The sequence below is a fragment of the Vicia villosa genome, linkage group LG3 (assembly GCF_029867415.1).
Source record: "Vicia villosa cultivar HV-30 ecotype Madison, WI linkage group LG3, Vvil1.0, whole genome shotgun sequence".
NCBI classification, from domain to species: domain Eukaryota; kingdom Viridiplantae; phylum Streptophyta; class Magnoliopsida; order Fabales; family Fabaceae; genus Vicia; species Vicia villosa.
Window position 1 is genome coordinate 213,446,605 of NC_081182.1, and position 72,089 is coordinate 213,518,693.

Below are 72,089 nucleotides of genomic sequence, written 5' to 3' on the forward strand. Positions count from 1 at the left end.
CTAGAGATACATGTTATCGTTGTAACAGAAGAAACCACGTGTCAAATGTTTGTCTAACAAGAAGAGTTGTTGCTGTTGTGGAAAAAAAGGGAGGAATATGAGGAAAAAGAAAATGCTAGAGTTGAGAATGATGAATATGAATATATTTAGTTTGCATAAAAAGAATCTGACGAGAATGTAAATTTTGTGTTGTAGAAAATTTTACTAGAATCCAAAGATGAAGGGCAGTGCAAAATTTTTTCAAAAACACGTTGTTCTATCAAGAACAAAATGTGTAATCTAATCGTGGATAATGGCAGCATAAAGAATCTAGTGTCGCAAAAAATGGTAGATTATTAAAAATTATCCATTGAACCCCATGAGAAGCCATACACCCTCGGTTGGGTAAGCAAGGGCTCCCAAGTTCGAGTAACAATACCCTGTATAGTTCCTATCTCCATCGAAAAACATTACAGAGAAGAGGTACTTTGTGTTGTTCTTGTTATGGATATTTGTCATATTTTACTTGGTAGACCTTGATAATTTGATAATGATATCACTTATCGAAGACAGGATAACATAATGATGTTTATATGGGTCACACATAAAAATTGTATGGCTCCTATTTTTCACTTTCATAAGAATCCAGGAGGAAAAAAGTCTAGATTCTTGGTGATGATGTAACACCCTAAACCCCAAACACTTTATTTATAAAATAATAGGGATAATTAACTCAAATAAAAGGGCGTCACATTTTCTTGTAAAAACATCTTTCTTAGAAATCATATTATAAAAACATCAATTCAATTTTAATTTTCTCAAAATATAAATTAGTTCATTTAGATGAGGTTCAATTAAAATATCTCGCAGAACTCAAAATAGAAATAAGTAAATCATCTCGGTATTACAGATTAGAGCATTATCAGCAACTAAATAACGCGGAAAAAACATTAAATAAATGAAAAGTCCTTAACACCATCCTCTACCTCAATATCAGTTACTCCTCTACCTGGTTATTTGTACTCCAAAAAAGTACATAACACCACAAACAAATAAACATGGGTGAGAATAACTTCATAGATGTTATCGGTGTATAAAACAACAAGAATAAGTTTCAAATAACAATAACATCAATCATCATTCTCATACAGTAATTTACAACAAAAACAACAACCATAATGAAAATATATAATGCATATCCATCATGAATGGTAGCAAGTGTTTGGATGTCAGAGTTATGTTACTAAATTATCCATGTCTCTGATTCCTCTTTGAACAGTGTTCCTCTCTAAATATAAGACCGTCATTGATTCCTCTCTGAATTGTGACCTCGTTGGACCGAAGTCCAACTGTTGAAAGAGTATTGTGGTGTACTTTTCGTTTATATCGTATCCACAGGGATTATTGCGATATCACCGCCGTTCTATAGCCTATTTTATCTTGAGTTAATGTTACTTTAGTTTTAGGTTTGCAAAAGATCATTCAATTCTTTTAGTAGCAAAGAGTAAATTAATGAAAGTTCTAAGTTAAAGAAAATGTATCAAGATTCGATTTCATCGACCTAAATTTGTATGTTTATTTATAAATAGATGCTTATGAACTTGCTAACGATCAATATAATTGCGTATCGACACCTATATCGTCCGTGTCCGCAACGATATAGCTAGATTTACCGTATTGTTTAACCGACGATTTCTCCACCGTTTAAACAATACAAATAACGTTTTAAGAACCGATACTTAGTAAACATCAAACTCTAAATCCATGTCTGCAACTTATAGTTTGAAAGATGATGAGTTAGGTCTAGATACAAACATTGATGTCTCAAACATTTATACCAAAGAAAAAGCTTTAATAAACAAACTAAACTATCTATATTGATCATCACTTGTTCATACACATATATTCACAAGAAAAACATATAAAAGGCTAGGAAGATTACATCTTATCTTGATACAAAAGGGATTTAGCTATCCATGAGAATGGTAGCTTGCACAAGAAGGAAAGGATGAAGATCAACAAGCATCAAAGGCGATTAATCGACGATCAAGGCTTCCAATCTTCAACTCTATATTTGCTACAGTGTATTATGCTCTTGTTTCTCATCTAAAATATCTCTACACCCTTTAAAAGTGATCTGGCCCATAAACAAATAAACAAAATTTCGCAGACCGCGCTTAGCGCGGTGCAGCCCGCTAAGCGCGCTATCAATAATTGCTTAAACCGCCCAACCGCGCTAAGCGGGCTCCAGACCTCGCTTAGCGCGGAACTCTCTGCCAGAACTTCCTTCTTTTCTTCAAAAGCGCGCTTAGCGGGCTCAACCTCGCTTAGCGCGCTACCTCTTTTCAGCAATCTTTGGCTTTGGTCTTGGAACAACTTCAAAGTGCTTTTTCCATGGTCCAAGCTTCCAATTATCTATAAAAACTACAAAATCCAACATAGATTGCAAAGATAAGAACTATTCAACAATAATATAAATATAAGAATAAATATATACCAAATGACAATAAAATACTACTATTAACCACAAAAAGACTTGAGAGTTACCAAAAATTACCTAAGATATTTACACAAATTGGTAACTAACAACTCTCCCCAACTAAACCTTTGTTTGTCCTCAAACGAAAACAAACACAAAAACAATCAACAAGCAAAACCAAGAGAGCACAAGCTAAGACAAGAACAAATGGGTGGTTCAAATTCCATAAGCACACAAGCAACATCTCACCCTTGCTCAAATAATACCATGCTTGAGATACTAATACTAAATACACAATTGATGTAAACAGCTCCTAAAACAAAATAAGTTCAAAATTGAATCACAACCTACACACTTCTCTAGTAAGAGACAAAATTGAGGACCTAACACTCACACAACAATGTCGCCAACATCCAGAATTAATTATGCAATCATCTACACAACATTTATATAAAAAGCGTAAAAGCAAGAATCACAAAGACTTAAGGGTTGAAACTTGGGTTGGTTAACAAGGAAGTGTCATTTCTCAAGGCCATTGAAACAAAAGGGGTCAATTCCTAAGAGAGCATTCAAATCATGATTATATCCACACATCCTTATCAACCGATCACACAATTTTATTGCTCAAGAGTTCATCTTTTTATTTTAAAGGAACTAGCTATATACAAAGCTCTTCTCTTTTCCTTTTTCTTTTTCTTTTCATTCATTTTTTTTTTATCTTTTTCTCTCTTGAGCAATTATTTATTTTCTTCTACACACCAATACAACCAAGATCAAAATTTTATTCTCCCCAACTTGAATATTACCACCACATAATCACGAATGCTCCCTATTCTAAGGCGAAAAGGAATCAATCCTAACCACAATTCATGGTACTTTTCAAGGTTCAAAGGAAGTCATCAAGATTCAAATCAAAAATCGGCAATTATAAGGCCTGACATGATACCGATTGAATCTTGGCAAAATGGCTCAAAGTGGTTAGCAAATACTCACACACTCACCGGGTAGGTTATATTTGGAAGAGAAGTTATACTCGTAATGCGAAACAAAATGCTTTGATCACTTTCATGCTTTACACAATTAAAATAAAAAACGCAAGATTAAACATAATAAACACGAGTTAAACGCACATTGTTGGTAACCACAAAATAATATATGTACAATGGAAAGGCTCCTCACACTAGTTTTAGAACTAAAATGATTCATTATTGAACTATATTTGTTAAAGAAAATATGACATCTCATTTGTACAATTACAAGCATCTCATTCATGGTATATTAAAGGAACGGTAGAAATGTACCTTGCACGTACTAATTTCACACTATATCATCACCGCCCCAATTGGTTGTAAAAGCTTGCTTCATCAAAGGAAGCACTTTCACAAGAACACAAACAAAAATTTAAAAACACAATTGCATATGTATATAGAAATAAAAGCAATTAAACTAAAAACTTAATAAATTAAAAACAAACATCAACAGGTGTCAAAATATCCAAAAAGGCATAGCAATGCCTAAGGTTCAAAATACCTCATCCTATAAAAGGACGGAACAAAAAACTACAAAGCTTAAGTCAAAAATAAAAAAAAACTAGCACTAAACATACTAACTAAACATACTAAGCATCAACTAAAAAGAACTACTCATCCTCATCATCTTCCACATTCTCATCCTCACCACCATCTCCCTCCTCCTCAGGAAATGGACTGACCTCAGGCCAATTAGCATAATCCACCAAATCTTGGCGAGAACTCCACGGATGAGCCACATGGGGCTCCATCATCTGCAACCTCAGCTGAGACATAGCGTCATGCATAAACATGAATGCTCTCTGATGTGCCATATGAAATGCCAAGTTCTCCTCTCTATCAGGATCACTACGGCGGCGAGCAGGACGAGCAGCAGCAACAGGAACAGCAGTTAACCTGGATAAACAATAACGCTCAATAAAAGTATCATCAATAAAAGTGTCAATGGACATAAGCCCCTCAGAAGGAATCTGCACTCTAGCTTTCCTGCAAAGATTCATGATCAAACCCGGGAATATCAACTTGCAGGGAGCACGATCACCATGGCGAGTTCCACTCAAAGCAACCCTCTTCAGCTCAATCGCAATAATGCGAGTAATATCAATCGGCTCATGCTCAATCATACGAGCAACCAAAGCAGCAGACTCAGCGGGTAAAGAAGAAGTGTGACTCCTAGGCCTCAAATTATGAAGGACCACAGACATGAGAATCTGAGCATTAGTAGACAACGACTTCCTAGAGAATTTCTGGGGCTGTTGTGAAGGATAAAGATCATAAGACTGCCCAACCGAACACAAGACCTCCCTCAGATGCTCCCAATCGAAATTACCCCTTGCTAATTGCACATGATACCCACACAGCTCACCATCCTCAAAAGGTAATTGAGTTCCAAGAAACTCACGGATAGCCTGACGAGAAAAATCAATTTCCTTACCACGCACCCAAGTTTTGAACTCAAAGGGAACACCTTCAACCGGAAATTCTTCATTTGGAACGGCATTAGCATAGAACTCTCTTACAATCTCCAAATGAAACTTAGGTGCAGGCTCACAAAGTCTAAGCCAACCATACTCCTCAATGGTGCGATGACACCACCCATAGGTTCCCTCAGGATTGATCCTCACAATTCGCTCTGGCCACCATGTCCTAACCTCTAACTTCTTATACCTCGCCTCCTGGACATGACTCTTAAAACGGTTTTGATTAAACGGAATAGCCCTAGGTGCTTGAGAAGAACTGCCACCTTCGGTTCCGGTCTTTCTTTTCTTAGAGCCCAGGAATTTCGGTCCCATCTGAAATAATTAGGAACACGGCACCACAAAACCAACATGTTAACACAATACATAACAAAAATTAAACAGCCACAGCAAGAATTAAAACAAAAGATCACTCCCCCTGCATCAAACAAAAACAGGGAGAAGAGGGGATTTTTCTGAAATCCCCAGACCGCGCTAAGCGGGCTCTGCGATTTGCAGAAAAAATCCCCTGCGAACCAGGGTTGTTTCCACAAATTTCCAGCACCCAAATTCAATTAAACACATTAAAATGCACAGGAAACATGTTCTATCCTATGTTTTCAATACATAAAACCCTAACCACATGGATTTATTCCTAAATTAAATTTGAAAACTATATAATAGGAAGATAAAGTAAGAATGGAGAAGATGAAGATGCTTACCTTGAACAATAGAAGGAGATAACCTTGAGTGAGGCCAAAGACAATTGCAAAAGACAAGAAAAGGAAGAGAGAAGAAAGATTTGAGAAGAAAATGGTCAAAATAAGGCAAGGGCACTCATAACCCTAACTTCTCCTCCTCACTCTCGTTCTGGGCCGGGTCACAAACAGAGGGCCCAAAAATTTTTTTTTCTCTTTTTTTTTTTTTTTTGAAAACTGACCCGCGCTAAGCGGGCTCTGAGGCGCGCTAAGCGCGCAATCCACTGGAACTAAGGGGTCAAAAAATTTCAAAGCGCGCTTAGCGCCTGTGACAGAACACAGAAAATTTTTTTCTTCTACCAGCAAATGCAACTTTACCGGTAGACTGATTTTGGCTCGACCAGAACGCAAAAAACATAAACGGTAAAAAACACATAAAACAAGCAGAATATTTACAAATTGGGGTGCCTCCCAATAAGCGCTTTGTTTAACGTCGGTCAGCTCGACGGTCAAAGGCAATCAAGGATCACCAAACGATAAAACACAAGTTTCACGATTAAAATCGCATCCTCGATAAACCTTCAACCTCTGACCATTAACTACCCATTCTTGCTTTGATTTTTGGTCCTCTATCACAATAGCCCCATGGCTTCTAACCTCTTTGACCATAAACGGTCCGGACCATTTAGACTTCAACTTTCCCGGAAAAAGTCTTAACCGGGAATTGAAAAGTAAAACTAATTGCCCTACCTTAAAGTCCTTCATTCTAACCTTACTATCATGATAGAATTTGGTCTTTTCCTTGTAAATCGAATTAGACTTATAGGCATGCAATCTCATCTCTTCCAACTCATTAAGTTGGATTTTTCTTCTCTCTCCACACAACTTGTGGTCAAAATTCAAAAGCTTCAAGGCCCAATATGCCTTATATTCTAGTTCTACGGGAAGGTGACAGCTTTTACCATACACCATTTGGAATGGTGTAAGACCGATCGGTGCTTTGAAAGCGGTCTGATACGCCCACAAGGTTTCATCAAGCTTCATCGACCAATCCTTCCTAGAGCTAGACACAGTTTTCTCAAGAATTCTCTTAATTTCTCTATTGGTCCTCTCAACTTGCCCATTAGTTTGTGGATGATATGGAGTAGCCACCTTGTGCTTTACTCCATATTGCTCCAACACTTTCTCAAGCGGGGCATTACAAAAATGAGATCCACCATCACTAATTAATACTCTTGGCGAGCCAAACCGCGAAAATATATTTTTCTTCAAAAACTTTATCACGGTCTTACCATCCGCTTTGGGTGAAGCAATCGCTTCCACCCACTTAGACACGTAATCCACAGCTACCAAGATGTATTCATTTGACATAGAGGAAGGGAAGGGTCCAACAAAATCAATGCCCCAACAATCAAATACTTCTACTTCTACAATACTTTGGAGGGGCATTTCCTCTCTTTTCCCTATTCCACCAGTTCGTTGACAACTGTCGCATGAGGCAACATGGTGGTAAGCATCTTTGGACAAAGTAGGCCACCAAAATCCCGATTGAAGGACTTTTGTGGCCGTACGCAAACCATTAAAATGACCACCATACGGCGAATTGTGGCAATGCCACAAAATGCTTTTTGTCTCCTCATCCGCGACACATCTTCTCAAAAGATTGTCACTACTCAACTTAAACAAGTGAGGATCATCCCAAACATAAAAATTAGCATCGTTTAAAAACTTTTTTCTTTGATTCCAAGTTAGATCCTCCGGTATCCAGCCAGATGCTTTATGATTAGCCATATCTGCGAACCAGGGTCTAACTTCTTGTACCATGTACAGTTTTTCATCGGGGAATTCTTCCCTCACTTCTTTTTCATTGTTTGTCACCTCGGTATTCACTAACCGAGACAAATGATCCGCAATCAAATTTTCTGTACCTTTCTTATCTTTCACTTCAAGATCAAATTCTTGAAGCAAAAGAATCCACCGAATAAGCCTCTGTTTTGAATCAGGCTTGGTGAGAAGATATTTGATTGCGGCATGATCAGTATAACACACCACTTTAGAACCAATGAGGTAAGAGCGAAACTTTTCCAATGCAAATACAATTGCGAGCAATTCTTTTTCGGTAGTGGCATAGTTAACCTGTGCCTCATTTAAAACTTTGCTCGCATAATGTATAGCATGGAATTGTTTGTTCTTCCTTTGGCCTAAGACCGCACCAACCGCATAGTCACTCGCATCGCACATGAGTTCAAACTCAAGCGACCAATTAGGAGCGACAATTATGGGTGTGGTGGTCAAATTTGCTTTAAGTTCTAGGAAAGCTTTTAGACATGATTCATCAAAATTAAATTCCATACCTTTGTTGAGCAAATTACTCAGAGGCTTTGCAACCTTGGAAAAATCCTTGATGAATCTTCTATAGAACCCAGCATGTCCCAAGAAGCTCCTTATGCCTTTCACATTCACCGAAGGGGGAAGCTTTTCAATAACCTCGATTTTTGCCGGATCGACCTCAAGCCCCTTTGAAGAAACCTTGTGGCCAAGAACAATCCCATCCGTCACCATGAAAGTGCATTTCTCCCAGTTGAGAACCAAATTTGTTTCAATGCATCTCTCCATCACCACATCAAGGTTCTTCAAGCACAAGTCAAATGACGACCCGTACACAGAAAAATCATCCATGAACACCTCAATGCTTTTTTCGATCAAATCTGAGAAAATAGCTTGCATGCACCTTTGAAATGTTGCAGGAGCATTACATAGTCCAAATGGCATTCTTCGGTATGCAAAAACGCCAAAAGGACATGTAAAAGCAGTTTTCTCGTGGTCCGCCGGATTCACTGATATTTGATTGTATCCCGAATAACCATCCAAGAAACAATAGAAATTTCTTCCGGCTAACCTCTCTAACATTTGATCCATAAAAGGTAATGGAAAGTGATCTTTTCTTGTTGCTTGGTTCAACCTCCTATAATCAATACACATACGCCACCCGGTCACCGCTCTCGAAGGAATCAACTCGTTCTTCTCATTTCTCACAACTGTCAATCCACCCTTCTTAGGAACCACATGCACCGGGCTCACCCATTCGCTATCGGAGATGGGATAAATCATACCCGCCTCTAATAACTTCACAACCTCTTTTCTAACAACTTCTTTCATGGTTGGATTCAATCGCCTTTGAGGTTGTGCCACGGGCCGAAAATCATCTTCTAACATAATCTTATGCATACAATAGGCCGGACTAATACCCTTTAAGTCGGATAAAACCCATCCTATTGCTTCTTGATTCTTTGTCAACACTTCCTTCAATCGATGCTCTTCCTTGTTAGACAAACCACTATTAATGATAACCGGCTTAGTAGAATTGTCACCGAGAAACACGTATTTCAAGTGAGACGGTAACACATTCAACTCCACCTTTTGCTCTTCAACTTTAGGTTCATCCTTCAACTCTTCAATTTGAGTTTCAAATGGATTCATCTCCTCACAAGCCTCTAAATTTCTCAAGCAATCTTCAATTTCCTTCTCTTGATCTTTGGTGAGAACTTCAAGAGCTTCCATTAAAGTCTTCTCAAGAGGATTTGACAAGTGCATTTGATTCTCCACTTTCATAATAGCCCTTTCGGTAGCATCGATTCTAAAACAATCATCCTCATCATTAGGATGCTTGATGGCTTCAAAGAGATCAAGACATAATTCTTCATCTTGGTACCTTAATTTCATTAAGCCATCATCAATATCTATCATCATTCGGGCCGTCTTCATAAAAGGCCTTCCTAAGATCAATGGAATCTCAGGATCTTCTTCCATGTCTATGACAATAAAATCAACAGGATACCAAAATTTGTCAACCTTGACAAGCAAGTCTTCCGCAACTCCATGAGGATGGGCTGTGGATTTATCCGCTAATGATAACGTCATTCTTGTCGGCTTCAAATCGTTGATTCCTAATCTTCTCACCATAGACAATGGGATCAAATTAATGCTAGAACCGGTATCTACCAAACCTTTGCCTATGTGAACATTTCCAATAGACACCGGTAAGGTTACCCGCCCAGGATCATTCGATTTTATCGGAGTAGTGCGTTGAATTAACGCATTACAACAAGAGCTCACCGTTACTACCTCCGGATCCAAGAATCTTCTCTTCTTAGTGATGATGTCTTTGATGAATTTTGCATACATCGGCATTTGCTCTAATGCCTCGGAAAAAGGAACATTAATTTGCAACTTGCTAAAAATATCCAAGAACCGAGCATAGTGCTTTGCATCTTCTTTCTTTGACGGACCGGGAGGGTAAGGTAATTTCTTCACTTGTATAGAATCATCCACCTTCTTCTTTCCCTTCTCACTCACACTCAATTTTTTTCTCTCTTTTTCTACAACTTTCTCAAGAGTTTCTTTTTCCACTAATTCTTTTTCTTTCTCATTTTCAACTAAATCACCCTCAACATTTTTTTCTACTTCAATCACCCTATCTTTTTCACTCTCAACAATTTCCTCCTCAACTATTTCTCCTACACCCATATCAATATTTCTACCGCTACGAGTTAGAATTGACTTACAATGCTCACGAGGATTTTCTTGTGTAGTAGCCGGAAAAGGACCTTTGTTTTGATCGGCAAGTTGCTTTGACAATTGCCCGACTTGAGTTTCAAGGTTCTTTATTGCGGCATCCGTACTCTTTTGGCTTGCAATTTGCAATTGCATGAATTGGCTAAGAGTGTCCTCGATTGAAAGCTTTGTTTGTTGAGGTTGTTGATTGTAACCGCCTTGATAAGGATTTTGACGATTCGATGGGCCCGCTTCCGGCCTCCATCCTTGTTGATAACCTTGATTACCTCTTTGTTGGTAACCTTGGTTATTGTTGTAAGGTTGTTGTTGTTGTCTTCCACCATATCCTTGATTAGGATTAGACACATAATTCACCTCTTCACCCGGTGGAGGACAAAAACCTGTTTGATGGTCACCCCTACACAATTCACAACACATCACATGTTGATTTTTAGAAGGGCTCCCATTTATCTCTTTGATTTGTTGAGGGAGTTTTGACATTTGTTGAGTGAGCAATTCTACTTGTTGTGTCAATAACTTGTTTTGAGCAAGTATTGCATCACTAGTATTCAATTCAAGAACTCCCGGTTTTCTTTGCGATGCACTACGGTTGTGTTGCCCTTGATGATCATTCAAAGCCATCCTATCAATGATAGCAATTGCTTCAGCAGCTGTTTTTGACATCAACGAACCACCCGCGGTAGCATCTAAAAGAGTTTTTGGTTGAGGTTGGAGTCCATTCCTAAAGATATGGATTTGAGACAATTCATCAAACCCATGACCTTTGCATTTTCTAACCATGGACTTGAACCTCTCCCATGCTTCATTGAGAGATTCATTCGAACCTTGAGAGAACACCGCAATAGAAGTTTTCGCTTCCATGAACCTATTGTGAGGAAAGAACCGATCCAAGAACTTCTCTTCTAACTCGTTCCAATTTGTCATGACATTATTTGGTTGATAAAGGTACCATTCCTTAGCTTTTCCAATTAAGGAATGAGGAAAAAGTCTCCTGAACACCTGTTCTTCTTGGTCTTCCGGAGCACCAATTGTTCCGGCGATCTCGTAGAACTTTGTTAGATGAGTAAATGGATCCTCGTGATCTGCCCCTGTGAAAGGATTCTGATAAAGTAATTGAAGTAACCCCGTTTTCATCTCGGAGTTTCTTCCATTGGCTTGATCATGAGCAAATTGTGCATTGAGTCGAGGGCTATTAACACAAGGCCCCCGAGCTGGAACATTAGGAATCTCTCCTGCCATTTCTCCCTCAACTAAGTTTTCAACCGGAGTTGAAGAAGAAGATGCCTCTTGTTGTTGTCTTCTTTCCCTAGCTAGTTTTCTCCTCCTACGAGTTTTGCTATTCTCTCTACGAGCAGTCCTCTCAATCTCAGGATCAAAAAGGAGTTGATCTGCAGGTACACGTCCTCGCATAAACTGTAATCTGAAAAACTAACCAAGCAAATTAACAAACACAAGGAAAATAAATTTAGAAACAAGATATTAATTATAAGACTCAATACAAAACAAACTATTGCAATGCTTGCAATATCTAAACAACAATCCCCGGCAACGGCGCCATTTTGTTGAAAGAGTATTGTGGTGTACTTTTCGTTTATATCGTATCCACAGGGATTATTGCGATATCACCGCCGTTCTATAGCCTATTTTGTCTTGAGTTAATGTTACTTTAGTTTTAGGTTTGCAAAAGATCATTCAATTCTTTTAGTAGCAAAGAGTAAATTAATGAAAGTTCTAAGTTAAAGAAAATGTATCAAGATTCGATTTCATCGACCTAAATTTGTATGTTTATTTATAAATAGATGCTTATGAACTTGCTAACGATCAATATAATTACGTATCGACACCTATATCGTCCGTGTCCGCAACGATATAGCTAGATTTACCGTATTGTTTAACCGACGATTTCTCCACCGTTTAAACAATACAAATAACGTTTTAAGAACCGATACTTAGTAAACATCAAACTCTAAATCCATGTCTGCAACTTATAGTTTGAAAGATGATGAGTTAGGTCTAGATACAAACATTGATGTCTCAAACATTTATACCAAAGAAAAAGCTTTAATAAACAAACTAAACCATCTATATTGATCATCACTTGTTCATACACATATATTCACAAGAAAAACATACAAAAGGCTAGGAAGATTACATCTTATCTTGATACAAAAGGGATTTAGCTATCCATGAGAATGGTAGCTTGCACAAGAAGGAAAGGATGAAGATCAACAAGCATCAAAGGCGATTAATCGACGATCAAGGCTTCCAATCTTCAACTCTATATTTGCTACAGTGTATTATGCTCTTGTTTCTCTCTAAAATATCTCTACACCCTTTAAAAGTGATCTGGCCCATAAACAAATAAACAAAATTTCGCAGACCGCGCTTAGCGCGGTGCAGCCCGCTAAGCGCGCTATCAATAATTGCTTAAACCGCCCAACCGCGCTAAGCGGGCTCCAGACCTCGCTTAGCGCGGAACTCTCTGCCAGAACTTCCTTCTTTTCTTCAAAAGCGCGCTTAGCGGGCTCAACCTCGCTTAGCGCGCTACCTCTTTTCAGCAATCTTTGGCTTTGGTCTTGGAACAACTTCAAAGTGCTTTTTCCAAGGTCCAAGCTTCCAATTATCTATAAAAACTACAAAATCCAACATAGATTGCAAAGATAAGAACTATTCAACAATAATATAAATATAAGAATAAATATATACCAAATGACAATAAAATACTACTATTAACCACAAAAAGACTTGAGAGTTACCAAAAATTACCTAAGATATTTACACAAATTGGTAACTAACACCAACCTATCTCCATATACATGAATACATGAATCATAGTAATAACAATCACAACTCATATTTAATCAACAATTAACATCACATTTCATACTCAACAACCAATAATACTTGTATCTCATACTCAACAAGGTTCCTCTTTGAAGCCAAAATTTTGTCAATGTAAGATCAGCTCTGTAATTCCTCTCTGAATTACTCAACTTAACATAATATATAATTAGAACTCAAATAATCATATAAATATTCACAAACTCATCATATTATATCATTACAACTCAAATAATCTTATAATTATTCACAAATACTCATCAATAGAGTAAAAATATATTATTACTCATGTCAGCTCATCCATGGGGTAGTAAAACAATTACTCACAGACATATAAACACAACTCTAAACATGTTAGAGTTACTCAATTTTAACTCTAACAGCACATAAAGTCTCACTCTACAAATTTCAATAACTCAAAATTACCTCTTTTGGTTGGCGCCCTTACTCGAGTAATAATATAACTCAAAACAACTTTTAAGAGTCAAATACCTTAGCTTCAACTTTAAAACTCATCAAATTTAACTCTAAACAACTCAAAAACAACTCTGGAAAATCTAACAAGCTCTCACATAACAAATCTGACTCTTAAAATCAACGCTAATCAAATCAAAACAACTAAGATAACCCATCATAGTTCACAAGTGTACTCTAGCCTTAACTCATTGAACGCATTAGACTCAACTAAAACATATCAGAACTCAAATCAGAACTCAAATTCAACTATAAACTCAACAACGCAACTCTAAAATTGTCTCACTTTACAATAACATTAAATATTATAGAATTATGATAAAATTTTGAAATTATCCTATTTAAAATTTGTTTAAACCTTATTTCAAACAAATTTGACTGCATCTCGACTTGAGTTACGAAACTCCAGTTCTATTTGTTTCAGTTCAGCCATTTCAACATATTTCCTGCATAAACTCTAAAATAGAATGTCTAACTTCAAAATAGCACGAAAGATTATAGACTAATGATAAAATTATGAAACTTTCCTATTTTAAATTTCTTTAAATTGTCTTTCTAACTAAAATGACTGCACCTTAAACGGACTTACAAAACACAAGTTACTCGTGAAACAAGATGACCAACACAAAGTTGAATTTGACTACACCTTTGATATAACAACTAGAGAAATGCTATTGTTGTAGCGCTCCTAGACCCAAATTCCCCACTTAGATAAAAATATTATCACGTTAGCTTTCTAACGCAATTGACGACACCTTAAACGAACTCACATAACTTAAGTTATGCATCCCCTTCCCATGAAGATGTTTACGAAAATCTCCAAGACTATCATCAACATTATCACTGGAGATTTTATCGGCTGGGGAGAATCCAGTTCTTCCCGAAGAAAGTACGTCCGACAAGTTTTTATAGCAAACATCGTACTTGCTGACATGGGCGGAATCCCGGGGAAAGAACGAGAATCCAAAATCACATTTTCGAATGAAGACGTTGTTGGTATTATTTTCCACAACAATGACCCCATGATCGTCATGGTTCAATATGATAATTGGGATGTGAAGTGAGTGCTGATCAACCCTTGTAGCTCAACAGATGTCTTGTTTTATAGCTCCTTCCAAAGGCTCTGACTCGATCCCAATAGCATCAGACCATTCTAAGGTTCTCTAATTAGCCTATCAGGCGAACATGTGTAGATAAAATGTCATGTAACACTCAAAACGACATGTGATATTTCACATGATCCTTTAGATGATGGTTCTAATCTTTCGGAGAATTATTTAGATAATGAAGATTCTTCATATGTTCCCATTCATATTTCATATGATGCTACAAATGCTTCATATAATGGTACAAGTTATTCATATGATTCTTCTGATGATGATTTTAAGAAGATTTTTCAGATTGATGAAAATTCTTCAAACAATTTTTGTGATGATAATTCTTTAGAAACATTCGAAGTTTCTTCTTTGAATAATTAAAGATTAATTCTTTAAGCTTCATAATGATCTCCTTCTTATTTGATTTATCTTATAGATCATAAATATTCTTTGTATCTTCATAGTCAAATACTCAATCGAATTTATGATACTAGTTCTTCAATATTTGATAATAATTAGACACACCATTTTTAAAATTATTTGAGAATAATCTTCAAAGATCATCTTCGTTGTCACTCAATGTCTCAATTTCTTAGATAAATGTTTTCATCTCTACTACGAAAATCACATTTCATCTCGGTTGAAAAAAGCCTTTCACCTGAGTTGGATATATTTAAAATTTCCAATAAATTACAATTAATTTTAAAAATTTTAAAATTACTGGTAAAATCTTCTAAAATTTTAAATTTTATAGTAAAATTTTCCAAAAATTTCAAAATTCCTGAATAAAAACGCCGTAGCCTAATTCCATTTTCAAGGTTCCGATCAAATCGAATGCTCGAAAACCAATAATCATGTTGTGGAGTACGGTTGCTCTCGCCGTTGCTCGGAGCAAAACCGTCCGGCACAATCTCACTCTCCTCCACCACCGCTACCGCCGCCGCAACTTCTCCACTACAGGTCTCTACGGTATCCCTCATTTGAAATCCCCAAACGGATTCCAATCTTTCGTAGATGAAGCCATTCAAAGGTATTCAATTCAATCATTCATTACTTGTTCTTATTCTAAACCTTTTCTGTTCAATTCTTCATATTTTGTTTTTGTTTTCAGGTCTGGAGAACTTGTTAGTTACATTTCTACCAAACCCTCAGCTTCCGAAATCATGCGAGCAATGGATGAGATTTCTAACACTGTAATCAATCCTTTTTATTCATTATAGTTTTTTTTTTCTTTTGAAATTGATTGGTTTTGAGTGAATTGATTATGTTAAATTGATTATAGGTTATGTTTGGACTGACAGTGGACAAAATTGATTTCTGTAGAATTGAATTTGGTAGAATTGATTTTAATATGATTGGGTTTACGATAATTGATTTATGTTTGGATACATTTATGTAAAAGTGAGATGAACAATAAATTTCAGTGTAAAAATCATCCAGAATCAATTTTAGAGGCAGAAGTTACAAATTCTAGCTTCAAGTAGAATCAATTCTGGAGGTAGAATCAATTCTACTTTTAAAAAATCAAACACCTCAAAATTATCCAGAATCAATTATTTTAAAATTTAGTGTGTTTGATTCTGCGATGAAAAAAATTGATTTGGAGTGAATTGATTATGTAAAATTGATTATGGATAAAAGTGAATTAAAGATAAAGTGATTTATGTTTGGAGAAATTCTCGCAAAAGTGAGTTGAACAACAAATTCCAGTGTAAAAATCACATTTGATCAAAAGCTACAAATCCTAGTTTCAAGTAGAATCAATTCTGCTCGAGATTATTGAAGGTATAGGCAGTATTAGTGTTAGCTTAGCATTGTAACTGACAGCTGTCAGTATTGATAGAATGTTACCTGCTATCACAAGTTTATCACTTGTGCTATATAATGCACAAGTGTTGATTGTAACTGTATTCATTCAATCAAATACAAATTCTGTTATAACAGAAAATGAAACTCTCTCTCTACCTTTCTATTTTCTCTAATATGGTATCAGAGCCCCTCCTACCCTCTCTCCTAAAGCCCCTCCTACCCTTCATGTTTTCTGTGATGCTGATTGGGCATCTGACCCTGATGATAGGCGTAGTACTTCTGGTGCTGCCATATTCTTTGGGTCTAATCTCATATCTTGGTGGTCTAAAAAGCAGCCTGTTGTGGCCAGATGTAGTACTGAGTCAGAATACAGAAGTCTTGCTCAGGCCACTGCTGATCTGCTCTGGATTCAGACATTACTTCTTGAACTCTGCATCACTACCAAACCCCCTGTGGTGTTATGTGACAATCAATCTGCTGTACTTCTGGCTCATAACCCTGTCCTTCACTCTAGAACTAAGCACATGGAGATTGACTTATTCTTTGTTAGAAAAAAAGTGTTGGCCAAGCAAATTCAGGTGGTGCATATTCCTGGTACTGACCAGCTTGCTGATGTTCTTACCAAGCCTCTAGCCTCTACAAAGTTTCTTGAGTTAATACACAAACAGTATTAGTGTTAGCTTAGCATTGTAACTGACAGCTGTCAGTATTGATAGAATGTTACCTGCTATCACAGGTTTATCACTTGTGCTATATAATGCACAAGTGTTGATTGTAACTGTATTCATTCAATCAAATACAAATTCTGTTATAACAGAAAATGAAACTCTCTCTCTACCTTTCTATTTTCTCTAATAGAGATCAACCAAACACGTCAAAATCAATTCTGGATGCCTCAAACGTGAAATCAAACATAGACTTAGACTTACGATAGTTAGAGTTTTTTTTTTGTGTAAATTGGTTATGCTCCATGCAAAGCTGCAAAGACTAATCCCTGAAACTTAATGGGACTAAGAAATGGGCGGCAAACTCTTTTCGGTAGTTTTAACGCCGCCCATGCCCAAGTTCGGGTTCAAACCCAAGACTTAGGTTAAACTAGAAGAAGCACGTCACATCTTAGATAGTTAATTAAGAGCTTAAGTGAGTTAATGAAAAGTAAGAGTATATTTGAAATTTGTTCATTAATTGATTAGTAGAAAAGGAGCTTAAAAGATATGGATATAGGAAGAAAGAAGAGTAGTATTTTTATTGTAGTTGTTACTATACAACCCGTATTCTTATCTGCTTCAAACAAGAAGCTGTTTTGAGTAGTTTTTTTAGAAATTTTTTTTTGGTGACAGATTTGTTTCTAAAAAGTGATTTTCCTTATGATAATCAAACACAATATAGTTCTGCTTATTTTCAAAGTTTTAAAAAATAATCTCTAAATTATTTGAACTCTTTTATACTATTTCGTTGCAATTACTTATGGTTTTCATTTTTGATTTTACAGGTTTGTTCTGTTGTTGACTCTGCTGAATTGTGTAGGCAAACCCATCCAAACAGGTCCTTTTTTATTTTTGTAGAATTTACTAGTATAATTTATGTAATTCTTTTGGAATAAAGACCTAAACTAATCTTGGAGAAAAAACACAGATCTATTTGGTCCCTGAGAAATAAAAGGTGTTAATTTGGCGATTCAAAATCTCATTTTTGATCAAATTAATCATTTTAGGATGATTTTAAGGGATATTTTAGTCCCAGTCAGAGACCATTTTGACTATCATTTGAGGTTTTTGTGGACTAAAGTTAAACGTTCCATTTCTTATAGGCGAAACAACTCTGCTTGCTTCTTTTTACTTAATTTATGCTTGTGTTTTCTTGTGTAGTGATTAACTTATAACTCATTTTTCTTTCTTATGTGATAAATCAGGGAGTTTGTTGAGGAGGCTGACAAGGCATCAATGAAAATTAATGAATATCTACATGTGAGGTGACCCGTGATTAATTTGTGTCAGGGATTTATTCATTTATTTGTATAACCAGATAAGTTTTAGTGGATTAAATTCTGAAACTTAAAAATTGAGTCAAAATTATAAGAAATTTAGAAGAGAAGGAGGAAAAAGGGAGCACAGACTCTTAAATAATATCAAACCATGTCAAAACTGAAGTTACGTAAATGTCGAATGAGTATTTCCTATGTTTGCTTTTTAGTATCTGAACACAAGTCATGATATCTATGATGCGGTGAAGAAAGCCGAGCAAGAATGTCATACGCTTTCTGAGGAAACTCAGAGGGGAGTTAAAAGTTTACGAGTTGACATGGAAAGGGGTGGAATTCATCTTTGCCCTGGTAACCATATTTCTCATAGTACCATGCTATATTCTCAGAAACAATGTAGGGAACCTTTTTCTTTGAAATCTTTTTTATATGAATCTCTTTGTTTGCAGAGAAATTAGATCGAGTAAACAAGCTAGATATTGAAATTTCTCATCTATGCAGAAAGTAAGTATGTTTATAACTGATATTTGTGAACTGTTTGATGTTTATTTTGCTTGTTTAAAAATTTGTTTTTATTTGAACTGATATTGAAATTGCTTGTTTCTTTGGCATCTGCGGGTAAACAGATTCCAGTACCGTGTAAAGAAGTTGTTGCATCATTATTCATTACTGTTGCTCTCAAAAGCATGTTATAACATGTTTGAAGTAGGTCTGCTTTTGCTGTGTTCTTGATCTGTTTGCATTTTCTTTTGTTTGACTTGATTAGGTACAATGAAAACATTATCATCGACCCAGGAACTGTTGATATATATCCTTCATCTCGCTTCCCCAAAAACTTGCATCATCTTGTCAAGCCTATCTATAAATCAAAACCTTCACTAACTAAGGATTTATTAGGGTCCAAGGACACCCTTAAAGAGAAAGGATTTCGAATTACAACAGATCCACGGACTCTCGATTCTGTGCTGCAGTTGTCGTCAGATGATGAGGTAGATTCAGTTCAACAATTTGAAAATTTACTTTGATATGTTAAATCTTGTAAGAAGCATTAAGAATTAAGCATAAGTATTGTTAAGGAGTTTCATGTAATTTAATGTGAATTAGAAAAGTATGTGGAATTGGAACCAGGATTTGGATCTTTTTAGTATTTCAATAACAGGATATGGCCGTGTAGAAGAGAGAAAAACAAAAATAATGAAAGTATATTGGTTTTTCAGTTCAAAGGTATTTTTGTCATTTAAAAATATTAACATTTTTCTCTTCTCACTTTCTATCCAATTAAATAATCGGGAAGAGAAAGACACTTCTCATCTATCTTTCCCTCTTTCTCTTCTATCAAAAATATATTAAATCTACTCTCTATCCTTTTTTTTCCACACTGTTTATCTCATATCACAACTAACTGGTGTTAGAGTAGTGATGAATATTGTAGGTTAGCTCAAACAAGCCTAAACAATAAACTCATAATTTATTTTTCCAGTTTGGCCTTGAATTGATATTTTGTTTTGTGTTTGAAGATAAGGAAAATGGTATATATACGAGGAAATTCTGTTCCACATGCAAATGTTGATGTCCTACAGAGGCTTATATCTGCTCGACATGAGCAAGCTCAGGTCTGAATATTTGGCACCCTGACTCTTTTTAAGCCAGTTGTTTGGTGCTGTAGCAGAAGGGTCTATACCGTCTGTTTTATTCATTCTTGTTACTGTTTGGTGTACATGATTTATAGATCCCAAGCATATATTGCTATATGGCCATAGCTATGCAAAAACATTTGATATTTTCTGTTTTATCCCTTTTATTTACGCTAAAAGAATAAAAAAGGATATGTTATCCTCTAAAAGATACAAAACAATGAATGCTGATAGAAAGTATAAAAAACGTTGTGTACTGTTGTGTAATTATGGTAGTGATTTGGTAAAACCTTTTCTACTAGTATTGTTGTTTGTTGATGATAATGAAACTGCCGACGAACTTTGGTATGACCGTCTTCATAATATGCTTGATGGTAGGGGGGTGTACTTGCAAACACTTTGACGATAAAGTCAGTGATGGTTGTAAGTGTGATGTGTAGGGTTTTAGAATAGTGTGTACCGGAGACTGAGTCCTTTTTTGACTTTATGGTTGGGTTTAGGGCCTAGAGGCCGTAGAACCTTCTGTGGGACAGCTGTCTCAGAGGGACAAGTATATTGAGATTCCGTAATATGGCATATGTAATTTTCGTGAGCTAGACAAGTTCATAGGCAGTCGATGCCATATTATGATTTTACATTTGACCTTGTCTTTTTTTACATTTTTACATTTGTTTTGAATTTGACCTTGATGATAACAAACTAATTATTGGATTTACAATAAAAACGAACCTTAGGAGTCAAGAGTCCACATTTTTTTATCAGCATTAGAAGAAAAATGAACCAACTCTACTAAAAACAAAAGAGTCTGTAATCACTTACCTAATTTGACATTTGTTTTAAGAATTATAAATAGGTTGGAGTGTTTGATCAAAATCTTGATAGAGTGCCATTTATGTTGACTTAAAAGTTAATAGTTTTCTCTGGTATTTTTTAGCAAAGCTTATTGCGTCTTCTATTTGGACTTTATTACTAATTGATTTTACCATTTGATAATTTGGTCCAGATAATGGGGTGTGGCTCTTATGCCGAACTTGCTGTTAAGCCCAATATGGCTTCATCGCCGAAAGTTGTAATGTCATTTTTACTTGAAATGAGCAAGATGGTTCAGGCAAAGTCTACAGAGGTATAAAATGTAGATTCCTGTTAGGAAATTTCTTGAGAGAAAAGAAACAATAGCCATATTGGCTTGTGCTTGTAACTGAAAAATTAATTTTATTTTTCCCGTACAATCTTAGGAGCTCAAGCTACTTACCAAATTCAAGAGAGAGAAATGTGGTCAGACTGGTGGAGATATAAGGCCGTGGGATGAAGCCTATTACACGACAATGATGAAATCTTCTGTTTATAAAGTGGATTCTTCGGTACAATACGATAAACCTGCATGTTTTTCATCATTAATACACCCAAGCTTGTTTTAAACATATATGCGAAAACACGTGTGCAGGTCGTAGCATCATATTTTTCTTTGTCAAACTGTATTGAGGGTTTGAAGGTTCTAGTGAAGTCATTGTTTGGTGTAATATGTCACAAAATCCCTCTTGCACCTGGTGAATCTTGGGATCCACAAGTGCTTAAACTGTGTCTTCATCATCCTGACGAGGTATTTAGTGTAGAAATCTAAGACTTGAAGTTAATTTGGATCCAACGGATAAAACTTTAAAGTGTTGGGATAGAAAAACTTTTAATATTAAATTTTGGTGTTAACAATCATCTTTTTTGTATGTGGGACCAATAATCTGATCCCCCTACATTTATTTTCAATTGTCACTGATGATTAATATCAACACTGTTATGCTTTTATTTATTCAGTTTTAAAGCACTGAGGCTCAAACTTATTTCAGGGTGACTTAGGATATCTCTACCTTGATTTGTACTCAAGAAAGGGAAAGTATCCCGGTTGTGCTCATTTTGCAATTAAAGGGGGTCGCAGAATTTCTCAAACAGAATACCAACTTCCTGTATGTGAAAATTTCTTCATGCCCTTGTGCCTTTTTTTTATCATTCAAATATGCAATGCCTTTTGGCTTGAGTTTTTATAATGATGTTATATTAGAGAAAATATAAGAGATACATTCCCAAGTAGAAAAACATGGTTTTAGAAATAGAGGAAAAAGAGAACATTTCATTAAGGTGCTTGTGACAAGCGACAACAATGCTTCATTTACATTAGGACATTCTTCTATCAAAATTTGGTTTGGTATAGAGGGGGCTAATTTAGCTAAACCACATGATGCAGAATTTCCATTTCTCCCAATATAAGAGTATCCAATAACATTAAAGTGGGCTTTTAACACAAACAGTTCATTAAAAACAGGGCGTGTAGGTATTAAGAAAGGAAGTTTCTCTCAAATGCGTAATGACATTTTTCGCATCTAACTTAAAAATACATCTGTTAAGACGCAAGTGTTTGGAGCGCTTAGATACATTTAATAAGAGACATATATTATGAGAACGGGGGGGGGGGGGGGGGGGGGTATTAGTACTGTTTAGATTGTCTTAGAGCTATGTATTACTCCCTTCATCCCTAATCTTCGGTCCTTCAAGATTTGAGCACACTTATTAAGAAATGATAAAGCTAGATAAGTTCTGACCATTTTATCCTTGATTTATTTGCTAAAAGTAAAATTTAATAAGTGCATGTTATTGGTTTTTGTAAGGATACAAAAGGAAAAACATCATTAATTGTATCTTTAGTTTTCTAAAAGAACCAACTTTTTGAGACAAAAAAAGAAGAAGCTTAAAGGATCAATGATTAGAGACAGAGGGAGGGAGTATTGTTCAATAAATGGGTTTTTCTTCCCGATATGTTTTTTTTCACAAACATCAGTGCTCATCTAAGCACACTTCACTAGTTTAATTGCTTTATAACTTTATTTACGGCAGCGGTAAACTGGTTCTTGATTCTGATAATTTTGTAGATTGTAGCTCTTGTTTGTAATTTTTCAGGTTCACGGAATCCATCAACTGTAAGGCTTAATCATTGGGAAGTGGAAACCTTATTTCACGAGTTTGGACATGCTCTTCATTCACTGCTTTCAAGAACGGTATTCTCTTGAATTTATCATGAGCAAATTTTAGATTTACAAAATGAGGATAACTATAATGTATGTAAAAATATAAGTTTTCAAAGTTACAAACTTTTTCTTTTCGAATATCTACAATTCATGTGTTGGTTTGAGTGGAAGAGGCTCTAATCCTGTAAGCATGTGGTCTTAGGTTTTATCCCATGATATCCATTTCTTCCCTATCGAGTGGGTAGATACTCTAGGAAACATAAAAACACACGATTGTCGTCAACAGTTTACAAAAGGGAAACTGCTTATTCTGATTGAAGGCCATATTGATAAATACATGTTTCCAGAATTATTAGGATTTTATGTTAAGCGAGTGATTTATTGAGGACATGCAATATTTGTTTCACTTTTTGTTTGCACCATTGACAATACTGATGTATGTGAAAAATGTGTCTACATTTTTGGTTTATCTCTATTAAACTTTTTATGCAACACTTCTTGAACATGTTCAATTATTAGTAACAACTAACATGTAACATACAGCAGCTCAATATCTTCTCGTCAGACATTCTAAAGATTTGCATATGATCATGATTTGGGAAAATAGAGTTGAACTTTTTTGACATTGTTTGAATGACTTTTGAAATAGTAATCATGAATTGTCTTGCAAATTACCAAAATATTTAGTGAACCAAATACCAGCACTAGCAATTAATGATGGTTACTTGATCATAGAATGTTTTGAAAAATGTTTACTGCTGTTACTTTTGTAATGTGATGCTGTCATTTTCTCATTGTAGGACTACCAACATTTTTCAGGCACAAGAACAGTTCTTGATTTTGCAGAAATACCATCCAACCTCTTCGAGTGAGTCAATTTTTCTATTGCTGAGATAATGAGCAGGATGCTGCAAGAAATAAGTCTTCACCCTAAGAGAAAGTAGCGAATAAAATATTGGGGCACATAAGAGAAAAAAATTAGTTTGGGCTTATCGCATAGCATAAACACTTATATTAATGTTTGGATACATTTATAAAATAACTTACAATATGCATTGTTTTAGCTTATTTCAACAAGTCCCTAAAATGGCTCATGAGTATTGAGTAGGTGTTTGACTAAGCTCTCTAAAATAAGCTAAGCCTGTATGTTTTTTTACCCAAATACACTGTATAAAATGTGGTTGATGATGGTACAGCGGAGAGACACAGTTGGAGTTTGAGAAAACTGAAATATTCAGGAACAAAAATAGGTTTTTTTAAGTCAACATTGTTAGAATCAAACTCATTTATTATTAGGATTTGAGTTAAAAATCATATCAGTTAGACACATAAACCACTAATTCAAATTCAACAATCATAAATGAGTTGAGGAAATCAAATCATATTTTTGGGTGTGGAACCTTGACAAGTGTTCTACATGAAATAGGAAAGAAATTGCTGTCAAATACATGCTATATAACCTCTTGTCTGCTGATGCTGTGGTATTGATTTGCTAGATTGTGATTGACTTGATATTTATTTCTGGTGCACAGATACTATGCATGGGATTATCGAGTTTTGAAAACATTTGCCAAACACTATTCAACCGGTGATGAAATCCCTCAGAAGCTGGTCGAGTCAATGCTGGGTGCCAAAAATATGTTTGCTGCAACTGATCTGCAACGTCAGGTGTTTTTCCATTTTGTTTTCTGTAGGCCTGTTTGGGAGAAGACTGGACAGTGTCTTATCTTAAGTCAACATCATATTATACCATAATTTTCTGTTTATGAAATAATAATCAACGTAACATAACTGTTTTCCGTCAGATCTTCTATGCCCTAGTTGACCAGACACTCTTTGGGGAGCAGCCACTCCCTCTTGGTGGTAGTAGTTCTGTTGTTGCAGACCTGAAAAGAAAACATACCAATCTGGAACATGTAGAAGGCACGCACTGGGAGTCCCGATTTAGTCATCTCCTTAATTATGGTGCAGGTGGGTATGAAATTTGAACTTCTTCTAATCCCTTGAGCTGTCTTGATTATTTCCGGTGTATTGAAATGTCAATAAGTTCATGTTTCATCATGTCAACATATGTTTCGATATGTCACTATTTAAAATTCTTCATTATTGGAATTTTGAATTATAGTCGATAATTCGTTATACCTGTTTTCTCTTTTGTGCAGGGTATTATAGCTACTTGTATGCCAAATGTTTTGCTGCAACCATATGGAAGAAGGTTTGCGAGGATGATCCGCTATCACCAATTGCAGGCAGTGCTATAAGAACGAAATTCTTACAGCATGGAGGAGCTAGAGAACCAGCTGCTATATTAAACGATTTAGTACCTGATAGTATATATAGGCATTATGATGGAGGGATCATCCCTGATATTTCAAGTCTATGCGAGGAAATGGAACTGATGGAAGAGCATCAGCCGAAAGCACATTTGTTGTGAGTTTTAAAGAAACCGTTGACAGGACGTGACTAGCACAGAGCAAAACGATATCAGTCACAGGAACACATTGAAAATGAAACTGGGAAAAGTTCGAGATCTCAATTTTCTCGTGATCAATTATAAGAAAAAACTCGCATTTTTTTGAATGCATTCTCGGCACAATTTCACATGCTTTCTCACATGAGAAGAAATAAATAATTTTTTTCACCTTGCATTTAAATCATAGGTTGAGTTGTAGTAAAGTTTTGCATATAATTTTTGGACCAGAGGTTGGAAATGTTAGTCACTCATTGTTTTTACTGTTACTTTACATAATTTATTCATATTGCTATTTTATTTTATCCTTACAATCTTAGTCTATAAATATCCTTCAAATCTTATACATGTGACACTAATCTTTATAAAGCTTGATCCTTCTTCTACCATCCAATGTCTTAGTTTCATGTGGTTGCATTTGTTGTTTGATTTTTTTTCTCATTTGCCAAAGAAAGACAACTAAAAAGGAGGTGATGGCTAAATTGGAAATTCACCAACAAAATTAAAGATTTTGCAATAGTTGTTTTTAAAGGGTTAAACATAATTTAGTTTTTTAAAAGATTTCTCAATAGACCCCATAGGTCTCTCACGCACCACCGAATTTGTAAAAATGTTTTTGTGCTTCCGTAGATACATCTCTAGAAGTATTTTTTTGTTTAACATTGTTTTGTTCAGCAGATGCACATACAGAATCTTCCGTAGATGCATCTACGCAAGTCTTAAAACATAGTAAATCTTGGTATTTTCCCAATTAATTAGGAAATTTCTAAATTAATTTCTCAATTAATTGAGAAAATCACATATTAATTAAGTTCATGGCATATACGGAAGCGTAGGATTTTACTAATTAATTGAGAAAATTCTAAATTAATTTCTCAAAATTGGGAAAATTCCAAATTAATTAAGTTCGTGGCATATACGGAAGCGTGAGATTTGAGAAAATTTCAAATTAATTTCTCCATTAATTAGAAAAATCTCACGCTTCTGTATATGTATCTACAGAAGGGGTTGAAACTTGAAAAGAGTGTTTCGTAGATGTATTTACGGAACATTTTGGTTTTTCTAATTAATTGGGAAAATCCCAACTTCCACTATGTTTTAACGCTTCCGTAGTTGCATCTACGGAAAAAATCAAAATTTTTTTAAAAAAAGGTGTTTTTGAAAATGCTTCTATGAAAACTGGAGCATTTTTAGAATTTCGCGCGATATATGACAAAGTTATGAGGTGCATTGAAAAATCGTCTTTTAACATGAATGAATTTTGTTTTTAGGATTTTTTTTTTTCATTCATCTAAAATTAACCATTGTTTTTAGTCCTTGTAAATTGAACAATTTGAATGTGGTTTTTCTAATATATTATCAAAGTTTTAGATCCTATTAATTATTTTAAACACTAAATAAAGAGAATGTTAAAATTAAAAGGTGTCTTTGAACTTTGATTAAATTGACAAGTGTTTAACTTGTATTCTTAATATAAACTTTGATTTCATTTTAATGATTTTTAATTCAATACATGTAAGACACTAGTCAATATTGTCTTATAAACAAAATTTATGATTTTTTCTTTACCCACCTCCACCTCTTTATGGGGGTCATCCCAGCGAAATCCCCAACTTACCCCTGCTTCGGAGATTCATCTCCGAAGTAATTTTTTTTTATATTTTTTTAGACTTCGGAAATGCATTTCCGAAAACACCAAAAAATTGGTGTTTTCGGAGATGCATTTCCGAAATGCATGATAGTAAATTGGGAAGTCTCTTAAATGATAGTAAATGTAGAACGAGTTGTAATCAACCTGATTTGAAATGTGGTAACACTCAGACGGTTACCTTCTAAGAAATGTGGTAACACTTTCCTACTTAAAAGCCTGCTCTCTCACCCATTTTTCTTCCAATCACATCCAAAATCATTTTCGATCTTTACTCTTTTCCTCTACTCACACATTTTCTCTCTCTTGTAACTGCTTTCATCACAATGTCTCTCCGCGGTCGAGGAAACCATCCCGAAAATTGCCGGAGTCAACCATCTCCTGCACATTCTCAACAATCATCCGTCAATGCTGCAGGATCAGGCCGTGGTAGTGGTGGCCGTTTGTTCCATCTGTTGCAGCGCCGGTTGTTACTCCATCTGTTGCTGCGCCGGTTGCTTCCTTGAGTTCGACTCTGATTTCCATCGAGAGCCTGACTGCCGAAGTTAAACAGAAGGCTACTCTAGAGTCGGCTCCGTCGTCTTAGAAGGCGGTTAGGTTCCCTAACCGACCTGGTTACGGTCAATTGGGAAGGAAAATTCAAGTTCGTGCTAATCATTTTCAGTTGCGAGTGGCTGATAAGGATCTACACCACTATGATGTAAGTATAGTTTGCTCATAAGTTTTTTGAACTTTAAGTGTATAGTTTTTGTTGTTGTTTATTATGTTGGTAAGTTACAATGTGGTATGGATTTCTAGAGGATCAGGACTTTCTAACCTGTTGCAGCGTCTCCTCCATCGTCTTTCTAACCTCATTCTTTTATCATCAGGATCAGGACTTTTCAAATTCCCACTCATATGAGAGTCAATCGGGTTAAACTTGACTAAAGACGCTTCATATATATGAATGTACTAGTACTCATTAACTGTACTCATACAGTATCCTACAAGATATTTTACAACATGTTTAAATGATAACAGCTGTGTTAACAAAAGGGCAACAATTTCTACACCTCTTGGTAAAAACATTGGATGAATAATCAAAACAAACCCTAAATTAGGTGTATTTTTCTATTAGGGTTTCATGATCATGAGAGTAATGTGAGGGTTTCATGATCATGAGAGTAATGTGAGTGGAATGTAAGAACAAAAAAACAGTAAAAGTAAAGAAAGTGTAATTACCGGGAATATGAAAAGGAAAAGGTAGGTGAACAAGGGTTGGGTTTGGTTCAGTGATGTTGAGTTCAAAGATCGGGGACCGACGTTATCAAAATGTTGACTCATCCTCACCTACCCGTGTTTAACAATATGTAACTTTAATCTTATGTAATGTGATCGATGTAATCTTCATCCAATTAAATAAAGCGAATCGTTCTTGTTTGTTATTTTTCTTCTGTCCAGACCTTATTTCGGAAGTGCATTTCCGAATTCCTTCAAGGGGGTGAATTCGGAGATGCACTTCCGAATACACCAATTTTCTGAAAAACAACTTTATTTCGGAGAAGCATCTCCGAAATCAATATTTTTCATTAAAATATTCACCTTTTCGGAGATGCATTTCCGAAAACACCTTTTTTTCCAATAAAAGTACGTTTTCGGAAATGAACTTTCGAAACAAGGAGTATTTTTGTAAATTCGCCAGAGGTGACCAAGAAGGTTAGGAGGTGGGTTAAGAAATTTCCAAATTTATTTAGAGGCTATTTTTTTCTATTCCACAATATTAATTAATTTTTGTAATTGTATGTTTAAAAATAATATTGTATTACTTTTAATTTAATATATTTTCCTTTGTATTTATTGTAAATACAAACTCACTTGATAAAGATATTTCGATAAGAATATCTTTTTCTTTTTTATTTGTAGATTTTTTAATTTATATGAAATCATTAAATAAGTTAGTATTTATTTTAGGACAGACGGAGTAAAATTTAAGAACTCATGATTGGTTGTTATTTAAAATGATCATCATGTGATATAATTGCATAAATTAATTTTTTGAGTTAGAGATAATCTTTAATTAAGTTGAAAGAGAGTCTTATCATCTCAATCAAGTCTTCGACCATGACAATTTGTTAAACAAATAAAATGATTTCTTATAAATATCAAATTCTTTTCCATAAATTCTCTATTTCAACTTTCCACTAACATCTATAAGTTGAAACCTTAAACTATTCAAGACTCACCTTAATCCAAACATGAAATAATAACTTCTAACTTAACTAACTTTCTTAAGTTTTACCGTTTGTTGAGAATCACGTGTTGTGCCACAACATAACATTCATTGGTCTCATCGTTACAACACTTTGCTTCTTATTTTTCCTCTTCTTCTTAACTACATTCAATTCAAACTCAATTCTTATACTTGGTATGGAAGGATCAACATCAACATCAACATCTTTCCATGATTTTCTCCACCGCATGCGACATCCTTCCTCGCTCGACCTCGTCCGTGCCATTAAGAGGTAATTAGCCAAATTATTTTTGTTTATATAAATCGGATATCTCCCGTATATAATTGCAGTATAGACTAGTCCCTCGAGCCAGACTAAAAAAATTTCATTTACGGTTAGTTATATTTAATTTTGTTATATGTAAATTGCTTTTGTTAAAGTTTATTTTATTTTATGTGATTTGTGCTAATTCTTATTGAAAAATATTCTTTATTAGCTTCATAGTATCATTTTCATTTTTCCAACCAAAGCCTGAAAATGATGGGAAAAGAGTTCAAGACTTTTTTTCATCAATGGAAGTTGCAATTAGAAATCATCCACTTTGGGCAACTGCAACTGAACAAGACATTGATTGTTCCATGGAGGTATTTTTTTTTCCAAGTAGTTTAGTAGTTGAAATTCATCTGAATAAGTAGGATGTCGCGTCGCGAGTTTGAATCTAAGTCCTGATGTCTCTACATAATTATCATACGATATCCATATTATAATTACAAATTAATGTCTCCTTTTGTCCGTAGACTCTGAAAGCAATTTTATTTATATTATCTGCAGGGTTTAGAAAAATATATAATGACTAAATTATTCTCCCGGACATTTTGTACTTCTCTGGAAGAAGCGAAGATTAACCACGAAATTTCGGAGAAAATAAACTTGCTTCAAACCTTTCTCAAGCCTCAACATTTGGATATTCAACCAGTTCTTCACAATGAATCCTCATGGCTGGTATGCTATCTCTCATCATCATGCATGATTAAATTTCAAATTAACTACGAAGTAGTGGCACAGACATTGATACTGGAAACGGATACTGGAAACGATGCAAACACGTTAACATTGATTATAATTTTTAGAAATGAAAAAATTGAACATAATCATATGTGTCAGTGTCGTGTTGGAGACTAACACAGATTAGACGCTATCCAATTTTTTGTTTAAAGATGTCGGTGGTACATATATTAATATTTTTTTTTTCTTTTGCATTTATAGCTTGCAGAGAAGGAATTGCAGAAAATGAATGCATTCAAAGCTCCACAAGAGAAGCTTTCAAGCATAATGAATTGTTGTAGGGTTATCAACAATTTGTTGCTCAATGATGCAATGTCTGATCATGTTCCAGCTGGAGCTGACGATTTTCTCCCTGTGCTTATATATGTTACCATCAAGGCAAGGCAAGCCCCTTTTGGTAATAATACATATATCCTACTAATTGTTGACTATAGTTTACCAGAGGTCTCGGGGTTTCGATCTTTGGGCTCGATTTTTAAAACATTGATTTTAACTCTATTTGAAAGACTATATAAAGAAAATTATGTATCATAATATTTTATTAAGAATAGGAATGCATTGAAATTTCAATTAATTTAGTAAGCTACAAACATCTAGGGTTAGAGGCGGCAAACAAACATGTTCGTCCCGTTTGAGTCTGTCTGTAAAAAACAAAGTGGGAGACAGGGTGAACATAATAGAGCGTACGGTCCTAAAATTTTATTCCGCCCCAAAAAAATAAGGGCCGAGCGTACCTAACTAACACTTGACAAAGCCTAAAATTTACAAATATTTATGTTTGCCTCGTCAATGTTTGTCCTTGCAAAAAAGACAATGTAAATGGTACGAACCTAAACCTAAACTCGGTCTGCAAAAAATGTAGACAAAGCGGACATGTCAAACATGCTGCATTCGTTTTGTCACTTCTACAAACAACCTTTTGATTTTTTTATACTAATTTCTTCTTTGATTTTGTAATTTTCAGGCCAATCCTCCAATGTTACATTCAAACCTCAAATTCATCAAGTTATATAGAAGGCAAACAAAACTCATATCAGAAGCTGAATATTATTTCACCAATCTTGTCTCAGCCAAGACATTTATAATTGACTTGAATGCCAAATCCCTCTCAATAGATGAAACCAAATTTGAAGAGTGCATGCAAGAAGCCAAATTGGCCAACAAAATCACAAATGAATTACACTCTACATGTCAAATGAAACTTCATCAGAAGAATGATTGCAATTTTTCAAATACAATACACAACAAGACTTTAGGTAGTTGGTTAGTTTGTTATTTTCTTGTATAGTTTTCAACTCTTGTCAGAATCACTTATAAACTACTTTGCAGATTTTCATGTTTTGCAAGATGGATCAAATTATCCATACATGGAAGCAAAGAGCAAAGATCTAGAAATGGAAGATGTGGATATATTGTTGCATCACTACAAGGAGTTAGTTTCTAAGCATACAATTTTATGCAAAGCTATCAATGGTCTTACAGTGTTAGAGAAAGAATCATTGCTTCATCAGATAGAAATGCAAGGAGCAGGAAGTGTGATTTCTGAGTGCAATGGAACCAACTCAAACACAAATGATCAAACCACATCACATCAAGATAAATCACAATAAGATTTACATATATTTATGTTTATTAGAGTCAAGTAAGATTGTATGTTTGAATCATAAAGCAAATTTCCTTAGTGAAGAAGCTTTGCATGGAAATAGCAAGACCATTTTTCATTAAGCTCAAGAATGCAAAACAAAACATATTGAAAGATCACTTTCTTACAAATCATTGAATGTGCTTGCAACTCTCAATAAGTTAATTTTCAAATTGCTTATGCGTTTCAAAAGTTTGCTTTTGCTCTCTTGATACCTTTTAGTAAGATGTTTCCTTGAGAAAGTTAAAAGGTGTTGAAAGTTAAGTTATGAAAAGGAATCTTACCCTGCTTAACCTCTCAAATGTTAATTATCCAATTATATATCAATCATTGCTCATTTCATGTCTATCCAATTATCCAATTATAAATTTCATGTCTATCTACTATCACCCACATAATTGTCTTACAACCACAATAGTGTTTATCTTTATTGTGTAGCGGTTCAACTTGTTTGCATATTTCATTTAGAAAGTCCAAGATATTTTATAACAAAAGTTTCAAGTATACTTGTTTCCATATTTCATTTAGAAAATCCAAGATATTTTATAACAAAAGTTTCAAGTATACTTGTTTGCATATTTCATTTAGAAAGTCCAAGATATTTTATAACAAAAGTTTCAAGTATATACTTGAAACCAGAGCATCATTTCACTTAAAAACATTATCAAAAAAATGTTACACATCACACATGCCAAGTCATAAATATACAAACGTTGTGGTTTCTATTATAAGAATATTCTTAAATACCATAACATATGGTCCAGAAGAATGATGTAGGAGAATATGTTCAGGCTTAGCCGAATTACAATGTACAAAATAAAAAACTCTGAACCAAATGTAAAAATTTATTAGGTTTTTGGTCTTAACACCCGGTTCGTCGAATGGGCGTCCTAGGGATATGAAGTTCAGCCACGAGACAAGTAGAAGTTGGCCAATAATTGTTTCAGTCAGAATTCGAATCGAACTCGCATTTTTTATTCATCCTTAACTAGAATTTGTTAACCACTAGAACTCAATCACTTTGTTGTGTAATAATAATAATAAAGCTAGAACATAATATGCAACAAATCTCACTTATTTATATGCCTACATGGACATTGTCATAAACTCGACTTATTAATGAAACAGCCACATTCCATGACTTAAGTATTGCAGCTGTTCTGTGATAAATAACTTTTTTCTAGTATATACCATATGTTCAAAGGATAAATAGAATGTATCAGTATACACCTCAGGCTTAATCACTTGATCAGTCTTTCACCACTCCTGTGAAAATTTGCAGACATCTACAACGAACTTTAGTGGTAGAAAATGTACTAATTGCAAATGTTTCGAGTAAAATCGAGTAACGACCTGCACAACGTGGATTTGAATATTCTGTAATTCGGCCACTTGCACAAAACTTATTGCAGAGGGAATTCCTTCTGGAGAAGGTCCAAATTACGACTATCGCAAGCTTCTAACATGTCATTCCTGGAAGCGCAACTGGAAAATGGGAGACAGAAGTTTAAGTCGCAGGAATATAAAATTAGAAAAACTAACTTCTATGGTCTCTATCTTACTTGCCTCGGTCAAATACCATTCAACTTTTTATTGTTAAGTCATACCTCAATGAAATTCTCAAATATTGCCATGCGTTCTCTGCTTTTGGATTCATGGCAAGCGCTCGAACATAATAACGAACAGACTCGTCATACATGCCCTGTAAGGAAACGCATATGTTAATAACAAACTATAGGTTTGTAATAAAGTTAGGATACAACATATTAAATCAAGAGTTAACCACCCTTTTGGTCTTCCAAACACACCATTTAAAAAGATCAATTTGGTATTCATGAAGACAAATTGGGTAAAGGCTCAAGGCTTTTTTGTCTATCATGCTATCATACCCTTACTTGAAACTAGGACAAAACAAAATACAAACTTGTTTTACCTTATGTTGAACTTTAACTTGACAAGAATGGAGAAACCAAGGATCAAACTTCAGTGTTATGACTTATGACCACTAGGTCACATGCTAATACAAGTTTTAATGACTAATTATCCCAAAAGCTAACTTGATCTCCAACCAATGTCATGGCCTCACAGGTAGAGGAATGATATCAGAGTGTAGATCAAACTTGTGCGTTTAAATTCATCCCTCGTTTTATTAAAAATTAGTTATAAAGAGGGCAGTCCAGGTGCAGTGTTCGTGATTTGACCCCCGGCAAGTAAAGATGTTACAAGGGTTTGAACCCGTGACCTCCATACAAAATAAGACCAACTGGATATTCATAAAGACGATTTGAAGACAAAACAATTCAAGAAAAGAATAAACCATAGAGAAGCTGGGCATTTTAAATTTTCCCTTTTTCAAGTTGATAAATTTACGATAAGAATAAGCTATAAGCCGAGCTGGGAGTTTACCTGATTTGCATAACTGATACCCATATTTGCCCAAGCACGAACATAATTAGGCTTTAAATCTAGCGCCTGGAGTGGAGATTGTTTAGGTCAGTAGAAAAAACAAAAACTCCATTAGGGAAGAACAGATTTTAAACAAAAATAAATAGCATATTTTATACACTTGAAACTGGGAATAATCTCAACATCTACAAACATGTGAAGACATGAAAAGTAAAATAAAAAACATTAAAGTTACTGCTGAATCAGGATTGATTCCAGTACATACCTGTTGATAAGCCATTATTGCATCAGCACTTTGAACACTATTAGCTTGTGTTGCACCAAGCTTGTTCCAGAGAGAGTAATCTTGTGGTTTAAGTTTCAATGCCCGTTCAAAAGCTTCAATGGCTTTATCGTATTCTCTGGACAAGTTGTACAGGACCCCAAGAACTATGTGAACATCAGCATCATCAGGTGACATTACAGCTGCTTCGTTGTATAATCTGGCAACCTGCAAAAAGGAATATCGATATTTCAAAACTAACTATAAGATATATTTAAGTGAATATTCTTAGGTAAGTGGTTCAGTATGTTTGTCAGATAAAACACGGCTTAAAAAAAGTGAGAAGTGGGATGAGACAGGAAGCTATATAGTGTTGAGGCTAAATGTCGTTATTTAATTGTTTCAGTATGTTTGTCAGATAAAACATGGCTTCAAATGAGAAGAAAGATAAGATAGGAAGATCTAGTATTGAAGGTAAGCTTCATGTCATTGCTCAAATATTATACACACTTCAATATTTGATAGGGGAAGTTGTGGCAGCCTCTTCCAACAACTTACCAATGAGATTAGGGTGTGATAATATAACTGCCATTCACACTTCATTTAATCCAATACTTAAACATAATGGATTGGGATTTTTCAGGAAACAAACATCAAGGCTCTTATTTATTTCTATTTGATATTTTCATTAAAGCCAACAAAAAAATATATTTACAAAGGCCCCAATTGGGTGAGGACTGAGGACTGGTGGTAGATATATGAATGATAAAAAATGCATCCCAGCTTGAATGAAATGTTAAAGTAAATCTGGAATAGAGATATTAATTGCAATAATTCATAGAAGATTTTTGTTTATATTTAAGACCATTGAAAAACATTTTGTTGCTTAGATATGAGACCGGAGGGAGTATGTGTCTTTCATCATGTAGGTCCCACTTTTGTGGGGGGAGGGGGTCAAGGTTGACCCCAGACTTATAGTGCTTTAGGTGCCCACTGCCCACGGTTGATTCCTTGCATCAACTGCTCTGCTACTGCTACTTCATTGTAAAGTTGTGACAAGTTCTAGTAAGGGCTTCAGCTGCTGTTTAAGCATTGTTATTCATGAAAACCAGCAGTCATTTCTTCAGTTGGAGCATCATGGTTTGCTTTTGGGATCAACCTTATTGGCCTATGGTTTTGGTCCTTCTTCTTGGTTTATCCAAGATATCTTTTTGGGTTTGGTTAGCACACTTGTCCGTTTTGCCTTTTGAAGGGTATATTTGTAGCAAGCTCAAAACTTAGTTAGCTATAGCTTGAGAGTGGGTGCAAGTATATAAGAAAAATAGCATTCAATTCCACTTACATCAGCATAGTACAAAGAATCAGACATCTCAGGTGGGGCAATTGTTCCATATTTTGGGTGATGTCGTAGCCATCCAAATAGATACTTCAATGCGGCATTTTGCTCCAGTTCTGCAAAAAACCAACACGTGTTCAATAACTTTTATTTAGGAATTCAATGTTAAACCTACAAGTTATTTGCATCAATGCTTGCAATAAATGCATCTTACAATTTATGACATTTTCTTATAAATAGGACCAAAAAAATCTTCAAAAATTCTCTTATAATAAAGACCAAGGTAGTATCATTATTGAGGTATCAGAAGTAGTCAGTCACTGACCATTTGTATGACTGACACCAAGAGCAAGAAGCACCTCCAAGTTTGTTGGATCAGCCTCCTGTGCACGCATCATCGCTGCAATCGCCTGCGTAGGTTTTACAAAAGCTATAAGTTAGTACTTGAAGAAAACATCTAAAATACAGAGTGATAGATCAATCAGAGTAAAATCAAGATGAATGTGGATGACTAAACTGTATAATAAACAACAACAATTCCTGTACAAAAGGACGGTGTAGAGAAAGAAAGCACAGTGATTTACTATATAAACAAACAACAAAAAATTAAAAATATGATGCTATACAGTATATTCATGAAGGATTTATACAAGTTTCCACATCAAAGTAAAATCTTGGAGGCAGAAGAATAGATAAATAAACACCATGTATTAAATAGATTTGAGTTTAGTTCAACCTAAACGTGTCCTACCACTTATGGGGCCCATTTAATATTAATTTTGTAAACATGAAATGGTCAAAAATATAAATTAACTGAAACCAATTTAAGTTAAATAAAATACGAAGCATGAAATATTACTGATATGTTGAACAATTACATGATAGTAAATAAAGAAGCAAAATAGAATAGTTAATTGAATAGAAATCCTGTCTCTGCTATGACAGCTGAAATATAAATAGAAACAAATTGATACAAATTGTTAACTCTGTAGAAAATCTGTACATCATCAAGAACATATGTTACAACAGTTTACACAAATAGGGGAGTTTATCAACAAGAAGGCGTAACATAACCTGTTGATCATCATCATTTTCTGCATGCGCTATTCCGAGTAGTCTCCATCCTTCGGCATTTTCAGGGCTTTTCAAGACTTCAGCTTCTAGTGCAAGAACTGCTTCACTTAAAAGCCCCTTTCTGAAGAGATCTTGGCCTTCTTTTAGTGGATTTGGATGGCCAACATAAGGATTTAAATCTGAAAAGACATACACACCCCTTGAACTATCTGACCGCTCTTTGGCAGCATTTTGCTCATTCAGGAACCTTCACATAACCCCAAAAGAGATTCTGATTAATTCAAGGGAATAGCGTCCATGCTGGCAGTGGCATGTAATAATTTCAAGCTTAAGGGGAACATAAGTAGGCGCAATTCAAGTATATGTACTCTGTAGTGTTAGAATATAACAATAACAATATCTTATCATTATTTATGAATTACTTATTATCATAATCATAATTCATTTGGTAATATAGGTTATATGTTAACTAATTATAAATGGAATAACATCACATCATGCAGGGTGCCTACGATAGTGATTTACAATGATAATCAATGAATGTTTAGAGGTTCTGCAAGTAATTTTGCCTTTGGAATAGGAGCTGAAACTAGTAATAGTATCTTTGATCAAAAGATAACTAGGAAAAAGGGAATCAAGAAAGGGGAAAAGTAGAAAAGCAGATTAAAACATTAACTAACATAGAACTCTAAATAGATCATCCAAAAATTTGACTTACTCGTCATATGCTTGAGCCCAATTATTCGAAGAGTCTTCCCCAAAGGCTCCTTCACCAACCTGCTGACCAAATTCCTCTGCCCAGTCGTCATTAACACGCAAATTTGAGAATTCATCAACCCACTGGTCATCAACTGCTCCAATTTGTTGTCTTTCGGTTGCAAACTCATTTGCCCACTGTTCAGGTCTAACTCCAGAAAAAGCCTTCAATCCACAAATCAGTGTCCGAAATTAGAGAATAAAGATTCATCAAATAGTTAATTATACTGGTGCACTAAGACTCAACTCTCAACTTTAATAAAGTTTAAATGAAATATAGATATAGAAACATCCATTACTGTATTCAAAAGATTACCCAATGGCTTGTTCACAACGAAGTAGGCATGCATAGTAAGAACGCTGGTAAGTCTATGACGTTTAATGTCCCGAGAAAAAGAAAGAAAAAATTATTCTTGGAAATAAATGTGATAGAACCCATACTAAACCCATTTCCCATATAAATAGGACACCTCGTAAACTCTCAGTACAAAACTTGGATGACATTTCTGAAGATAAGGAAGAGAACTACAAACATTTATAGGACATACATCTTCATTATTTTTGCCCCATATGGTCAGTAAATAAAAACTACGTCCTGATAAATCTAGTATTTTTAACTTAATATAAGTCAATCAATAAAAACTTGCAAGGGAATATTGTTTCCAGCTTGTTGAACATGCCTTATTATTTACGAATTCACCAGCCCATGCATCACCATGATTATACTGTTGCTGATATTCTGATGCCCAATCTCCAGGTGCAGGTAATGCAGTTTCTTTAACTTGATTGTCATCGATAATCAACTCGCCGCGGCTCATCTTGGATACAAATTGAAAGAACTTCGAGTTCTGCATGCCAAAACAATATGTTATCGAAATTTTATATTTCAGGTTTCATAAAAGAGGAAAGAAAAGCTACAAGAGGCTAAGATATTTTACATGGCAAGGACAATAATAATGCACAGTAAAGCTAAGCTCATTAACACAGGTTTTTATTCCCTCCATGATAATTTTGCATCAACAATAAACACCAGAAAACGACATAAACAGTAAATCAGTATACAGCTTTTCCCTCGATCTTGTAATCTACCTTTTCATCACCATAGTCTCACAAAAAGGTTACAAAAATTATTGAACTTCTAACCTTCTTTAATCTCATCATAATGTACTGGATTGCAATTACTTACATGCTTGTGCAATAGAACTTTAACAGTTAAGTGCAGTGAGTAAACCTGAAATTTAGGGTCAGCATTCTGGGCCAGTGTGTTTGCAAGCATACGAGTCTGCTCCATTGCAGCAATATTTTGCATGTTCATACCTCGCATTTGATCTACTGATGACAATTGAGACTGAGATGTAACAAAGAAAAAAAAAATCAACATAATGATAGAAAGTTGATTAAAAGTAATATAGATGCAACATTGAGATAAATTAATAGAATATTTGCAAATACCAGTATAATCCTAACCTACACGCATCAGCATCAAGACTGCTGTACAAGAAGGCATCACATCAAAGACTATTATGTGAACACACACAAAGACGCATGGTTGGGCGCATAAAAACCAAAAAAAAAAGGTCTTTTCACTTGTTTACTTGGATCCTACCCATTTTCAACATTCTGATTGAAATTATAATAATCTCAAAACACGATAGAAATCAAACTGCGACTTTGCCAGAGATATTCTGAAGCCGTTCATCACACGGCTCCTTCTTTTGATGTTGATTGCTGGGTTCAAGAGATGGACGCCAACATCAAGACTAATGAAGAAATAGTATGAAGAATTATTTTGGAAGCAAGCTGGTGCTGAAGTAAGGGTAATGTTGATTCAATTGTGAAAATGAAAGTAAAAGGAATAGCCATACAGTGGTGGAAGCAACATTTTAGGCTAGGAAACCCTAAAATTCAAAACTGTTAATCAATGGAGGTCAAACTCAGGAAGCAGGTAGGTGCAAATCGTAAGATGTATTTATTTGGAAGATTAACTGGACTGGCCAGAAATAGGTATTCCATGACTAACATTATTTTAAATTTAGAGTCTGTGCAGCTTTGACTGATAAATATAAGAGCAAAGCATAACAAGTTTCCTCCACAAAGCTAAAGGGTTTGAAATGCATATTTATCAATAGGTTATATACCGTGCTTACATACATATATGTGTGACATAGAGAAAATCAAAGTTATAGCTAGAAATAGAAAAGTGGAGAGTTCTCACATGTTCAAATTCAGAGACCCAACCAGTTACACCATGTTGTTGCTCAAATGAGTTAGCCCATGCATCAGGATTATCATATCTTTCTCTATTTTGACCGTATTCAGAAATCCATCCATCTGAAGCATGAGCACCTTGTATCATGTTGCCTTGAGACTCGTTCCAATAATCATCAAGCTCCCTAAATCTTTCAGGCATAGGTCCCTTGCCACGGACATTGCTGTCAATATCTAGAGAGTACAGCAGAGCATTTACCTAAAAAGTAATAGATGTGATAAGTCTAGAGATACACAATAAAGACTCACTTTTCCCTCAATGACGAGTTCAATTTTCAGAGAATAATGTTTGTACACTGGTAACTAATTGAATAAGTGGGGAACAAAAGTAACCGGAAATGAAATGAAGGTATCCATGAAATTCCTTACTTGGGCATGGATAAATTCATCGCTTTTATCTGCAAAGAGATGTCTGGCCATTATGCTGCTACGGTCACGTATACATTGTTTATCACCTTCAGATAGACCCAATACTGGAAGAGAGGCGGGATGGAAAGGTATTCCACCACGACTGCTGTCAAGAAATGAGTGCAAAAAGGTAGAAAGAACTCTTTGCGGTGTCCCTGAGATATTGCAAAGAAAACAACATCAATTGGATATCTCTTATTTTATGTTAACCCTCTCAAAGCATCAAAATAACATGACCATCAATTTTATGCCTCTCCTTATAAGTGTTTCAGTTATAATGGGTGTTTGGAAAGGCTTATTTAAGCTTGACTTACAGCATAGGCATTTCTTTAAAAAACATGTGCTCATAAGCTCCGCATAATAGCTTACAGAAATAAAATATACAAAGTGTATGCAAAGATTTTCCTCAATCCCACTGCGACGAAAATAATACAACAGCAACAACAACCAAGCCTTATCCCACTAAGTGGGGTCGGCTACATGGATCAAATTCCTCCATAATGTTCTATCCAATTCTTTAAAAGGCTCTCAATGCACATGTTTACTCAAACACGGCCTTAAATCACAAAACAAGACAATCCAAAGAAGAAATGAACTTTGAAATTACCATCCAATGCAGGTTGATGAAGCTGTGGTGGAAGCTGTCCCCTACCATCATAGAGCGGAAGTTGACTTCCATCACGTTGAATCTCACCCCACGTTTCCTCAAACCCACCCGCACCCGCAGACCTAAATTTATTATAAAACTCTGAACCCTACAAAGTTCCAAAATCCATATTCAGATTCAAACAAATAAACAAACCAAATTCATCCAATCATGCATGCAATCATATACAAATAAACCAATACACACATCATATAAAACATAGTTCTGAAATCAGAACCCTACACAGTTCCAACATTAATATCCAAACTCAAATAAATAAACAAACCAAATTCATTCAATTTTCATACAGCTCAACCAATACACATACATAAACATAAAGCACAATTCTGAAATCAGAACCCTACACCATTCCAAAATTTACATCCAAATTCATATAATTAAACAAACAAAGAAAATTAACTCAATCATACATTCAATTTTGATACAATTCAACCAATACACGCACACAAAGCATAACTCCAAAATCGAAACCCTGCACTATTCCAAATTCGTATTCATATTCAAACAAATAAACAAAAAAACTCACTCATTCATTCATTCATTCAATTTTGATACAAGTCAACCAATATACACACACAAAGCATATTTCCGAAATCCAAACCCTACACTATTCCAAATTTGTATTGATATTCAAACAAATAAACATGCCAAACTCACTCATTCATTCAATTTTGATACAATTCAACCAATACACACACAACACACATAGCACAATTCCGAAATCGAACCCTGCACTATTCCAAATTCGTATTCATATTCAAATAAATAAACAAACAAACTCACTCATTCATTCATTCAATCAATTTGGATACAAGTCAACCAATATACACACACAAAGCATAATTCCGATATCCAAACCCTACACTATTCCAAATTCGCATTGATATTCAAATAAATAAACATACGAAACTTTTTTATACAAGTCAACCAATACACACACATCACAATTCCGAAATCCAAACCCTACATTAGTCCAAATTCGTATATACATTCAAATAAATAAACAAAACCAAACCCACTCATTCATTCAATTTAAACACAAGTCAAACCAATCACACACATAAACATAAAACATAATTCCAAACCCTACACAATTACAAAAACCAATCAAATTCAAAACTCAAAAACACAAACAAACCAAATTAACTAATCCACTAATTCATTCAATTAACATACTAGTAAAAAAAAATTAACAAACCTAAATTAAAAAAATAATAACGTAATCCAAACCTGAGAATTCGCCTCGATTAAAGGTTTATCGAATTCCAAACCAGGAAGCTGATTACGCTGCTCGGAGTAAATTTGCGACGCCGAACCAGTAGAATTCGCAGTAGGAATTTCCCTCAATCCCTCCTATACAACAACAACAATCAATCAATTCAATTCGATTAATCATGAACAAAATTCAACAATAACACACAAGTTGAATCGAATTGAATCGAATACAAAAAACGAGTTAGTTAGTTAGTTAGTTAGGTTAGGTTACCTGAGTCTTGGCGATAGAACCGGTGAGAACATTCGCGAGAGAAGCGAGAGGGTTTTGCGAGGAAGACGAAGCGGAAGGATCAGGGCAAGAAGTAGCACCGGTGATGAGATCGCGCATCGCCATTTTCAAACTAATTTAACTAACTAATAACTAACTCTTTTTTTTTTTTTTGAATTATATTCGAATCTGAAATGAATTTGAGGAGTGATAGTGTTGTTGATTCGGTTATTTTTTCTTTTCTATCACTCGTCAAAGAGGGCTTTTGATGCAGCTGGTGCTGCTGCGTTGTTGTTGTATTTTCTTCCTCTCACCGTTTGTTTTTGTTATTTTGGTTTTTTGTTTGTTTATCTCTCTATCGCTATGTGTGTGTTATAATGCTTGTTTGGAAATGGTTATTTTCTAGGTAAGTGTGTTTATGATTCATCTAAAAAAAATTGAGTATTTAAATTTTGTCTACTTCTTTTTAATTAAATGATTAAATAAATAAATAAAATGTGAGTACTTTTTTAGAAGAAAATAAAAGTTAGCAAACCATTTCATTGGTATTTTCTAGATATTGGTAATAGTTTGTTTAAATTTTAATCAAATATCTATTTTATGTATAAAAGTTTATTACCACCAAAACAACAATAATACTCACACTTAACAATTGCAATATCAAGTTTTGTAACACCTCATAAAGAGCATTTAATTTATTACTTTTAGTTACTAAAAAATTAATTTTAAGTTTTGTAACACCTCATAATTTTATAAATTAATTTAATTAGAATTTAAATTAATTATTTAAAATTAATTAATTATTTAAAATTAATTAATTAATTTGATTATTGAGAAAATTGTAAAAGGAAGTAAATGGCCTTTGTGTATTGGTTAGTAAAAGGGATGTGCTATTTGAGTAGGCCTTACTAACTATTAATCTATTTTCCATAAAATAGAAGAATTTGTGACAAGAAGAAAATAGAAGCAAAAGAGGAGAAGAGCAAGAACGTAAAAGGGGCAAGAGGAAGAATAGAAGAGATTCAAGATTTTTGGCTAAGGTAAGGGGGACTTTTCCGAGTATCATCTTTTATTAGTTTGTGGACAATACGATTGAATTGGTATATTGTTTGTTTCATTTGGGATTCTTGGGGTTTTGAGTGATGTTGATGAAATTGGATGATGATGATCGTGTATGATGTTAAATGACTCCTAAAACATGTTAGAATTGTGCTATAATATGTGAATTGGTACTGTTTTGAAGTGGTAATCGTTTTGACACGAATTGGTTTGAGTTGGAAATGGAAAAGTGTTGTCAAAAGTAATTTTTTTAGGTTGCAAGTACGCGGTAACCGGTTACCTGAGGGCGGTAACCGATTACCTGACGTTACGTAGACGAAGAAGTGTTGTTCGTTGTGAAATAACCGGTTACTTCATTTGTGGTAACCGATTACCTCTGTTGTGTGTTGCGTAATTGGACTGTCTGGGAGGCAGTAACTGGTTACTCTAATTGACGTAACCGGTTACCGATGTTACGAATAGGATTTTTGGTTACTCCGTCAGGCAGTAACCGGTTACTCTAGTTGAGGTAACCGGTTACCGCTATTGTGTTTTGAAAAAAAATTATATTATTTTCTAAAATTCGTAACTTTCAAACTGTGTATCCGTTTTAAGTGTCGTTTCGGGCGTTGTGAAGATAATTAATTAATTTATGTGATAAAATGGTGAAATGGGCATAGGCTCGATTTTTTTTAAAACTCCGATTTAATTATCTTGGTGAGATTATACATGGTGTGCATGTATTGTGAATTGTAACAATGTGATAATGTGATCATGATATGATTGTATTGTGATTGTGATTATTGTTGGAATGGGGTATGATTGATTTTTGAATGATGTTGGAACATGTACATACTAAATTGGTAATGATAACGGTGATTTGTGTTAAGATGATATTATTCATCGAATCGGTGAAGACGGTGAGTATGTTATATGTTGCATGCACTCATAATCATCTTGGTGGCTGAATCCTGATGATGTTTTGGATCAGTGATGGCATAATTCCCATTGTGTGGAATTAGTGCTGGCAGGGTCGTATCTCGGTGGTGTTTAGATCGGTCGGATGGGTTAATCCCATGACGAATTGGTACCACAAGCATAGTGTTAGTGCATTTGCATATATGTTGTTATAACATGATTGGAAGAATTCTAGTGTTATTTCATGGTGATGTGATTGAATATAACCGGTTAATCCCTTGTACATGTTTTACTCTGAACTTATTAAATATTCTGCGGGCATTTAGAAGGGTGTTACAAGTTTCACTTCTATCCCTTAGGCAATGTCCGAATATTTTAAAACGAACGGAACATAGTAGAATAAAATGAAATAGAATGGAACGGGGCGGAGCGGAATAGATATCCCACTCCATTTAGATATTTTATGATGGAATGTTATAAAAAATGTTATTCCGCCCAAATTAGATGGAACAAAAATGAGGGTAAGTAATGGAATAGAATGGAATGCATATCAACATGTTCCGCTTCATTCCATGTTATTTTTATCAATCCAAACGATGGAACATAACATTATTCCATTTCATATCCCTCCATTTCATCACATTCCATCAATCCAAACATAGCCTTATTTAATAAACGTTCATTTTAAGTCTTTTAAATTACATATGCTACTCACAGGGCCGACCCTGGGCCCGGGCAAGCAGACCCACAGCCCAGGGCCTCAAAAAAATAAGGGCCTCAATTTTAGGAGTTATTGTAGCGAAATTATAATACTGAAATATAATATATACTTGTTAGCGAAATTATCAAACGGTCTGATGCTTGTATCCTACTGGCTTGGTCATTACACGTGTGTTTTTGATGTCCCTGGTTCGATTCTTAATGTCTTCTAAATTTTCAATTTTTTTCTTACAGATTTAGAAATAATATAACTCATTTTGCATACGTGTAAGAGAAAATTATACATTTGTCATATTTTCATTGGAAAATAGTAAGAATCACACCTAAAGAATTGTACCTAAGTTTTGTCCTACATTAATTTGTGGTATGAAAGAATATAGGCTTAATTGCAACTTTAGTCCCCCTATTTTGTATTTTTCTTGATTTTGATCCCTCTATTTTAAAAATCACTATTTTAGTCCCCTTTTTAAGTTTTCTGTGCAATTTTCGTCCCCCTATTTTGCTTTTTTCTGCAAAATTAGTCCATATTCATGTCTTTTTTTCAATAGAAAACTCAAAAGGGGGACCAAAATCGTGTTTTTAAAAATGGGGGGACTAAAATCGAGAAAAACATAAAATAGGGGGACCAAAGTTGCAATTAAACCAAGAATATAATGACATTAAATTGAAAAAAAAAACAATAAATGAATTAGCATTTCTCAATTAATTCTTAATATAATTATTGTGACAGTTAATATTTCTCAAATTTTAACTATAAAATAATTTGTATATAATCAATTATATTTAAGGGAAATGCTAACCAGTACCCTCAGGGCAATGCTTAAAATTTTAAAATAGTAAATTTATCTCGGTAATCTGCGTATTTAATGTCTTGAAAATTGAAATGTTAAATATTCTATAAAATATTTTCTTTTTTTGGAATGCTTAACCATTGCTCTGAGGGCACTGGTTAGCAAGACCCTATAATTAAATATTTAAAAATTGATCATACAATCAACTAATTTATTATCAAATTCGTATGATAAAATCAAATTCATTATCATTTGTTGCTTAGAAATTGGAGCAATTAAGGCCCTTAAAAGATTCTCCTTTTTAATTCCCTTAATCATATTGTGATTTTAAATTCTTTAATGATTTGCATATGACTTTTTATCCGCATTGAAATTTCTTTTGTTGTTAGAAACAACCAAGACTTCATATTTTTGATCTTATCTTCGAGATACTTCTTCATTTTGGAGGGGAGTAAAAAGTCAATTTTTTATTAGGGGTCTATTTTATTTTTTTTGCCATGGGCCTCTTAAAAGTCGGGACCGGCCCTGGCTACTCACATGGGTCTTTTTTATTAAGTTTTGTCAAAAACCATTAACTTTGGAAGGTGTGGCACTCCAACTAATATTACTTTGGTTGACATGGAATTGTATTAATTGACTTAGAATATTTATTTCATTAAACATCAATTTAGAATTAAAAAACAATAGATATTGAAACGTTGTATTCATTAGAAGCTGGAACATTGCAAGCACTAGCTCTCACTTCATATTCACTTCTAAACACAAGACTTGACTCTCTCTTTGGTTTCACTTCTAAACACAAGACTTGACTCTCTCTTTGGTTTCACTTCTAAACACAAGATTTGGCTCTCTCTTTAGTTTCACTGCGTGCGACCAAGAGACGAAACCCGTAATTCAAATATTTAAGTTAAAAACGAATTGCATTTGAAGCTAAGTTTGTCGTTATCCATCCTCCTCACATTTGAAGACTTCACCGAATTAGGATATCTTCTAACAATTATGAATAAACATTTTTAACTTGCTAAAAATATAATTTTTCTTTCTTTATCAATCTTCCTTACTGCTTCTACTACGTTATTTAGTTTCAATAGATCATGGATAGGAGGTTAGAGTGCAGTGTGCGTCATGGGGAATTTTTTAGAGTACTAAGTTAGGTTTCAAAGGGTTAGAGGATGTTTAGGATATTGATCTTGATTATTTGAGTTATTTTAAAGTTTTGATAGATTTAAAAGATTTAGGTTACCCAACTATGGAGAGCCTTTGATATTATGATGAAATGGACTTTGATAAGATTGTTTTGCTGAAATATGATTTGGGAACTAGGAGGATGAAAATTATTTTAGTGTTGACAATGACTGTCCATTTATATGTTATTCATCCACTATCATAATCTCACATTATTGAGGAGTCAACACTTTCCCTAGAATATAATGTTGTATGACCTAATGATAAGGATGAATATGTAAATTGTGTACAAAAGTCAAACATGGAAGTCAACTGTTTGGAAGAAGGGAACGTTGTGGTTGATAATAGGAACAATGTAGAAAAAGATGTTGATAACGAAGAAGTCAATTTAAATGACGGTACCACAATTGTGTGTGAAGATGTTATGGATGAAGAAGTCGATGAGAATGAGAGGACTGTTGTTATGAATAAGGGGACCACTGTTGTGGATGAGGAGACCATTGTAGTGGATTATGGGAATAGTGTGGTGGATGAAGGGACCACAGATTTGGAAGATGTTAGTGAAGTTGAGCAAGAGAATTTATATGAGGGACTACCGTAACTAGGTAGAAAATGAGGAAGTGAACTATAATAATGAGGAACATGAAGGACCATAGTATGGTAGTGAACACAATGCAGTGTATGTTATTTTTGAGATTATGAGGATCATGTGGGTATGAATGGACACTTATGTAACATCCTGATTTTATTAGTTATTTATTTAATTATTTTATTTGGTGTTTTACTAATTATTTATTTATTTAATTATTACGTGGTATAATAAATATTTAAATTATTTAAGGGATAATCAGCATTTACCCCTGCCATATAGGCGAGATTCGGGTTACCCCCTATAATTTTTTTTGGATTATCCCCCTGTATTTTTAGGGTACCTCCCTAAGCGTGTAAAAAACAGTGAAAAATCAGGGGGATAAATCAAAAAAACAATTTTATAGGGGGATCGTAGGGGGCAAAAACATAGAACTTTTCATATTTCAAAGGGGTAATCCAAAAAAAAATTATAGGGGGGTAACCCGAATCTCGCCTATATGGCAGGGGGTAGATGTTGATTATCCCATTATTTAATTGTGTGTTATTATGCTAATTAGTTATTTGAGCTATTAGTAGAATAATGAGGTAATATGCTATTGGGCCTAATAATTGAGAATATAAATAGTATGAGTGAATGTGACTAAGCCCATTAACCTAGGAGAAAGATATTAAGGGAAATAGGGTTAGAGTCATAACTATCATTTGAGAGAAAGAGAGAGCTATAGAGAAGGGGGGAAAAGAGGAGAAAAGAGGAAGTTTGGAACCATAAGAAGAAGGAGATTCTTTAAGAAGTAAGATTTCGACTTCCCATTGTTATGGTTATATGTGATTCTATGCAATGAATATGATACATGTTTAGGTTTGGGTATTTCAATTGATGGGGTTTTTGGATAGTTAGGGTTTTGATATAAACTCTTGATTTGATGATGAAATATGAGAAATTGACATGTTAAGTTAGTACTCATAAAGAGCAATGCATTAGGTTGTTATTGTATAGTGAAAATATGGTGTTTGATGGGTGTATTTTGAACCTATAACATGTGAAAATCGGATTTGGTTTGGGTTGGGAGAGTGTTGTAACGCACAGTATTTTTCTGTTTCTGGTGTGGTTCGTCGGGCGAACATTTTGCTTTGCCGGACGAGTGACCTTTTTAATGCCTTCGCCGGGCGAGACCAGCAAGTGAGAGAGGGAAAATTGTGACCAAGTTTCTGTAATAGGTCGCAGAGCGAAAGTACCCCGTTTTGTGAATTTTCTAAAGGTCATAACTTTTGATCCGTAACTCCGTTTTATGTGTCGTTCGAATCATTAGGAATCTAATGTAATTATCTTTATGATAGAACTACATTTGTTGGCACTTGATGACTTAATTATGATGTGGTTGTATACTAACATGTATTTATGTGAATATGTGTTATGGCTTGATGGAATGTGAATACTATATGTTGGTATGGTATATTGTATGTGATTCATGATTATGTGCAAATGAATATATGCTATTTGAATGTACCTTGTTGTGGATGATTACTTATGCATATTGTGCAACTTTTGGTGAATAAATCATATGAGTTGAATTATTGTGATATGCATGTATGGTTAAGATTGAGAGATGGTCTTAATTTGCATATGTTGTTGTTAAGTTGCACATGCATCATTTGTGTCAATAGGCAATGGGTTATAGTTCTCGCGGAGACTAGTGAATTGTCCTAAGCTCAGAGAGGGGGCTTGAAAGCTTAGAGAACGAGCTTGTTGTAGGTTATTTGTCTGGGAGATGGACCTGGTATATCCGGAAAGGATAATAGAGTTGGTACCACATACATGAGTTGCATATGTTGTTGTCGAGTCACATGCATTATGATTTGTGGATGCTATATGATGATGTGGTTTGTGATAATTGTATTGGATGCTATTTTGAGCCTTGTTGCATATTTGACTATGTGAAATAGATTTGTGAATTGCTATTTACATGATTATGCAAGGTGTGATGAACTCTTGTATATGTGTTATGCATTTGCTTATTTTTACATATTTCTATGATAATGTGAATTCTCACCCTTCTGTTGGAATGATGTTCTATACGACATCGCTCATGTACCGAAGATAGTGGTGCTTTGCACGAGGATAGCAGATACTCCTAGTTTAGTCTTTTCCATTTGATTAGGTAGTGAGTCGATGCTCTGGTCATGTAACACTTGGGGGTTTTTAGTGTCGAACTCATGTTTTGTTATGGACATGTATTGTGATATTTGCTTATGAATTATGTATCTCTTAGATAATGTTTGTTGTTGAGCGGCCTTAGTGCCTAATATTTTGGATTTGGTATTTGATGATGATCCTAATGAATATTTTGAAACATGATTATCGTATGGGATATGATCATTTTGCTAATACATGAGTGATGTTATTTCTGTCGTTGTATGCATTGAGAAGCGTACTATTTCATACGTGTTATGTATTTATGACCAGGTGTATCTGTTGACTAAGATATGTGTTTATTGGTTCTTGAAACCTTTTAGTTTTTGGGAACGTCGATGTGGCACCCTTTTTATGCATGTATGCTAATTTACTCCGATTATATGTTATACTTTTGGGGTTATAGAAAGGGGTGTTACAACTTACCTATTGTTGAATAGGAGGTTCCTAAAGAGGGTATTGATGAATAGTCTTGGCAGATTATGCAAAAACACCAAATGAAGAGACTTGGCAGCTGAGAAAAATTGTTCATAACTATACATGTAGTAAGGATTACAAGATTTGGTTCCTCACATCTGACTGGTTGAGTAGTAAGATATAAACTAAAGTGAGGGAAATCCAAATTTAAACCTGACTAATATCATGGAGAAGACACAACAAAAATGGAATGTATGGACCAACAAAGCACTTGCATACCGAGCAAAAACAATAGCTATTGATATTATGGATGGTTCTTTTAGGGAGCAATATAGAAGAATTCGTGATTATGCCCATGAATTATTAAGGTCAAATCAATGGTCAACTGCGAAAGTGACAAGTTAAGCATTTCAAGGTGGAGAGAACAACATTGAACACCCGGAAAGATCATTGAGCCCATACCTTCAAAGGATATACATATGTTTCAAAGCTTGTAGAAATAGTTTTTACAAGTGCATGCCCATAAAAGGATTAGATGGATGCTTCTTGAAAGGTTACAATGGAGGGTAAATACTTGCAACAATTGGAAGGGACCTAAATGATCAAATGTTGATAATTGTATTTGTTATTGTATAAGGAGAAACCAAGGATTCATGGAGTTGGTTTCTAGAATAATTGATAACTATTATACGTTAGGACAAATTCAAAGGGGGGGGGGGGGGGGGTTGAATAGATCCTTTATTTAAATTTGCGTTGTTTGAAACATGTTTTTAAAATGTGCGAAAGCTCCCGGAATCAAACTCGTCTAAAATGATCAGTTATTAGAAGGATTAAATATGCGACACCGAATGGAGTAAAAGTGATGAGATAGAATAAATACAATATCTACTTAATCAAACGCTTAAACAATATCACTGAGTACTTATTACTTCCAATGACTTGTTTAAGATAAAATCAATAGTTTGTGTGTTTGTCAATTTATCAAATACTTGGTGTGCAAAATACACCAAGTTCAGTTTTACTTAATTGGCCGTGATGAAATGAACTAGATAGCAATCAAATAAATGCTATGAATTTTGAAATGCTTTTGAAATCAGGATTCCTGATACTAAATGGTTCATTATGATGGCAGTTAAAACTAGTTGAAGTGTCACAATAGGAGTTCCATGTAGTTTTTTCGTTGTCTCGAAACTCTAAGATAACACTGTGATCTTCCCGCCTTTCGATTACCATCAGCGAGTTAGGGAGTTTTATGGTTGAAGTTCTTTCTCGATAAACAATCCACCATCGATTGAATTAATGGAGAGGAAATGGAAAGATCTTGAGGCTTAGAAACATGTGCATTTCTTTAGTAACTGGATCATCTATCATCTTCATCTTTAAACAAGCTCGCTGTAGCAGTTTGTGATTTTTGAATAAAAAATTTTGGTCATGAAATTTGTAGTAATTAGTAGTCGATTCCTACATATGGTTCCCATTATTTCGTTAAGGAACAAACAATATAATGAAGTGATGAAATAAATTCTCTATGTGGTGGAACAAGTTTATGATACGACGAATAAGGGGTAGACCTGCAAAGTTTATGGTTCTTTTCAACACTTTTTTTTTGCTTTATAGCACCGGTTTAATCCGGTTCTGGGGCGAGTTCTGGCATTTTTTTTCTTTGCTTTATAGCACCGGTTTAATCCGGTTCTGGGGCGAGTTCTGGCATCAAGTGGTTCCATCCCCCTCCCGATCGCAGTTGCCGGGGATCGAACCGTGGTTCTCCCTACCAAATCCAGCGCCAATCACCACTGGACCAACTAACGATTGGTAGACTTTATAGACAATATAAATGATTACTCATAAATTAATTCTCATTTATTTCTCCCCGTCATCACTTCTCATAATTAACTTTGATTTGATCCTGTTTTAAAATTTAAATTTAATTTAATATTAAATAAATATAACACAATTAAACCTAAACTAGTATAATTATTTGAATTAAATATACAATATTTAAAATATAAAAAACAATAGTAAACTATAGATTTTCATGTATATATTATATTAAAAAATGAAAAGATTAAAATTCTTACCGCACCACATCGCGAGCGAACCATTCATTATATCATTATCGTATCTTCATATTGATAGAAAGAAGAGATTACAAGATTGATGGGTCCCACACATTGCCACATGTAACAATTTGATTCGTATCATCAAAGACGGTGGGGACTTTTCCAACCCTCACAAGGGTTTTTCTTTTCTCTCTCATTTCTCTCCAAAAACTTCACAACACTCTCTTCCTTATCGCACTTCAGATTCAGGTTTTCATCTTCTTCAATCTTCTTCGCAAAATTTCGATTTCTCTTAGTCTCGTTTTTTCATTTTCGTTCATCAATTTTAGTTTTGTTGTTCGTAATCGATGATTCTGTTGATTTGAATCGGTGAATTTTCTGTGAATTTTTGTATAGTTAATAACCTAATTATTATCGTTTTGCGATTTTGTTTGTTTTTCAGTTATTTAGATTTGTTCGCTCATGGCTTCCAATTCGCAAAAGGATATTCCTTCTGGTATGTATCTATAATCGGTGATGATGATATTTTTACTGGATTGTTATTGTTATTGTTATTGTTATTTTTATCATCGCTTCAAAATTCGTATTCTGATTTCAATAGATGCGTTCTGATTATGTTTGTTGTATATCAGAATCAAGTTTACTAGAAGAGTTTGATGATTTTTAGTAAATCCCCAAATTAACCTCTTATTGATGTTCTGAAAAAGTGTGTTGTTTGTCTGAAAACGACTCCGACACTTGAGATTACGATTAATTTATTCATTTTTTCCGTGTCAACCGACACCGATATTTGAGATAACGTTTCTGTGTCGGTGTCACGTTTCTGGTGTCCAGATTATGGATATTTCGTAAAGGTGACTCTATTAAAGTGTCGGGTTGGTCTTTACATTTAACCATTTTCTATGGATTAGTTTCATATATTTTAATTTGACCACTTACTATCTATTTGGTGTTTATATTTAATCACTTAATATCAATTTAGTCCCTATCATTACTATCAAATGATTGTTAACTGAAATTTGAGGGACCTTTTGGAAATATTCGTAATCTCAAAGTTACATGGATATAATTTATTTATATGGATATACAAAGGGAAGTACTTTAGACATTTATTCTTTACTTAGGGTGTACTGCAAGTAGCTACTTTTCTCTAAATCCAATAGTATTGTACTAATTTTACTATAGTCTTTTGGAACTTTTGATATTTATTAATTTATCTGCTTTAATTTCACACTTTTTGTTAATCTTTTAGATGCCAAAGCTGGTTCAGCAGAGAATAAAATTTCCAAAGATGAAGCACCGGCTAAAGCAACTCCTGGACCTGGGGCTGGGGTTGGAGCTGGGCCTGGGGTTGGAGCTGGGCCTGGGGTTGGAGCTGGGCCTGGGGCTGGTTTTCCAGCTAACCCTTTTGATTTTTCAGCAATGAGTGGTCTACTCAATGTAAGTAGTTATTTCCTTTCTGCCATTATTTGCTTTATATGTGTGGTTTACTGTATTTATTGATAATGAAGCTGTGTTAATTTTTAATGAGTTGAGTTGAGTATGATTGCATGTACTTTGAGTATGTATTTTTGTTTATGTACTGCATGTTTTTACAAGTATCGGCCATGCGTCGGGTTTTGTGCATTTGCAGCCTATGTCGGATAATGATCATAGGAATAAGTTGTGCGGAAAAAGTTGAACATTTTTCAGAGGTTCTCACTGTTGGTAGTGAGCGTTCGTTGGGATTGCATACTCTTTTCCTTTGAAGCTTTCCATATTATGAGCTTGTTTACTGTAGTTGCTGCCAATTTGAATAAGATTGTGGCAGATAGCATAATCTCTTATGTTTTCTATCTGTATTAATCTTTTAAAGATTGTTAATGAGATTTATTGAAGAGTTCACCCTATGGGATGTCATTTGTCAGATTTAAACCCTGAAGCACCAAGGTGTATTTGTTTTTCATTATGTAGAATTAAAGATACTTCTAATGTCAATATGTTATAGGATCCAAGTATCAAGGAATTGGCTGAACAAATTGCCAAAGATCCATCGTTCAATCAGATGGCCGAACAACTTCAAAAAACTTTGCATGGAGCAACAACACAAGATGGTGTCCCAAGTTTTGATAATCAGCAGTATTTTTCAACCATGCAACAGGTCATGGAGAATCCTAATTTTATGACCATGGCTGAGCGCCTGGGGAATGCATTGATGCAGGTATTTATAAAACTTCTTTATTATGTTTGTTACAGACATATACTGGTTGTTACAATGCATATGCTGTCTATCACAGGACCCATCTATGTCTTCCATGCTTGAAAATTTTACCAATCCGTCAAATAAAGATCAGCTTGAAGAGAGAATGGCACGCATCAAAGAAGATCCATCTTTGAAACATATTTTAGATGAGATAGAGACTGGTGGTCCCGCTGCAATGATGAGGTTTAAATAAATTTAAAAAAAAAAATCATATTTGATTGTTTTGGCATTTCTTTATTTCCACAATAATCTGTTGTTACTTGTTATCTGAATTGGTCATTAGTTTCTAAAGTGTTTCTTTCCATGCAGATACTGGAATGATGAGGAGGTTTTGAAAAAGTTGGGACTAGCCATGGGCATTCCTCCAACCACTGGAGAGGCAGCTGCCGCTTCTGAAAACTCTGGGCCAGATGAAACAGAAGATGCGGGAAACGAAGATGAATCAATTGTTCATCATACTGCTAGTGTTGGTGACATCGAGGTAAGACATATCGACTATTCACTTTATGGATGAAGTCATTCAAATGAAACTGTGTAAGACAAATTTGTAGTTGTGCTCGAGCGTGAAACTTTTTCGGGTAGAAGGTGCAGATGTGGAAGACATAAGTTAGGTTAAATTCGTGCTGAATTTTGAAGAAATGAAAATAGGTTTTGAGTGTATAGTAATTGTCTTTCTATTAGATTTGAAACTCAGTTTCTGCATGAATTGATTTAGGTAATGTCAAAATGGATCACAATCAAGTAAATTAGTTATTAGTTTTCCAACTATCTTTCTATAAGCTTTTCGAAACTTCATATTGAGATCCCTTGGAATATCTTAGTTTCTTCCTTGATTTGAAAATAGCATTTTTCTTTTTTAGGTTTGTAATTCCATGCCTGTCATCACATGTGATAATTGTATGATCCGCATAAACCTCAATGCAAGTATTATAGTAATATAGGTCCATTAAATTGGTGCCTTGAAGGAATAAAATAGCTGCTACGGAAGTCTTTTTACCCCAAAATTAGAACACAGTGCCACTGAATTATTTGAAGCATGTTCTAGGAGATTTGAAACCATAAATAAACCTTCTCAATTTACTCATATTCCACAGACTCTCTGAGTGACATGTCAAGGGGGATGCTTTATGCCAGGAAAACACATAAACCTTTGGGCATCTCCCTATTAACAAATCAATACAGCACTTACATATTTGATTTGTGTATGCCCTTGTGTAAAGGTTGTATGCCTTATTTTATTGTTAACTTTGAAGGAAATAAAATTTAAAAAGAATTAACATCGCTCCTTTATTATTGTTTTTATGCTTCATCTATTTAGTTATCCTGTTGTTAAATTCCACCATTGTCTTATAATTTATCGGTACAATTTGAAGACACTTAATGAGAGCTAAACATTTACATTTACACTGATTAATTAGGGATTGAAAGCTGCGCTAGCCTCTGGTGCTGATAAAGATGAAGAAGATTCAGAGGGAAGAACTGCTTTGCATTTTGCTTGTGGTTACGGTGAGGTATGCTAGTTTACAGTGAAATATCAAATATTTCCTCATCTTTAAGACACATACTTCCATTTTTCTTAGAATTTATACATATATGTTGTTGGCTAGAACCTTTATTTTTAAGCATGGTGGAAAGCAAATGAAGGATGTAGCGAGGCTTACAATGTTATTGTTTTGTAAAAATGCTAAAGCATTGTGATTTTCTCTTTTACTGCGGTGAACCCAGACACCAGACACCGCTCATAATGCTGGGTTGTAAACTTGTAATAGTTTGAGCTACAATTTCTAAATCGTTGCTGACGCAATGATGCCACTACTGGTAACAATGGTGGTTCTGTACTCATTTGGAATTGGAATATTAGATTAGATTCTAGTATATAAGATTCTAGTATATATATGGATGAACATGCTAGAATCTAAGGGAACTGAACTCTAAGAATCAGAATTTTATGATTCTAGTTTGGTTTTACCAATTTGTGGATTAAAATATGCTCCTGATAATATTTCAGGTGGCGTGTGCGCAAATTCTCCTAGAGGCTGGAGCTAAAGTAGATGCTTTGGATAAGAACAAGAATACAGCTCTTCATTATGCTGCAGGTTATGGCAGGAAGGAATGTGTTGCCTTGCTCGTTGAAAATGGTGCTGCAGTGTAAGTAGTTTTTTAGCTTGTGTGTATTGAAAGTCTTTTACTATACATGTCAGTGCTTCCTATATCTTGTTTGTGATTTTCATGTTTTACGTTGAATTTGCAGTACTCTGCAGAATATGGATGGAAAAACTCCTATAGATGTTGCAAAGCTAAACAATCAAGATGATGTTCTACAGCTGCTCGAGAAAGATGTTTTCCTGTAATTGCAAGGCTTGCAGGATGGATGTTATTCCATCACCAAAAAGTAAAGGGGAAACTGAGGGAAAAAACAAAAGCATGAATATGGCGACTTTTATTTTTCTTTTGATTTCTTCCAATCGTTGTGTTGAACTTAATTAGTTACCATAAAATTTGTTAATTATACACTAGCAACGCATTTGTTTGTTGTTGCACTGCATGATTAGTGCATTAATGGTTTCATTTCCTTTGATACAGTTTTACAATCACTAAATTTCCCCTCAGCAAAGGTCTAGTTTGACCCCTCAGCAAAGGTCTAGTTTGACGGGTATCTAATGAAATTATAAGCTCAAGGTAAATGTGAGGGTAAAAATAAGGGAGTAATATAATTGTGCAAATTCAAGCAGGGTAAATTTATTTATGATATCATAAAATTATGTGAAAGAATGATTGAATGAAAAGAGATTTAAGTTACTGATAATTCATATGGCTTTACTATATATTTACGCTTAATTTTTTATTGATTTTGTATATAGAAAATCCAAGAGAAGAATGGAGGTATAATTGCTGTATTCAAATATAAAATATATGTATGGCATAACAACAATAGGTTTTTGCAAAATTTTTAATTTTAAGTCCTTATCTCTATATAAATTTTGCAACTAAAATTAAGATATGCGCTTTTTGAAAATGATCCTTTGAGAGCTGGATAATTGCTGTATTCAAATATAAAATATATGTATGGCATAACATCAATAGGTTTTTGCAAAAATTTAATTTTAAGTCCTTATCTCTATTTAAATTTTGGAACTAAAATTAACACTAAGATGTGCGCTTTTTGAAAATGATCTTCTGAGAGCTGGATCTAAAATTTTGTCCTGTTTTACAGAAAAAATTATAGCGCAAAAAGATGTGATGAACATATTTAAAGATACAGATTTAAACTGATTATTTGGGATGCATATTTAAGGATACAAAGCTATGATTATTTAGAAATGCATATGATAGTCCATGTTTTTAAAAGGGAATGAAATTCCTAAAATTGCATAATATAGTCCAATTTGGATAAGGTAAGGAAATTCCAAAAATTGCATATGATAGTCCACGTTTTTGGAGAAAGGAAAAAATCTCAATAATTGCATATGATAGTCCACGTTTTTTGAGAAGGGAAAGATATTCCAAAAATTGCATATGATAGTCCATGTTTTTGGAGAAGGAAAATAAATTTTAGAAATTGCATATGATAGTCCACGTTTTTGAAGAACACAATCCACATTTTTGGAGAAGTAAAAGAAATTCCAGAAATTGAATATCATAGTCCACATTATGGGAGAAGGGAAAGAAATTTCAAATATGCATATGATAGTCCATGTTTTTGGAGAAGGGAAAGAAATTCCAAAAATTGAATATGATAGTCCATGTGATGGGAGAATGGAAAGAAATTCCAAATATGCATATGATAGTCCATGATTTTGGAGAAGGAAAAAAATTCTAGAAATTGCATATGATAATCCACGCTTTTCGAGATGGGAAAGAAATTCGAGATATTGGATATGATAGTCCACGTTATACGAGAAGGGAAAGAAATTCCAGAAATTGCAAATGATAATCCACGTTTTTGGAGAAAGGACAGAAATTTTAGAAATTGCATACGATAGTCCATGTTTTTGGAGAAGGGAAAGAAATTCCATTAATTGCATATGGTAGTCCAAGTGTTTGGAGAAGGGAAATAAATTCTAGAACTTGCATATGATAATCCACGTTTTTTGAGAAGGGAAAGAAATCCCAAAAATTGCATATGATAAGTCCACGTTTTTGGAGAAGGAAAAGAAATTTCAAAAATTGCATATGATAGTCCACGTTTTTTGAGAATGGAAGAAATTGCATATGATATAAACGTTTTTGGAGAAGGGAAAGAAATTCCAAAAATTGCATAGGATCGTCCATGTTTTTTGAGAAGGGAAAGAAATTCCAAAAATTGCATATGATAGTCCACGTTTTTGGAGAATGGAAAGAAATTTTAGAAATTGCATATGATAGTCCATGTTTTTGAAGAAGGGAATTTTTTTTTTAGAAATTGCATATGATAGTCCACGTTTTTGGAGAAGGGAAAGAAATTCCAAAAATTGCATATGATAGTCCACGATTTTGGAGATGGGAAAGAAATTCTAGAAATTATATATTATGGTTCACGTTTTTGGAGAAGGGAAAGAAATTCCATAAATTGCATATGATAGTCCACAATTTTGGAGAAGGGAAAGAAATTCCAATAATTGCATATGCTAGTCCACGTTTTTTGAGAAGGGAAAGAAGTTCCAAAAATTGCATATGATAGTCCACGTTATTGGAGAAGATAAAGAAATTTTAGAAATTGCATATGATAGTCCACGTTTTTGGAGAAGGGAAAGAAATTCCAGAAATTGCATATGACAGTCCACGTTTTTTGAGAAGGGAAAGAAATTCCAAAAATTGCATATGAGAGTCCACGTTTTTGGAGAAGGGAAAGAAATTTCAGAAATTGTATATGATAGTCCACGTTTTTGGAGAAAGGAAAGTAATTCAAGAAATTACATAAGTCCAAGTTTTTTGAGAAGGGAAAGAAATACCAGAAATTTCATATGATAGTCCACATTTTTGGAGAAGGGAAAGAAATTTCAAAAATTGAATATGATAGACCATGTTTTTGGAGAAGGGAAAGAAATTTCAATAATTGTATATGATTGTCCACGTTTTTGGAGAAGGTACAGAAATTTCAGAAATTGCATATGATAGTCCATATTATTGGAGAAGGTAAAGAAATTTTAGAAATTGCATATGATAGTCCATGTTTTTAAAAAGGAAAGGAATTCCTAAAATTGCATACGATAGTCCACTTTGGATAAGGTAAAGAAATTCTAAAAATTGCATATGATACTCCAAGTATTTGGAGAAGCGAAATAAATTCCAAAAAATGCATACGATAGTCCACGTTTTTGGAGAAGGGAAAGAAATCTTAAAAATTGCATATGATAGTCCACTTTTTTGGAGAAAAGAAAGAAATTCTGGAAATTTCATATAAAAGTTTACGGTTTTGGAGAAGGGAAAGAAATTCTAGAAATTGCATATGATAGTCTATGTTTTTGGAGAAGTGAATAAAATTCCAGAAATTGCATACGGTAATCCAAGTTTTTCGAGATGGGAAAGAAATTTAAGAAATTCAATATGATAGTCCACGTTTTATGAGATTGGAAAGATATTCCAGAAATTGCATATGATAATCCACGTTTTTGAATAAGGGAAATAAATTCTAGAAATTGCATATGATAGTCCACGTTTTTTGGAGAAGGGAAAGAAAATCCATAAATTGCATAAGATAGTCCACGTTTTTGGAGAAGGGAAAGAAATTCCATAAATTGCATATGATAGCCCATGTTTTTGGAGAAGGGAAAGAAATTCCATAAATTGCATATGGTATTCCAAGTTTTTGGAGAAGGGAAATAAATTCTAGAACTTGCATATGGTAATGCACGTGTTTTGAGAAGGGAAAGAAATTCCCAATATTGCATATGATAGTCCACGTTTTTGGAGAAGGGAAATAAATTCCAAAAATTGCATAAGATAGTCCACGTTTTTTTGAGAAGGGTAAGAATTTCTGAAAATTGCATATTATAGTCCACGTTTTTGGAAAAGGGAAAGAAATTCCAAAAATTGCTTAGGATCGTCCATGTTCTTTGAGAAGGGAAAGAAATTCCAAAAATTGCATACGATAGTCCACGTTTTTGGAGAAGGGAAAGAAACTTTAGAAATTGCATATGATAGTCTACGTTTTTTGAGAAGGGTAAGAAATTTTAGAAATTGCATACGATAGTCCACATTTTTGAAGAAGGGACAGAAATTTTAGAAATTGCATATGATAGTCCATATTTTTGGAGAAGAGAAAGAAATTCCAAAAATTGCATATGATAGTCCACATTTTTGGAGAAGGGAAAGAAATTCCAGAAATTACATATGATGGTCCACGTTTTTGGAGAAGGGAATGAATTCCAAAAATTGCATATGATAGTCCATGTTTTTTGAGAAGGGAAAGAAATCCCAAAAACTGCATATGATAGTCCACGTTTTTAAAGAAGGGAAACAAATTTCAGAAATTGAATTAGATAGTCCACGTTTTTGGAGAAACGAAAGACATTTAAGAAATTGCATATAATAGTCCAAGTTTTTGGAGAAGGGAAAAAAATTCCAGAAATTGAATATGATAGTCCACGTTTTTTGGAGAAGGAAAAGAAATTCCACAAATTGCATATGATAGTCCACGTATTTTGAGAAAGGAAAGAAATTCCAAAAATTGAATATTATAGTCCACGTTTTTTGAGAAGGGAAAGAAATTTCAGAAATTGCATAAGATAGTCCACGTTTTTGGAGAAGGGAAGAACTTTAAGAAATTGCATATGATAGTCCAAGTTTTTGGAGATGGGAAAGAAATTCCAGAAATTGCATACGATAGTCCACGTTTTTGGAGAAGGAAAAGAAATTCTAAAAATTGCATATGATAGACCATGTTTTTGCAGAAGGGAAAAAAATTCCAAAAGTTGCATATGATAGTCTAGGTTTTCGGAGAAGGGAAAAAATTTATAAAAATTCATATGATAGTCCATATTATTGATGAAGGTAAAGAAATTTTAGTAATTGCATATGATAGTCCATTTTTTTGGAGAAGGGAAACAAATTCTGGAAGTTGAATATGATAGTCCATGTTTTTGGGGAAGAGAAAGAAATTCCCGAAATTGCATATGATAGTCTCCGTTTTTGGAGAAGGGAAATAAATTCTAGAAATTGCATATGATAGTCCATATTTTTGAAGAAGGAAAAGAAAATTTGGAAATGCATATGATAGTCCATGTTTCTAAAAGGGAAAGGAATTCCTAAAATTACATATGATAGTCCACTTTGGATAAGATAGAGAAATTCCATAAATTACATATGGTAGTCAAAGTTTTTGGAGAAGCGAAATAAATTCCAAAAGTTACATATGATAGTCCATATTTTTGGAGAAGGGAAAGAAATCTTAGAAATTGCATATGATAGTCCACGTTTTTGGAGAAGGGAAAGAAATTCCAGAAATTGCATATGAAAGTCCACGTTTTCGGAGAAGGGAAAGAAATTCCATAAATTGCATATTGATAATCCATGTTTTTAGAGATGGGAAAGAAATTCCAGAAATTACATATGATAGTCCACGTTTTTTTAGAAGGGAAAGAAATTCCGAAAATTTCATATGATATAGTCCACGTATTTGGAGAAGGGAAAGAAATTTCAGAAATTGCATATGATAGTCCACGTTTTTGGAGAAGGGAAGGAAATTCAAGAAATTGCATATGATAGTCCATGTTTTTGGAGAAGGGAAAGAAATTCCAGAAATTGCATATGATAGCCCACGTCTTGGAGAAGGGAGAGAAATTCCGAAAATTGCATATGATAGTCCACGTTTTCGGAGAAGGGAAAGAAATTCCAAAAATTACCTATTATGGTCCACATTTTTAGAGAAGGGAAAGAAATTCCTTAAACTGCATATGATAGTCGACATTTTTTGAGAAGGGGAAGAAATTCCAATAATTGCATATGCTAATTCACGTTTTTTGAGAAGGGAAAGAAATTCCAAAAATTGCATATGGTAGTCCACGTTCTACGAGAAGGGAAAGAAATTTTAGAAATTGAATATGATAGTCCATGTTTTTGAAGTAGGGAAAGAAATTCCAGAAATTGCATATGATAGTCCACGTTTTTTGAGAAGGGAAAGAAATTCTAATATTTGCATATGATAGACCATGTTTTAAGAGAAAGGAAAGAAATTACAATAATTTCATATGATTGTCCACGTTTTTGGAGAAGGGACAGAAATTTCAGAAATTGCATATGATAGTCCATGTTATTGAAGAAGGTAAAGAAATTTTAGAAATTGCATATGATAGTCCATGTTTTTAAAAAGGAAAGGAACTCCTAAAATTTTACACGATAGTCCACTATGGATAAGGTAAAAAAATTCCAAAAATTGCATATGATAGTCCACGTTTTTTTAGAAGGGAAAGAAATTCCAATATTTGCATATGATAGACCATGTTTTTGGAGAAGGGAATGAAATTACAATAATTTCATATGATTGTCACGTTTTTGGAGAAGGAAAAGAATTTTCAGAAATTGCATATGATACTCCATGTTATTGGAGAAGGTAAATAAATTTTAGAAATTGCATATGATAGTCCATGTTTTTAAAAAGGAAAGGAATTCCTAAAATTGCATACGATAGTCCACTATGGATAAGGTAAAGATATTCCAAAAATTGCATATGATAGTCCAAGTATTTGGAGAAGCGAAATAAATTCCAAAAATTGCATATGATAGTCCATGTTTTTGGAGAAGGGAAAGAAATCTTAGAAATTGCATATGATAGTCCACGTTTTTTGAGAAAGGAAAGAAATTCTTGAAATTTCATATGAAAGTCCACGTTTTTGGAGAAGGGAAACTAATTCTAGAAATTGCATATGATAGTTCACGTTTTTGGAGAAGGGAAATAAAATTCCAGAAATTGCATATGATAATCCATGTTTTTCGAGATGGGTAAGAAATTTCATATGCTAGTTCATGTTTTATGAAAAGGGAAATAAATTCCAGAAATTGCATATGATAATCCACGTTTTTGGAGAAGGGAAATAAATTTTAGAAATTACATATGATAATCCACATTTTTTGGAGAAGGGAAATGTCATACCCCAATTTTTGACCCTAAGATCATACATCATTTGCATATCAATCATCAAGCAAGAGTTTCATCTTAAAGCTCTGCTCTCGGTGTTATGCTCACTTCATCTGCAAGAGGGATCATCAAGCACCAATGTTTTAGTTTTGTATATATTGTTTTACTAACCAAAATACAAAAATATTGCCTCGTGCTTTTGTATGTTTGTGTTTTGTAGGTACCAAGTCAAAGTATCCATCAAAAAGGTCATTTTTCAACATTTTCACTGTGCAAATCGATTTGCATAAGGTGTAAATCGATTTACACAACTGATTTTGCCCAGATTTTGCTTCTGCCATCAGTGCAAATCGATTTGCATAAGGTGCAAATCGATTTGCATAACTGTTTTTCCCCCAGATTTTGCCCTTTTCAGCTATGTAAATAGATTTGCATAAGATGCAAATCGATTGCACCAGTGCGAATTTGGAAAAATGAAGGCAAATTTCAGCTTTTGAAAGTGTTGACATCATTTGCAAGCATGGGAAGCATGACTTGGTTCTTACATTTGATTTCCTACATCATCTAATCATAAACCCTCATGTGATTGCATCAAGACCATTGGATCTCATTTTTGGCTCCAAATCCTTTTTCCAAGCCTAATTCTATTTTCCAATCCTAACTCCAAGCCACAAAATTTCCCAAGCCTAAGTGCTATAAATTGAGGCATTCCCCTCATAATTTTTCAAGCTTTGATAGCCAAGAAACTTATTGCAAATTCTCTCCTCACCTCTTCCAAACCCATCACTCAAAGCTCTTTTTCTTCCACACAAATTAGTGAGTCACATCTTGAACCTCACTAATTTGGAGCTAAACCTCAACATAAACACTACTTTTCTTCATCAATTGTGAGAGATCAAGGCTTGTGGTTGTGTGTTCTTGAAGAAGATTCAAAGTTTGTGAAAGATTTGGTAAAATTCTAGATCCATTCCATAATTCAAGATGTGATCCATTGTTGTTTATGCTTGATGCACTTTTGGTGCTACATTGATGAGTTTTGCTGGCTTACTTGATACATTTTCGTGCACAAATTGATTCAAGATCACAAGGTGTTTGGTTTTATGTTTAAACAAGTTTTCTTCTCTTTATTTTGCTGTTTTTTTGAAAACTGTGTTGTGCAAATCGATTTACATCTTGTGCAAATCGATTTACACAACTGAAAACTGTGCAGATTTTGAAAACAGAGTTATGCAAATCGATTTACACTCTGTGCAAATCGATTTACATCTGGACAAAATGCTTGTTTTTGTGGTTTTTGACTTGTTTTTGGTTCTAACTCATCTTCTACTCCATTCTTTTGATATTTTCTTTGAATCACAAGTTAGAGGCCTAATTTCTCTCTAATTTCAATGGAGTTAGGGCGTCGATAGGATGAGAATCCAAATCCGCAAAATTAAGTGATTGAAATTATGGATGAAAGGAGCTTTTAATGTGGTTCCATCTTTTGTTTCTCTTTATTTTGATCGATGAAAGTCTTAATACCTTGAGAATTCTTATGGATTCTTGGTAAAGACTAGATCACTCACCATTTTTATTTTCGTGCGGTATTGCTTTCGGAGAGTGATCTACATATCACTTCTCTCGCATGCATTAGCACATAAAGTTTTGACCGGCCTCGTTGTAGGGTGATTTCTACATAAATCACTTGGCGATCTGCTTAACATAGCGCAATATTTCGTGTCCCGAATCAAAAGGATCAAATATGGAAGAGAATTGTATGCGGTTGATTTAAGACTTGTGGAGGTTTTTATCGTGTAGTCGCTATGATTTTATCAAGCTTCTGATAAACCCCATTGAATTTAAATCCGAGAACATCATTCACTCACCATCGATCTTTATTACTAACTTTGATAACATACTTGACAAGTTTCAAGATGGTTATCTTTAACATCTAACAATTGACTTTAATTTCCGCAATTTACTATACCGCTCTTTATATTTCTCGCTTTATCGCTTTATTTTATCATTTCATCATATTTACATTCCGCCATTTTCCTTTTGTCCATTTGGACGTATGTTTATGCTTCCGCTATTTTTCTTTTGTCCACTTGGACCATACTTTATTTTTATGCCAAAACACTAATAAATAACAAAAATCTAAAAAACATTTAATGTTCTCTTTTGGACTATTGGTTACTATCCCTAGCATTTTGGAGATTCGGACTTATGGACTTAGTGCCCCTGGACCCCTATGATGTTGTTACTTTACTGTTATTCTGTCTGTCTGGCATTGGATTGTTGTTTGTTTGTATGTGCAGGTACTTCCTTGAAAGCCCTTGATGGTTAATTCCAAGGCATTGATATAAGGATTTTACCTGAAAACAGCCGTTACTCTGCCCGATTTTCGTCAGAATTTTAATGTGCTTAATGCAAAGTGGTGCTAAGATAATAATTTCATCTGGATCCCCAAGTGGTAATGTGATGGTTTAGTATTGATATTCCAAAGGATGGGAAATCTACCTTGACTCATAATGTCAAGTGTTGGCTTCTTATTTCGGTTAGACCGTTTCTTTCCTTAGCTTTTATTTTATGCACTAGGTTAGCCTCTTCATCTCCTCCCACTTCTTAAATTTTCAAAATCTTCTCCCTTTTTCCAAAACCTTCTTATGTTTGCAATCATTTTCAAAACGTTTTCTTTAAAACATCTTTTGCCCTTAGTGGCCGTTTCCTCTTTTTCTTCAAAAGTTTAGACACTGTTAATTGTCGAAACGAGTGGTTATACCCCACGATTTTGAAATTGATTGATATAATGAGATCTTTTCCGCGTGAGAGAGCTAGTGGCATACTCGTCGATTTTATCCGAGTTGGAGCCCTTCTTTCATTTGCGATGCAAAGAACTCATTTGTTCTCATGCTCAAGATCAATGGCTGAGTATTTCTCTCCGACGACGATAAAGTGTTTATTCGTTTTTTAAAAATGTTTTCCCTTTTAAGCGGAACTACATTAGCTCTGACTTCTCCATTGCACCGAGGAGGTATGTAGGCACAAAGCTTAACGCTTTGCCGAGCTTATTTTAAAAATAAAAACAAACCCTTTTTTAGCACACACGACACAGATTTTCAAAAAGGTTCCTGTGGAGTACCACAGATATGAGGGGTGCTTAAAACCTTCCCCTTGTATAAACAACACCCGTACCTAAGATCTCTTCTTTTTTGTTTTAAAAAAAACAAACTTTGGGTTTTATTCGTTCTTTTCCCTTTTCCTTTGGAAACAATAAAGCGCGGTGGCGACTTTCACTGAAATATTGATTCGAGTCAATCCTATGGCTCTGATCTCAGATTTTCCCCGCTACAGGAAAAATGGCGACTTCACCGGGGATCCAGTTTTAAGTGTGTTAAGCCTATTTTTGTTTATCTGTGTGTTTTATTTGTATATATTATTGTGTGCTTTGTTTGTTTATTTTCTTTTTTTCTTTTTTTGGTGCTCGATGGTTCCTCTGTGATGAGATAAAGTCCTAACCCGGACTTTGGTGAGTAACTTGAGATAGGAGGTGGTAAGACCAATAGTTGCATGTCAGGAGCAATCCTTAACATGAGCATCATATGGTGGAACCCCAATCAGTGGAGGCCTCATGGAAGGTAGTAGAGGTTGTTACGAACTATCGTGATAACGCTATTACTTTCAATAGTGAGTGTCCGTAGAAGCTGAATGACCTAGAACCCTTTTAACCCATCTAAGCCTTTTTAGGATGTAGCGCAGAAACAAGGTCAAGTACCAATTTGAGCTTGTTGTCATGCGATGCTACACTCAGACGAGGTCTTTTTAGGCATATTATTGGCGCCCATGAGCAATTGTGCGAGCCGATAGTATCCGATAGAAGACTGAAGACTCTGGGAACCGTTGTAGAACCCGTTCGTCAGGTACAAAATTCCCTAGTACATACCTTTGTGGGTGGTTCTTAACTTTGACTCCATGCTCGTGACGTCGAACCTTTGAGCTCTGTTTGTGCGAACATGTGTGATCTTGATTGTGATTGATGCATAAACCATACATCCATGCATTCACTTGAATTCCTTGAAAATCAAATAAATAAAAAGAGACAACAACAATTGCATCATTTGCATACATACATCCAGGTTGTCCAAAAAACTTATCCTTGTCTGTCTCCATCTTCAGAATTTGTCTGTCTACTGTCAAGCTGATTCCTCCACACAAGTACGGAACTAGAGCTGCTGTTAGACAAAGAATGGCAGATCAAGAGAAACATAACATGGAAGTCAGAATGGAAATTGATGAGTTGAAATCAGGCATGATTAAGCTTACCGAGATGATGCAAGTGTTGATGGCTAGGACTAATCCCCCTCAGAGGACTGTTATTTCCGAAGTCTCCACTGCTGTTGTTGATCCTTTACAAGTTCAGAAGCCACCTTCTACTTGGCCAGAATTTGGGTTACCTGAGAATTTCTCTCCAACATATGTCAATGCTTCTATGGTGGGTCAAACTTCGAGGCAGATATTCCAACCTCCGGTCTTTTCTGAACCTCCACCTGTTGTTCATACTACTGCTCAAGCTGTTCCAGTTCGCTATGACAATCCTCTCTATGATTACCGTTCTGTTGGTTCTCGAAGTGTTAGCCAAGGAGATTGTGGTGAAGTTGAAGAAGTCCGTGAGCAATATCAGGCATTGGAAAAGAGGCTAAGAGCCATGGAAGGAAGCAATTTCTTTAGTGTGAATGCTGATAATATGAGTCTTGTTTCAAATCTTGTCATGCCGTCCAAGTTCAAAGTTCCCGAGTTTGAGAAGTACAAGGGGCATACTTGTCCAAGGAGTCATTTGACCATGTACTACAGAAAGATGACTGCTTACACCAACAACCAGAATTTGCTCGTTCATTGCTTTCAAGACAGTTTAAGTGGAGCTTCGTTGAAATGGTACATGAGTTTGGAAAAGGGTTGTGTTCAAAACTTCCAAGATTTAGCTGATGCATTCATGAAACAATACAAGTATAATCTGGATATGGCACCTGACCGTCGTCAACTTCAGAACATGGCTCAGAAGGAAAAGGAATCTTTCAAAGAATACGCTCAACGTTGGAGAGAATTGGCTTCCCAAGTTGAACCACCATTGGCTGAGAAAGAATTGACTGGAATGTTCATGGATACTCTCTCCCCTTTCTACTGGGAGAAAATGATTGGTAGTGTGTCCTCAAACTTCACAGACTTGGTTACTATTGGCCAGAGACTCGAAGAAGGAATCAAGAATGGGAAGGTTGCTAATGTTGCTGAATCCTCTGGTGGATCGAAGAAACCTTATGGAAAATTCCACAAGAAGAAAGAGAATGAGACTAATGCTGGGTCAGATGACAGAAGGGGATCTCGTCGTAGACCTCAAAATGGTGATCAACCTTATGTAGCCGCTGTCGCTCCTGTGCAAGTTCAAGCTCCTCAACCTCAAGCTGCTAAACAAAATCAGATTCGTAATAGGATCGACTTTGATCCTATCCCCATGACTTATACAGAACTGTACCCTGCTTTGGTCCAGAAAGGGTTGATTACAACAAGAGCTATGCCGCCTCCTCGAAATCCTCTCCCTGATGGTTTCAGATCTGATCTCCATTGTCCTTTCCATCAAGGTGCAGCAGGCCATGATTTAGAAAGATGTTTTCCTCTGAAGGAAAGAGTTCAAGAGTTGGTGAGATCAAAGATGCTCTCTTTCAAGGATATGGGTCCCAATGTTGTCACTAATCCTTTGCCAGAACAGAGTGGCTGAAGACAGATCAAAGCCCAATTTTCCTAAAGCCGAGTGTTTCAGACGAGATAGCTCATCTTTGTTGCTGATTAGTCACTTGGCCATGTTTCTGTACTGTTTGTATTTCCAAAAATTGCATATGATAATTCACGTTTTTTTGACAAGGGAAAGAAATTTTAGAAATTGCATATGATAGTCCACATTTTTGAAGAAGGGATAAAAATTTTAGAAATTGCTTACAATAGTCCACATTTTTAGAGAGGGGAAATAAATTCCAAAAATATCATATGATAATCCACGTTTTTTGAGAAGGGAATGAATTTTTAGAAATTGCATATGATAATCCACGTTTTTTGAGAAGGGAAAGAAATTTTAGATATTGCATATGATAGTCCACATTCTTGGAGAAGGGAAAGAAATTCTAGAAATTGCATATGATAGTCCACGTTTTTGGAGAAGGAAAAGAAATTCCAAAAATTGCATATGATAGACCATGTTTTGGAGAAGGAAAAGAAATTCCAAAAATTGCATATGATAGTCCATGTATTTTGAGAAGGGAAAGAAATTCCGAAAATTGTATATTATATTCCACGTTATTTGGGAATGGAAAGAAATTTTAGAAATTGCATATGATAGTCCACGTTTTTGGAGAAGGGAAAGGAATTAAAGAAGTTGCCTATTATAGTCCAAGCTTTTGGAGAAGGGAAAGAAATTCCAGAAATTGCATATGATAGTCCAAGTTTTTGGAAAAGGAAAAGAATTTCCAAAAATTGCATATGATAGACCATGTTTTTGGAGAAGGGAAAGAAATTCCAAAAGTTGCATATGATAGTTCATGATATTGGAGAAGGGAAATTTTTTTTCCGAAATCGGATATGATACTCCATGTTATTGGAGAAAGTAAAGAAATTTTAGTAATTGCATATGATAGTCCATGTTTTTGGAGAATGGAAACAAATTCTTGAAATTGAATATGATAGTCCACATTTTTCGAGAAGGGAAAGTAATTCAAGAAATTGTATATGATAGTCCAAGTTTTTGGAGAAGGGAAAGAAATACCAAAAAATGCATATGATAGTCCACGTTTTTGGAGAACAGAAAGAAATTCCAAAAATTGCATATGATAGACCATGTTTTTGGATAAGGTAAAGAAATTCCAAAAATTGCATATGATTGTCCAAGTATTTGGAGAAGCGAAATAAATTCAAAAAATAGCATATGGTAATCCACGTTTTTGGAGAAGGGAAAGAAATCTTAGAAATTGCATATGATAGTCCACGTTTTTGGAGAAAGGAAATAAATTCTTGAAATTTCATATGAAAGTCCACGTTTTTGAAGAAGGGACAAACTTTTTAGAAATTGCATACGATATTCCACGTTTTTGGAGAAGGGAAATAAATTCTAGAAATTGCATATGATAGTCCATGTTTTTTGAGAAGGGAAAGAAATTCCAGAAATTCAATATGATGGTCCACGTTTTTGGTGAAGGGAAAGAAATTCCAAAAATTGCATATGATAGTCCATGTTTTTTAAGAAGGGAAAGAAATTCCGAAAATTGCGTATGATATTCCACGTTTTTGAAGAAGGGAAAGAAATTTCAGAAATTGCATATGATAGTCCACATTTTTGGAGAAGGGAAAGAAATTTAAGAAATTGCATATAATAGTCCAAGTTTTTGGAGAAGGGAAAGAAATTCCAGTAATTGAATATGATAGTCCACGTTTTTAGAGAAGGAAAAGAAATTCCAAAAATGGCATATGATATTCCACGTATTTTGAGAAGGGAAAGAAATTCCGAATATTGTATATTATAGTCCACGTTTTTTGAGAAGGGAAAGAAATTTCAGAAATTGCATATGATAGTCCATGTTTTTGGAGAAGGGAAAGATATTTAAGAAATTGCATATGATAATCTAAGTTTTTGGAGAAGGGAAAGATATTCCAGATATTTCATATGATAGTCCACGTTTTTGGAGAAGGAAAAGAAATTCCAAAAATTGCATAAGATAGACCATGTTTTTGGAGAAGGGAAAGAAATTCCAAAAGTTGCATATGATAGTCCACGATTTTGGAGAAGGGAAAAAAATATCTGAAATTGCATTTAATAGTCCATGTTATTGGAGAAGGTAAAGAAATTTTAGTAATTGCATATGATTGTCCATGTTTTTGGAGAAGGTAAAGAAATTTTTGTAATTGCATACGATTGTCCATGTTTTTGGTGAAGGGAAACAAATTCTAGAAATTGAATATTATAGTCCATCTTTTTGGAGAAGGGAAAGAAATTCAAAAAATTGCATATGATAGTCCCCGTTTTTGGAGAAGGGAAATATATTCTAGAAATTGCATATGATAGTCAATGTTTTTGAAGAAGGGAAAGAAAATTTGGAAATGCA

General features: G+C 34.6%; 4 protein-coding genes across 5 annotated transcripts; 3 read left to right on the forward strand and 1 right to left on the reverse strand.

Moving 5' to 3' along the window:
• Nucleotides 1-15,398: 15,398 nt before the first annotated feature.
• On the forward strand, nucleotides 15,399-25,836 carry LOC131593470 (mitochondrial intermediate peptidase, mitochondrial). Its single transcript, XM_058865969.1, has 17 exons — nucleotides 15,399-15,658; nucleotides 15,740-15,821; nucleotides 17,930-17,982; nucleotides 18,350-18,404; nucleotides 18,631-18,769; nucleotides 18,868-18,922; nucleotides 19,185-19,407; nucleotides 19,936-20,031; nucleotides 21,056-21,175; nucleotides 21,288-21,413; nucleotides 21,497-21,652; nucleotides 21,894-22,010; nucleotides 22,971-23,096; nucleotides 23,867-23,934; nucleotides 24,599-24,734; nucleotides 24,872-25,037; nucleotides 25,229-25,836. The coding sequence occupies exons 1-17, from the start codon at nucleotides 15,483-15,485 to the stop codon at nucleotides 25,498-25,500; spliced, it is 2,166 nt and encodes a 721-aa protein (XP_058721952.1). The 5' UTR covers nucleotides 15,399-15,482; the 3' UTR covers nucleotides 25,501-25,836.
• Nucleotides 25,837-29,469: 3,633 nt separating this feature from the next.
• On the forward strand, nucleotides 29,470-32,235 carry LOC131593472 (vacuolar protein sorting-associated protein 9A-like). The gene is made up of 6 exons (XM_058865971.1): nucleotides 29,470-29,685; nucleotides 29,891-30,038; nucleotides 30,226-30,396; nucleotides 30,661-30,837; nucleotides 31,424-31,715; nucleotides 31,789-32,235. The coding sequence occupies exons 1-6, from the start codon at nucleotides 29,591-29,593 to the stop codon at nucleotides 32,067-32,069; spliced, it is 1,164 nt and encodes a 387-aa protein (XP_058721954.1). The 5' UTR covers nucleotides 29,470-29,590; the 3' UTR covers nucleotides 32,070-32,235.
• A 925-nt stretch (nucleotides 32,236-33,160) lies between these two features.
• On the reverse strand, nucleotides 33,161-43,136 carry LOC131593471 (peroxisome biogenesis protein 5). Its single transcript, XM_058865970.1, has 15 exons — nucleotides 42,765-43,136; nucleotides 42,509-42,631; nucleotides 41,219-41,366; nucleotides 40,573-40,766; nucleotides 40,151-40,402; nucleotides 39,167-39,283; nucleotides 38,616-38,783; nucleotides 37,898-38,100; nucleotides 37,180-37,426; nucleotides 36,431-36,515; nucleotides 36,112-36,221; nucleotides 34,773-34,997; nucleotides 34,508-34,573; nucleotides 33,709-33,803; nucleotides 33,161-33,586 (listed from the first exon to the last, which is right to left on the reverse strand). Exons 1-15 carry the CDS (start codon nucleotides 42,885-42,887, stop codon nucleotides 33,505-33,507), a joined length of 2,238 nt encoding a protein of 745 aa, XP_058721953.1. The 5' UTR covers nucleotides 42,888-43,136; the 3' UTR covers nucleotides 33,161-33,504.
• A 9,687-nt stretch (nucleotides 43,137-52,823) lies between these two features.
• LOC131593473 (ankyrin repeat domain-containing protein 2B-like) lies at nucleotides 52,824-57,492 on the forward strand. Of its 2 annotated transcripts, XM_058865973.1 has the most exons (10): nucleotides 52,824-52,921; nucleotides 53,115-53,168; nucleotides 53,925-53,999; nucleotides 54,036-54,112; nucleotides 54,660-54,872; nucleotides 54,949-55,097; nucleotides 55,224-55,395; nucleotides 56,333-56,425; nucleotides 56,923-57,062; nucleotides 57,166-57,492. In XM_058865973.1, the coding sequence occupies exons 2-10, from the start codon at nucleotides 53,135-53,137 to the stop codon at nucleotides 57,263-57,265; spliced, it is 1,053 nt and encodes a 350-aa protein (XP_058721956.1). In that variant the 5' UTR covers nucleotides 52,824-52,921; nucleotides 53,115-53,134; the 3' UTR covers nucleotides 57,266-57,492. The 2 variants fall into 2 exon arrangements, with proteins under 2 accessions (XP_058721956.1, XP_058721955.1); XM_058865972.1 differs by having other exon boundaries at nucleotides 53,925-54,112.
• Nucleotides 57,493-72,089: the final 14,597 nt, after the last annotated feature.

Bases quoted from the DNA above. Each gene is read 5' to 3' on its own strand.
- LOC131593472 (XM_058865971.1), top strand. From the start codon at position 29,591: ATGGAAGGATCAACATCAACATCAACATCTTTCCATGATTTTCTCCAC. The intron at 30,838-31,423 runs GCAAGGCAAGCC...TGTAATTTTCAG, and splicing joins TTATATATGTTACCATCAAG to GCCAATCCTCCAATGTTACA. The intron at 31,716-31,788 runs GTAGTTGGTTAG...ACTACTTTGCAG, and splicing joins AATACACAACAAGACTTTAG to ATTTTCATGTTTTGCAAGAT.
- LOC131593471 (XM_058865970.1), bottom strand. From the start codon at position 42,887: ATGGCGATGCGCGATCTCATCACCGGTGCTACTTCTTGCCCTGATCCT. The intron at 41,367-42,508 runs GTTTGGATTACG...GGAACTTTGTAG, and splicing joins TAATCGAGGCGAATTCTCAG to GGTTCAGAGTTTTATAATAA. The intron at 33,804-34,507 runs GTAAACTCCCAG...GTTTCCTTACAG, and splicing joins GTATCAGTTATGCAAATCAG to GGCATGTATGACGAGTCTGT.
- LOC131593473 (XM_058865972.1), top strand. From the start codon at position 53,135: ATGGCTTCCAATTCGCAAAAGGATATTCCTTCTG. The intron at 55,098-55,223 runs GTTTAAATAAAT...CTTTCCATGCAG, and splicing joins GGTCCCGCTGCAATGATGAG to ATACTGGAATGATGAGGAGG. The intron at 55,396-56,332 runs GTAAGACATATC...CTGATTAATTAG, and splicing joins CTAGTGTTGGTGACATCGAG to GGATTGAAAGCTGCGCTAGC.
- LOC131593470 (XM_058865969.1), top strand. From the start codon at position 15,483: ATGTTGTGGAGTACGGTTGCTCTCGCCGTTGCTCGGAGCAAAACCGTC. The intron at 15,822-17,929 runs GTAATCAATCCT...TTGATTTTACAG, and splicing joins TGGATGAGATTTCTAACACT to GTTTGTTCTGTTGTTGACTC. The intron at 23,935-24,598 runs GTGAGTCAATTT...TCTGGTGCACAG, and splicing joins ATACCATCCAACCTCTTCGA to ATACTATGCATGGGATTATC.